Source organism: Coregonus lavaretus (assembly GCF_964263955.1).
Source record: "Coregonus lavaretus genome assembly, chromosome: 20".
Taxonomy (NCBI): Eukaryota; Metazoa; Chordata; class Actinopteri; order Salmoniformes; family Salmonidae; genus Coregonus; species Coregonus lavaretus.
The window spans coordinates 44,293,884-44,365,972 of record NC_140007.1 but is presented as its reverse complement, the minus strand read 5'-3'; the positions used below and the strand labels follow the sequence as shown (position 1 = coordinate 44,365,972).

General features: G+C 46.3%; 1 protein-coding gene across 1 annotated transcript; it reads right to left on the bottom strand.

The window, feature by feature from the left end:
- Positions 1-27,817: 27,817 nt before the first annotated feature.
- Positions 27,818-63,821, bottom strand: LOC311148185 (adenosine receptor A1-like; the record flags this gene model as incomplete). The annotated part of the gene is made up of 5 exons (XM_084185069.1): positions 27,818-28,336; positions 28,721-28,798; positions 28,981-29,083; positions 29,689-29,799; positions 63,481-63,821. 5 exons carry the CDS (start codon positions 63,819-63,821, stop codon positions 27,818-27,820), a joined length of 1,152 nt encoding a protein of 383 aa, XP_084041195.1.
- Positions 63,822-72,089: the final 8,268 nt, after the last annotated feature.

Genomic DNA, 72,089 nt, shown 5'->3' with positions numbered 1-72,089 from the left:
AATGGTTTTCTAATGCTCAATTTGCCTTTTAAAATGATAAACTTGGATTAGCAAACACAACGTGCCATTGGAACACAGGACTGATGGTTGCTGATAATGGGCCTCTGTACGCCTATGTAGATATTCCATTAAAAATCAGCCAGCAATGTCTACACTGTATTTCTGATCAATTTGATGTTATTTTAATGGAATTTTTTTTTTCCTTTTCTTTAGTAAACAAGGACATTTCTAAGTGACCCAAAACTTTTGAACGGTAGTGTACTTTGATTCAACATTCATTCACTTCCGCCTACAGTAGATGAATATCAGACCGTGAGACCGTTAGCTACTGCATGTCTAGTGTCTTGTGTTTTTAATATCAGACAGTGAGACAGTTAGCTAATGCATTTCTAGTGTCTTGTGTATTTCTGAATATCAGACTAGGCAGGCGTATTGACTGAAGGCCATGGTACAAGGGAGGGCAGAGGGCTGACTCTGTCTGTTGTCTACCCAGGCTCTGGCTCCCGATCCTGGGCAGGGCAGGGCAGGGTTTCAGGGTCCTGTGGTTCATTTATGGACAGCTATCTCTCACCACGGCAGTTAAAGCCTAATTACGTCCGGCTATAAAATTGTGACATTTATGGGTGTGTATTCCTCTGTCACCCAGCAGAGCCTCCACAGTGCCAGCCGCAGGGAGAGAGAGAAAAGGGGGAGTGAGAGAGAGCCCCAGGGAGAGAGAGAAGAGGGGGAGTGAGAGAGAGCCCCAGGGAGGGGGGAAGGGGGGGTGAGTTAAAGAGAGAGAGCATACAGTGCCATCGGAAAGTATTCAGACCCCTTTACTTTTTCCACATTTTGTAAGGTTACAGCTTTATTCTAAAATTGATTAAATTATTTTTTCAATCTACACACAATACCCCATAATGACAAAGCAACACTGAAGCATGCATGAGAGCACCAGCTGTTCAGGACGACTGTGTGATCACGCTCTCGGTAGCCGATGTGAGCAAGACCTTTAAACAGGTCAACATTCACAAAGCCGCGGGGCCAGATGGATTACCAGGACGTGTACTCAAAGCATTACTTGGACCAACTGGCAAGTGTCTTCACTGACATTTTAAACCTCTCCCTGACCAAGTACGTAATACCTACATGTTTTAGGCAGACCACCATAGTCCCTGTGCCCAAGGAAGCGAAGGTAACCTGTCTAAATGATTACTGTCCGTTACCCCTCATGTCGGTAGCCATGAAGTCCTTTGAAAGGCTGGTCATGGCTCACATCAACACCACCATCCCGGAAAACCTAGACCCACTCCAATTTGCATACTGCCCCAACAGATCCACAGATGATGCAATCTCAATCGCACTCCACACTGCCCTTTCCCACCTGGACAAAAGGAACACCTATGTGAGAATGCTGTTCATGGACTACAGCTCAGCGTTCAACACCATAGTGCCCACAAACTCATCACTAAGCTAAGGACCCTGGGACTAAACACCTCCCTCTGCAACTGGATCCTGGACTTCCTGACGGTCCTCACCAAGGTGGTAAGGGTAGGCAACAACACATCTGCCATGCTGATCCTCAACACTGGGGCCCGTCAGGGTGCTTAGTCCCCTCCTGTACTCTCTGTTCACCCACGACTGCGTGGCCAAACACCATCATTAAGTTTCCTGACGACACAACAGTGGTAGGCCTGAACATCGACAACGATGAGACAGCGTATAGGGAGGAGGTCAGAGACCTGGCAGTGTGGTGCCAGGACAACAACCTCTCCCTCAATGTGAGCAAGACAAAGGAGCTGATCGTGGATTACAGGAAAAAGGAGGCCCCCATTAACATTGACGGGGCTGTAATGGAGAGGGTCGAGAGTTTCAAGTTCCTTGGTGTCCACATCACCAACAAACTATCATGGTCCAAACACACCAAGACAGTCGTGAAGAGGGCATGACAACACCTTTTACCCCTCAGGAGACTGAAAAGATTTGGCATGGTTCCCCAGATCCTCAAAAAGTTATACAGCTGCACAATCAAGAGCATCACCGCTTGGTATGGCAACTGCTCGGCATCTGACCATAAGGCACTACAGAGGGTAGTGCGTACGGCCCAGTACATCACTGGGGCCAAGCTTCCTGCCATCCAGGACCTACAGTACCAGTCAAAAGTTTGGACACACCTACTCATTCAAGGGTTTTTCATTATTTTTACTATTTTCTACATTGTAGAATAATAGTGAGGACAACAAAACTATGAAATAACACATATGGAATCATTTAGTAACCACAAAAGTGTTATATATATATATTGTATATTTGAGATTCTTTATATAGCCACCCTTTGCCTTGATGACAGCTTTGCATTCTCTGAACCAGCTTCACCTGGAATGCTTTTCCAACAGTCTTGAAGGAGTTCCCACATATGCTTAGCACTTGTTGGCTGCTTTTCCTTCACTCTGCTGTCCGAGTCATCCCAAACCATCTCAATTGGTTGAGATCGGGGGATTGTGGAGGCCAGGTCATCTGATGCAGCACTCCATCACCCTCCTTCTTGGTAAAATAGCCTCACACAGCCTGGAGGTGTCATTGTCCTGTTGAAAAAAAAATGATAGTGTCTTCAGCAAAGCACCCCCACACCATAACACCTCCTCCATGCTTTACGGTGGGAACTACACATGCGGAGATCATCCGTTCACCCACACCACGTCTCACAAAGACATGGCGGTTTGAACCAAAAATCTCACATTTGGACTCAAGACCAAAGGACACATTTCCACTGGTCTAATGTCCATTGCTCGTGTTTCTTGGCCCAAACAGGTCTCTTCTTCTTATCGATGTCCTTTAGTAGTGGTTTCTTTGCAGCAATTCTACAGTGTCTGAATTTATGAAAGCCACAGTTTTAGAAGAATCTTCTACTGCTGAGAGTTCTGTCTCTGGAAGTGTATGATACACTATATATACAAAAGTATGTGGACACCCCTTCAAATTAGTGGATTCGGCTATTTTAGCCACACCCGTTGCTTACAGGTGTATAAAATCGAGCACACTGCTATGTCAATCTCCATAGACAAACATTGGCAGTAGAATGGTCTTACTGAAGAGCTCAGTGACTATCAACGTGGCACCGTCACAGGATGCCACCTTTCCAACAAGTCAGTTCGTCAAATTTCTGCCCTGCTAGAGCTGCCCCTGTCAACTGTAAGTGCTGTTATTGTTAAGTGGAAACATCTAGGAGCAACAACGGCTGAGCCGCTAACTGGTAGGCCACAGACGCTCACAGAACAGGACCGCCGAGTGCTGAAGGGCGTAACGAGTAAATATCATCTGTCCTCGGTTGCAACACTCACTACCGCGTTCCAAACTGCCTCTGGAAGCAACGTCAGCACAATAACTGTTTGTCGGGAGCTTCATGAAATGGGTTTCCATGGCCGAGCAGCCGCACACAACCCTAAGATCACCATGCGCAATGCCAAGCGTCAGCTGGAGTGTTTTAAAGCTCGCCGCCATTGGACTCTGGAGCAGTGGAAACACGTTTTCTAGAGTGATGAATCACGCTTCACCATCTGGCAGTCCGACGGACAAATTTGGGTTTGGCGGATGGCAGGAGAATGCTACCTGCCCCAATGCATAGTGCCAACTATAAGATTTGGTGGAGGAGGAATAATGGTCTGTGGCTGTTTTTCACGTTTCGGGCTAGGCCCCTTAGTCCCAGTGAAGGGAAATTTTAATGCTACAGCATACAATTACATTCTAGACAATTCTGTGCTTCCAACTTTGTGGCAACAGTTTGGGGAAGGCCCTTTCCTGTTTCATCATGACAATGCCCCCGTGCACAAAGCGAGGTCCATACAGAAATGGTTAGTCGAGATCGGTGTGGAAGAACTTGACTGGCCTGCACAGAGCCCTGACCTCAACCCCATCAAACACCTTTGGGATGAATTGGAACGCAGACTGCGAGCCAGGCCTAATCGCCCAACATCAGTGCCCGACCTCACTAATGCTCTTGTGGCTGAATGGAAGCAAGTCCCCACAGAAATGTTCCAACATCTAGTGGAGGCTGTTATAGCAGCAAAGGGGGGACCAACTCCATATTAATGCCCATGATTTTGGAATGAGATGTTCGAGGAACAGGTGTCCACATACTTTTGGTCATGTAGTGTATATCTGAAAACTTTAGAAAACCACTGTTTGGGAAAGGGGGGCAGCTGCTATCCGAAGGGAAGTGAGTCAGATGGTTCTACTGGCCCCGCCCTTCAGCTGTAAATATTGGTTCAGACTTGTTTGGGCAGGCAATTACTGTACCACCCCTCTGTATGTATGTGTTTGTTGGGACACAAGCCTGGCTGGTGGTGTTTTGACCTTCTCTGACCTCTTCTGACCTCTTCTGACCTCCTCTGACCTCCTCTCCCTCGACAGGACAAAGAAGGCATCAAGTCATCCAGGGCAACAGACAGACAGACAGAGAGACAGACAGACAGACAGAGAGACAGACAGACAGACAGACAGACAGACAGACAGACAGACAGACAGACAGACAGACAGACAGACAGACAGACAGACAGACAGACAGACAGACAGAGAGAGAGACAGAGAGACAGACAGACAGAGAGACAGACAGACAGACAGACAGACAGACAGACAGACAGACAGACAGACAGACAGACAGACAGAGAGACAGACAGAGAGACAGACAGAGAGATAGACAGACAGACAGACAGACAGACAGAGAGACAGAGAGACAGACAGAGAGACAGACAGACAGACAGACAGACAGACAGACAGACAGACAGACAGACAGACAGACAGACAGACAGACAGACAGACAGACAGACAGACAGACAGACAGACAGACAGACAGACAGACAGACAGACACACTTGAACATAATCACTCTGCTGGAATTCTGCTAATCAGCTCTCCAGTAATAAGGCATCAGGCTATGGTTGGATGGTTGGATGGTTGGATGGTTGGATGGTTCGTGGTGAAACTACTGCTGATGAACTATACTTGAAGAATTTAATTCCAAAATGCTATATATCCATATTCAGAAATGTTGTTAAATTCGCTATTTTGTTTTGTTTTAAGAACTTCTGAGAGAGATTGGTTTACATTTACATTTACGTCATTTAGCAGACGCTCTTATCCAGAGCGACTTACAGTTAGTGAGTACATACATAAAAGTTTATTTTTTAAATATATTTTTTTCATACTGGCCCCCCGTGGGAATCGAACCCACAACCCTGGCGTTGCAAACACCATGCTCTACCAACTGAGCTACATCCCTGCCGGCCATTCCCTCCTCTACCCTGGACGACGCTGGGCCAATTGTGCGCCGTCACATGTGTCTCCTGGTCGCGGCCGGCTATGACAGAGCCTGGATTCGAACCAGGATCTCTAGTGGCACAGCTAGCACTGCGATGCAGGGCCTTAGACCACTGCGCCACTCGGGTTTGAGATCGGTTTTTCAACACCTTAACACGGGGTTCAATGACAGACATGTACAGTGCCTTTGGAAAGTATTCAGACCCCTTGACTTTTTCCACCCTTTTGTTACGTTACAGCCTTATTCTAAAATGGATTGAAAAAATCTATACGCAATACCCCATAGTGATGAAGCAAAAACGTTTTTTTTGACATTTTTGCAAATGTATAATTAAAAACCCCCCCGGAAATATCACATTTACTTAAGTATTCAGACCCTTTACTCAGTACTTTGTTGAAGCACCTTTGGCAGCGATTACAGCATCGAGTCTTCTTGGGTATGACGCTACAAGCTTGGCACACATATAATTGGGGAGTTTCTCCCATTCTTCTCTGCAGATCCTCTCAAGCTCTGTCAGGTTGGGTGGGGAGAGTCCGCTGCACAGCTATTTTCATGTCTCTCCAGAGATGTTCAATCAGGTTCAAGTCCGGGCTCTGGTTGGGCCACTCAAGGACATTCAGAGACTTGTCCCGAAGCCACTTCTGCGTTATCTTGGCTGTGTGCTTAGGGTCATTGTCCTGTTGGAAGGTGAACCTTCGCCCCAGTCTGAGGTCCTGAGTGCTCTGGAGGCATTCAGGTCAAAGAGTTCAATCTTGGTTTCATCAGACCAGAGAATCTTATTTCTCATGTTCTGAGAGTCATTTAAGTGCCTTTTGGCTAACTCCAAGCGGGCTGTCATGTGCCTTTTATTAAGGAGTGGCTTCCGTCTGGCTACTCTACCATAAAGGCCTGATTGGTGGAGTGCTGCAGAGATCGTTGTCCTTCTGGAAGGTTCCCTCATCTCCACAGAGGAACTCTGGAGCTCTGTCAGAGTGACCATCGGGTTCTTGGTCACCTCCCTGACCACCAGCTCTAGGAAGAGTCTTGGTGGTTCCAAACGTCTTCCATTTAAGAATGATGGAGGCCACTGTGTTCTTGGGGACCTTCAATGCTGCAGAAATGTTTTGTTACCCTTCCCCAGATCTGTGCCTCGACACAATCCTGTCTCTGAGCTCCACGGACAATTCCTTTTGACCTCATGGCTTGGTTTTTGCTCTGACATGCAATGTCAACTGTGGGACCTTATATAGACAGGTGTGTGCCTTTCCAAATCATGTTCAATCAATTGACTTTACCACAGGTAGACTCCAATCAAGTTGTAGAAACATCTCAAGGATGATCAATGGAAGAAAGATGCACCTGAGCTCAATTTCGAGTCTTATAGCAAAGGGTCTGAATACTTATGTAAATAAGGTATTTTTTAAAATTATTATTATTTTTGTGCAAAAATGTCTAAAAACTTGTTTTCGCTTTTTTCATTATGGTGTATTATGTGTAGATTGATGAGGATTGTTATTTATTAATCCATTTTAGAATAAGGCTGTAACGTAACAACATGTGGAAGAAGGGAAGGGGTCTGAATACTTTTCGAATGCACTGTATTTGTTTGAAACCTATCACTAGATGGTTAGATGGTTTTATTTCAGAGAGACAAACAATCACATTTTGTTGCAAAATGAGATATATCCGCCTCACACTCAAATAGAAAAGTAGCACTGCAAGGTTTTACACAGTCAAATGTGTCAAATAAATGCTTTTCTAGTAAAATAAACCGTACAAACTATACATTTATGACATCAATATTAAGAAATATATATAAAATGTATCAATACAGTAATATGAGATCTGGGCTCTGGTCAAAAGTAGTGCACTATATAGGGAATAGGGTAACATTTGGAACAAGGCCTAAATCTAACCAAACAATATAGCATCAGTCTAGATTTATGATGTGTTGAATTTATATGTTAAAAATACAGGATAGGAACATTCCATTCAATCTAAACAATTGATATACAGAATAGGAACATTCCATTCCAGCTAACCAATGGACAATGGAGTTGGGTGACAGTATTGTCCTACAGGACAGGGAGTTGGGTAACAGTATTGTCCAACAGTACAGAGAGTTGGTTAACAGTATTGTCCAAAAGTAAAGGGAGTTGGGTAACAGTATTGTCCAAAAGTAAAGGGAGTTGGGTAACAGTATTGTCCAACAGGACAGGGAGTTGGGTAACAGTATTGTCCAACAGGACAGGGAGTTGGGTAACAGTATTGTCCAACAGGACAGGGAGTTGGGTAACAGTATTGTCCAACAGGACAGGGAGTTGGTTAACAGTATTGTCCAACAGGACAGGGAGTTGGGTAACAGTATTGTCCTACAGGACAGAGAGTTGGGTAACTGCAGACTAGTCTGTGCTGAGCAGGTATGTATGGTATTGTGTTAAATATAGTCTACCTAATTCCCCTGAACTAAGATGCCACTGCTCTCTAACCTTAGACATACAGTGAGGGAATCAAGTATTTGATCCCCTGCTGATTTTGTACGTTTGCCCACTGACAAAGAAATGATCAGTCTATAATTTTAATGGTAGGTTTATTTGAACAGTGAGAGATAGAATAACAACAACAAAAAAACAGAAAAACGCATGTCAAAAATGTTATAAATTGATTTGCATGTTAATGAGGGAAATAAGTATTTGACCCCCTCTCAATCAGAAAGATTTCTGGCTCCCAGGTGTCTTTTATACAGGTAACGAGCTGAGATTAGGAGCACACTCTTAATGGGAGTGCTCCTAATCTCAGCTTGTTTCCTGTATAAAAGACACCTGTCCACAGAAGCAATCAATCAATCAGATTCCAAACTCTCCACCATGGCCAAGACCAAAGAGCTCTCCAAGGATGTCAGGGACAAGATTGTAGACCTACACAAGGCTGGAATGGGCCACAAGACCATCGCCAAACAGTTGGTGCGATTATTCGCAAATGGAAGAAACACAAAATAACTGTCAATCTCCCTTGGCCTGGGGCTCCATGCAAGATCTCACCTCGTGGAGTTGCAATGATCATGAGAACGGTGAGGAATCAGCCCAGAACTACACCGGAGGATCTTGTCAATGATCTCAAGGCAGCTGGGACCATAGTCACCAAGAAAACAATTGGTAACACACTACGCCGTGAAGGACTGAAATCCTGCAGCGCCCGCAAGGTCCCCCTGCTCAAGAAAGCACATATACAGGCCTATCTGAGGTTTGCCAATGAACATCTGAATGATTCAGAGGAGAACTGGGTGAAAGTGTTGTGGTCAGATGAGACCAAAATCGAGCTCTTTGGCATCAACTCAACTCGCCGTGTTTGGAGGAGGAGGAATGCTGCCTATGACCCCAAGAACACCATCCCCACCGTCAAACATGGAGGTGGAAACATTATGCTTTGGGGGTGTTTTTCTGCTAAGGGGTCAGGACAACTTCACCGCATCAAAGGGACGATGGACGGGGCCATGTACCGTCAAATCTTGGGTGAGAACCTCCTTCCCTCAGCCAGGGCATTGAAAATGGGTCGTGGATGGGTATTCTAGCATGACAATGACCCAAAACACACGGCCAAGGCAACAAAGGAGTGGCTCAAGAAGAAGCACGTTAAGGTCCTGGAGTGGCCTAGCCAGTCTCCAGACCTTAATCCCATAGAAAATCTGTGGAGGGAGCTGAAGGTTCGAGTTGCCAAATGTCAGCCTCGAAACCTTAATGACTTGGAGAAGATCTGCAAAGAGTGGGACAAAATCCCTCCTGAGATGTGTGCAAACCTGGTGGCCAACTACAAGAAACGTCTAACCTCTGTGATTGCCAACAAGGGTTTTGCCACCAAGTACTAAGTCATGTTTTGCAGAGGGGTCAAATACTTATTTCCCTCATTTAAAATGCAAATCAATTTATAACATTTTTGACATGCGTCTTTCTGGATTTTTTCCGGTTATTCTGTCTCTCACTGTTCAAATAAACCTACCATTAAAATTATAGACTGATAATGTCTTTGTCAGTGGGCAAACGTACAAAATCAGCATGGGATCAAATACTTTTTTCCCTCACTGTAACAACCTTTCAACTTAAACTTGACTCGAGTTATTTGAATTAAACTTTTGGTAGGGAATAGCTCTGTACTGGGGGGTGATGAGGAAATTATAGTTGTTTTTGGAGGGAAACTATATTTTTGGAGGGAAACTATATTTTTGGAGGGAAACTATATTTTTGGAGCTATATTTATTCACCTTTTCTATATATGGTACTGGTGGTAGAAGGTTGATGACATAGAATCCTCCCCTCGTCCAGGAGGAGCCTATAAACTGAATTCATCCAGCTTCACGGATTTTACATTTCATAACGGCCACAATGTTGTTTTTGTATTGTGTCTATATTTTGGCTTTAGTATCCTAAATGAATTAATTGAGATAAAGGTTGTGGCTCATTTATAGAGCCAAGATGGCCTCTTAGTCGTTTCATCAGAGAGGAGGAACAGAGAAACTGCAGCCAGCCAGAGTAGAATCTGACCTGGGTTTAAATAATATTGAAATATTTCACGTGTTTTTCTTTAGCCTGCAAGATGCTTTTATTTGTACTTATTTAGCAGACACTCTTATCCGGAGCGACTTACATTAGTGCATACATTTTCATACATTTTTTTTCATACTGATCCCCCCATGGGAATCAAACCCACAACCCTGGCATTGCAAGCGCCATGCTCTACTAACTGAGCCACACGGAACCATGGGTAGAGTTTACACTTTTGGGACAATTCTATTGGTTCTATTTTGACATGAAAGCTCAATCTAACAATGCTAAAGTATTTGAAATTATTTCAAAATATTATTTGACCCAGATCTGGTTCTGGGCAGTAATAGGATCAGTGGGAGGGGCAGCTTCATTACATAGTGATGTCCTCTAGCTGACCAATGACTATCTGGGGTAGAATACTGTCCTCTCTATCGGGAGGAAGGATGGGACTCATTCACTGAAAGAGCCAACATCTCAGGGCTAGAATAGATCTCAGGGCTAGAATAGATCTCAGGGCTAGAATAGATCTCAGGGCTAGAATAGATCTCAGGGCTAGAATAGATCTCAGGGCTAGAATAGAGAAAGTGCTGCGGGGTCTGGGCGGTAGTAGGACCAGTGGGACTGGAAGAGCAGCTTCGTTAGAGAACACCAGCTGTAACTCTGGTGATGTCCTCTATCTGTGGGCTGATAACTCTACTGAGCCAAACCCAATCAAGTTGTGACCCTGATGCCCTCTATCTGTTGGCCAGCGGACAGACAGCTGAGCCTGGCTGCACATCCATTACTTATTCCCCTTGAACCCCTGATCCTTGGATGTTTGCAGATCTGTAATGTGGAAGCTATATGGAGGAAGATCCGCCTCATGGCCTATTAGACCATTCGGATCTGCACGTATCAGAGGGTTAAGGCCTAGTAACCTCGTCCCCAGAGAGCCGGCTGGTGGAAGACATTAGGTACTTAGTGAATTTGGTCTCCCGAGTGGCGCAGTGGTCTAAGGCACTGCATCGCAGTGCTAGCTGTGCCACTAGAGATCCTGGTTTGAATCCAGGCTCTGTCGTAGCCGGCGCGACCGGGAGACCCATGGGGCGGCGCGCAATTTGCCCAGCGTCGTCCAGGGTAGGGGAGGGAATGGCCGGCAGGGATGTAGCTCAGTTGATAGAGCATGGCGTTTGTAACGCCAGGGTTGTGGGTTCGATTCCCACAGGGGGTAGGAAAAACAAAAAATAATTTTTTTTAAATGTATGCATTCACTAACTGTAAGTCGCTCTGGATAAGAGCGTCTGCTAAATGACTAAAATGTAATTTGGGACCGGAATGACCTCTCTGCTTGTAGTACCTTTAACGCCCAGAAGAGGGCAGTCTGTCATTAGGGCCCACAGTAGGACTGGAAACACAAAGCAGTAACAGCAACCCATCTGAGCAGCACCTATGGAGGAAGGAGGAAGGTAGCCCACCTCCAAGAGGTGAAAAAACTAAGGTAGCATCTTTTGGTTCATAAGCCATCTATGTACAATACCCATCAGTGGGTATTGTACCTTACACAGAAAGCGGCACAGGCCCCAATCCAGGCACTTGTCATCTCCTGTCTGGATTACTGCAACTCGCTGTTGGCTGGGCTCCCTGCCTGTGCCATTAAACCCCTGCAACTTATCCAGAACGTTGCAGCCCGTCTGGTGTTCAACCTTCCCAAGTTCTCTCACGTCACCCCGCTCCTCCGCACACTCCACTGGCTTCCAGTTGAAGCTCGCATCTACTACAAAACCATGGTGCTTGCCTACGGAGCTGTGAGGGGAACGGCACCTCCTTACCTTCAGGCTCTGATCCTACACCCAAACGAGGGCACTACGTTCATCCACCTCTGGTCTGCTGGCCCCCCTACCTCTACGGAAGCACAGTTCCCGCTCAGCCCAGTCAAAGCTATTCGCTGCTCTGGCACCCCAATGGTGGAACAAGCTCCCCCACGACGCCAGGACATCGGAGTCACTGACCACCTTCCGGAGACACTTGAAACCCCACCTCTTTAAAGAATACCTGGAATAGTATAAAAGTAATCCTTCTACCCCTCCTTTACTACCACTGTCTTTAGTCTAAACTAACACCTGACTTATTTCACCTGCTAGCACTGACTTGTTTAAAGAAATGTACTTATTGTGATCGAGATGTAGTTGTCCCACTGGCTATCCTAAATTGAATGCACCAATTTGTAAGTCGCTCTGGATAAGAGCGTCTGCTAAATGACTTAAATGTAAATGTAAATGGAGGCTGGTGGGAGGAGCTATAGGAGGACGGGCTCATTGTAATGACTGGAATGGAATAAATGGAACGGTATCAAACATATGGAAACCACGTTTGACTCCGTTCCTTTTTATCCACTCCAGCCATTGCAATGAGCCCGTCCTCCTATAGCTCCTCCCACCAGCCTCCACTGATACCCATTGGGGGGCATTTTACCCTAAACAAGGGCATTATTAGGATAATACATGTTGCAAATAAAGTCGGACTAGGTATGAAGGGAAGCCCCTCACTTTGGACTAAAGGACTTTAAAGTTTACCTCAGAAACAATGTGAACAACAAACCATATAAAATAAGAGGTAGAATTCAAATCAAATCAAATCAAATCAAATTTTATTGGTCACATGCGCCGAATACAACAGGTGCAGACATTACAGTGAAATGCTTACTTACAGCCCTTAACCAACAGTGCATTTATTTTAAACAAAAAAGTAAGAATAAAACAACAACAAAAAAGTGTTGAGAAAAAAAGAGCAGAAGTAAAAATAAAGTGACAGTAGGGAGGCTATATATACAATAGAATAAAGTGACAGTAGGGAGGCTATATATACAGGGGGGTACCGTTGCATAGTCAATGTGCGGGGGCACCGGCTAGTTGAGGTAGTTGAGGTAATATGTACATGTGGGTAGAGTTAAAGTGACTATGCATAAATACTTAACAGAGTAGCAGAAGCGTAAAAAGTATGGGGTGGGGGGGCAGTGCAAATAGTCCGGGTAGCCATGATTAGCTGTTCAGGAGTCTTATGGCTTGGGGGTAGAAGCTGTTGAGAAGTCTTTTGGACCTAGACTTGGCACTCCGGTACCGCTTGCCGTGCGGTAGCAGAGAGAACAGTCTATGACTAGGGTGACTGGAGTCTTTGACAATTTTGAGGGCCTTCCTCTGACACCGCCTGGTATAGAGGTCCTGGATGGCAGGGAGCTTTGCCCCTGTGATGTACTGGGCCGTACGCACTACCCTCTGTAGTGCCTTGCGGTCAGAGGCCAAGCAGTTGCCATACCAGGCGGTGATGCAACCAGTCAGGATGCTCTCGATGGTGCAGCTGTAGAATTTTTTGAGGATCTGAGGACCCATGCCAAATCTTTTTAGTCTCCTGAGGGGGAATAGGCTTTGTCGTGCCCTCTTCACGACTGTCTTGGTGTGTTTGGACCATGATAGTTCGTTGGTGATGTGGACACCAAGGAACTTGAAGCTCTCAACCTGTTCCACTACAGCCCCGTCGATGAGAATGGGGGCGTGCTCAGTCCTCTTTTTTTTCCTGTAGTCCACAATCATCTCCTTTGTCTTGGTCACGTTGAGGGAGAGGTTGTTGTCCTGGCACCACACGGCCAGATCTCTGACCTCCTCCCTATAGGCTGTCTCATCGTTGTCGGTGATCAGGCCTACCACTGTTGTGTCGTCGGCAAACTTAATGATGGTGTTGGAGTCGTGCCTGGCCATGCAGTCATGGGTGAACAGAGAGTACAGGAGGGGACTGAGCACGCACCCCTGAGGGGCCCCCGTGTTGAGGATCAGTGTGGCAGATGTGTTGTTACCTACCCTTACCACCTGGGGGCGGCCCGTCAGGAAGTCCAGGATCCAGTTGCAGAGGGAGGTGTTTAGTCCCAGGATCCTTAGCTTAGTGATGAGCTTTGAGGGCACTATGGTGTTGAATGCTGAGCTGTAGTCAATGAATAGCATTCTCACGTAGGTGTTCCTCTTGTCCAGGTGGGAAAGGGCAGTGTGGAGTGCGATAGAGATTGCATCATCTGTGGATCTGTTGGGGCGGTATGCAAATTGGAGTGGGTCTAGGGTTTCTGGGATTATGCTGTTGATGTGAGCCATGACCAGTCTTTCAAAGCACTTCATGGCTACAGACGTCAGTGCCACGGGTCGGTAGTCATTTAGGCAGGTTATCTTAGAGTTCTTGGGCACGGGGACTATGGTGGTCTGCTTGAAACATGTTGGTATTACAGACTCAGTCAGGGACATGTTGAAAATGTCAGTGAAGACACTTGCCAGTTGGTCAGCACATGCTCGGAGTACACGTCCTGGTAATCCGTCTGGCCCTGCGGCCTTGTGAATGTTGACCTGCTTAAAAGTCTTACTCACATCGGCTACGGAGAGCGTGATCACATAGTCGTCCGGAACAGCTGGTGCTCTCATGCATGCTTCAGTGTTGCTTGCCTCGAAGCGAGCATAGAAGTGGTTTAGCTCGTCTGGTAGGCTTGTGTCACTGGGCAGCTCGCGGCTGTGCTTCCCTTTGTAGTCTGTAATAGTTTTCAAGCCCTGCCACATCCGACGAGCGTCAGAGCCAGTGTAGTATGATTCAATCTTAGACCTGTATTGACTCTTTGCCTGTTTGATGGTTCGTCGGAGGTCATAGCGGGATTTCTTATAAGCGTCCGGGTTAGAGTCCCGTTCCTTGAAAGCGGCAGCTCTACCCTTTAGCTCAGTGCGGATGTTTCCTGTAATCCATGGCTTCTGGTTGGGGTATGTACGTACGGTCACTGTGGGGGCGACATCATCGATGCACTTATTGATGAAGCCAGTGACTGATGTGGTGTACTCCTCAATGCTGTCTGAAGAATCCCGGAACATGTTCCAGTCTGTGCTAGCAAAACAGTCCTGTAGCTTAGCATCTGCGTCATCTGACCACTTTTTTATTAGCCGAATCACTGGTGCTTCCTGCTTCAGTTTTTGCTTATAAGCAGGAATCAGGAGGATAGAGTTATGGTCAGATTTGCCAAATGGAGGGCGAGGGAGAGCTTTGTATGCGTCTCTGTGTGTGGAGTAAAGGTGGTCTAGAGTTTTTTCCCCTCTGGTTGCACATTTAACATGCTGGTAGAAATTAGGTAGAACGGATTTAAGTTTCCCTGCATTAAAGTCCCCTGCTACTAGGAGCGCTGCATCTGGATGAGCGTTTTCCTGTTGATTAATGGCCTTGTACAACTCATTCAGTGCAATCTTAATGCCAGCATTGGTTTGTGGTGGTAAATAGACAGCTATGAAAAATATAGATGAAAACTCTCTTGGTAAATAGTGTGGTCTACAGCTTATCATAAGATACTCTACCTCAGGCGAGCAAAACCTTGAGACTTCCTTAGTATTTGATTTTGTGCACCAGCTGTTGTTTACAAATATACAGAGACCGCCACCCCTCGTCTTACCCGAGTCTGCCGTTCTGTCCTGCCGATGTAGCGTATAGCCTGCTAGCTGAATGTTATCATTGTCGTCGTTCAGCCACGACTCCGTGAAACATAAGATATTACAGTTTTTAATGTCCCGTTGGTAGGATAACCGTAATCTTAAATCGTCCATTTTATTCTCCAAAGCTTGAACGTTGGCTAATAGGATTGATGGGAGAGGCAGTTTACTCGTTCGCCGTCGGATCCTTACAAGGCACCCGGATCTGCGTCCACGATATCTCCGTCTCTTCCTCACGCGAATGACGGGGATCTGGGCCTTGTCGGGAGTCTGTAGAATATCCTTCGCGAACGCCTCGTTGAAGAAAAAGTGTTCGTCCAACGCGAGGTGAGTAATCGCTGTCCTGATATCCAGAAGCTCTCTTTGGTTATAAGAGACGATGGCAGAAACATTATGTACAAAATAAATTACAAATAACGCGGAAAAACACACATAATAGTACAATTGGTTAGAGGGCTGTAAAACGGCAGCCATCTTCTTCCGGCGCTGTTCTCCCTCCCTTCCCTCTCTCTCTCTCTATCCCTCTGTCTCCCTCTCTCTCCCTCTCTCTCCCTCTCTCTCCCTCTCTCTCCCTCTCCCTCTGTCTCCCTCTGTCTCCCTCTCTCTCCCTCTCTCTCCCTCTCTCTCCCTCTCTCTCCCTCTCTATCCCTCTCCCTCTGTCTCCCTCTCTCTCCCTCTCTCTCGCTCTCTCTCCCTCTCTCTCCCTCTCTATCCCTCTCTCTCCCTCTCTCTCCCTCTGTCTCCCTCTGTCCCCCTCTCTCTCCCTCTCTCTCCCTCTCTCTCCCTCTCTCTCTCTCTCTCTCTCTCTCTCTCTCTCTCTCTCTCTCTGTCTCTCTCTGTCTCTCTCCCTCTCTCTCCCTCTGTCTCCCTCTGTCTCCCTCTCTCTCCCTCTGGATGTGTGGTTTCTGGTCTACCCCCACATTACTGGAGCCTCAAGGACAATATGTCAGTTGAGAGAAAAGTCACCTTTCTTTTCCTGGCTGCTCAAATGATATGGGGTGTGTCCCAAATGGCACCCTATTCCAGTGGTTCCCAACCTTTTTTGGTTACTGTAGCACCAGCTGAATTTGGCTCTGCCCGGAGTACCCCTGAAGTACCCCCTCTTGTGCATTTTACCAGTGATCCTATGGACTCATGAGTCTTCTCAAGTACCCCCTGTGGATTTTTTTTATTTTTTATTTCACCTTTATTTAACCAGGTAAGCCAGTTGAGAACAGGTTCTCATTTACAACTGCGACCTGGCCAAGATAAAGCATAGTAGTGCAATAAAACAACAACACAGAGTTACATATGGGGTAAAAAACATAAAGTCAGAAATACAACAGAAAATATATATACAGTGTGTGCAAATGAAGCAAGTTATGGAGGTAAGGCAATAAATAGGCTATAGTGCAGAATAATTACAATAGTATTAACACTGGAATGCTAGATGTGCAAGAGATTATGTGCAAATAGAGATACTGGGGTGCAAATGAGCAAAATAAATAACAATATAGGGATGAGGTAGTTGGGTGGGCTAATTTCAGATGGGCTGTGTACAGGTGCAGTGATCGGTAAGGTGCTCTGACAACTGATGCTTAAAGTTATTGAGGGAGATAAGAGTCTCCAGCTTCAGAGATTTTTGCAATTCGTTCCAGTCATTGGCAGCAGAGAACTGGAAGGAATGGCGGCCAAAGGAGGTGTTGGCTTTGGGAATGACCAGTGAGATATACCTGCTGGAGCGCAGACTACGGGTGGGTGCTGCTATGGTGACCAATGAGCTAAGATAAGGCGGGGATTTGCCTAGCAGTGATTTATAGATGGCCTGGAGCCAGTGGGTTTGACGACAAACATGTAGTGAGGACCAGCCAACAAGAGCGTACAGGTCACAGTGGTGGGTAGTGTATGGGGCTTTGGAGACAAAACGGATGGCACTGTGATAGACTACATCCAATTTGGATAGGCCAAGTACCCCCTGTGGATAGGCCAAGTACCCCCTGTGGATAGGCCAAGTACCCCCTGTGGATAGGCCAAGTACCCCCTGTGGATAGGCCAAGTACCCTCAGGGGTCCTAGTATATAGTATTTTTTCACCAGAGCCCTATCGGAGCCCTATAAAAGAGTTATCACAGGAATCCCATGGTCTGGCTAGCCTGATCCCAGATCTGTTTGTGCTGTCTTGGCAACTGCTGCCATGGAGAAGGCAAGACAGCACAAACAGATCTGGGATCAGGCTAGGGGGAACGTCAAGCTGCCCCTCAAATACGCAGAGACTCTTTGCATTCAGTCATATACAAATACACACACGTGCACACACGCACGCCAGAATTGGACTGCTGAACCAAGCTGTTACTCTTATCTCAGAAACAACCAAGCATTATCCTGTTGTGGACGTGCTGATTGTGGTTCTGGTAATTATGAGTCAGGAAGTGGTGACTTATAATAAGATATGCCTACATGCACTATGCTCATTGTCAGTATCCTGTGAAGGATTTTGAATGCCATTGATAAGGAGGCTAGTGTTCCACAAAATATTCTAATCAGCTCTTTGGAAGTGTGACGTTAGTTAGGTAGATCCGCTTGCCGTAGCTGTTTAAAACATCCTGGATGCTTTGTGTTTTTGTCTACGTGTACATAACTAATGCATTTATGACATAACAATGTTCTCTCTCGATCTACATGCTGTAATGGTTCCAAAGTAATGCTTGCCCGCTTATGGCGGCACATTGATGGCAGCATGCTATGCAATAGCTCTCTGTTTGTCGTGAAAGCTCCAAGTAATGATCATCAGTGATCACCTAACAATATTATTTACCTGGATGTAGTCAATTCAGTGTAGCCTGGATCCAGATCTGTTTGAGTTGTATTTTACTGGGTGACTTTCACTTTTACTCAAGTATGAAAACTGGGGACTTTCCACCACTGTGTGCTCTTGCCAATGCCATTGCTGTCCTTGGGAAACCAAGCGTGGAGTTAGATAACTGTTTCACACGAGTGACAAGGAGTTGGGATGATAGCACGACCAGACTGGCACTATTCATGGCGCAACAGCATCTCAAAAACACCAGTAACATTACCTTTGAAGAACACGTCAATAACATCTTTATTCAGTCATTCTTTTTAACATCTTCTCCAAGTGTGATATTTTGTACAAATGGTATATATAAATACATATCTCATCATCACATCAATACAGGTCGTGGGTTAAAGTTAAAGATTTTCCCTTGACATGGTTAACACAACTGGGTCTGTGTTCGCAGTCTCAGTGTACTACAAGATTACATGAACAAGGAAGGACCTGATCTCAGATCAGCACTGTTTACTGGGTCTGTGTTCGCAGTCTCAGTGTACAAGTGCTACAAGATTACATGAACAAGGAAGGACCTGATCTCAGATCAGCACTGTTTACTCTGAGACGCTTTGGGAATCCGGATCCTGATTTCATTCATCCATCAAACTGGGATGCATCTTCCTGTGAATACCGGTGACATTATGGTTATGATAAGACTTCTGTGGAAATAATGTCTCAGTATTATATTATACACTGCTCAAAAAAATTAAAGGGAACACTAAAATAACACATCCTAGATTTGAATGAATGAAATAATCTTATTAAATACTTTTTTTCTTTACATAGTTGAATGTGCTGACAACAAAATCACACAAAAATTATCAATGGAAATCAAATGTATCAACCCATGGAGGTCTGGATTTGGAGTCACCCTCAAAATTAAAGTGGAAAACCACACTACAGGCTGATCCAACTTTGATGTAATGTCCTTAAAACAAGTCAAAATGAGGCTCAGTAGTGTGTGTGGCCTCCACGTGCCTGTATGACCTCCCTACAACGCCTGGGCATGCTCCTGATGAGGTGGCGGATGGTCTCCTGAGGGATCTCCTCCCAGACCTGGACTAAAGCATCCGCCAACTCCTGGACAGTCTGTGGTGCAATGTGGCGTTGGTGGATGGAGCGAGGCATGATGTCCCAGATGTGCTCAATTGGATTCAGGTCTGGGGAACGGGCGGGCCAGTCCATAGCATCAATGACTTCCACTTGCAGGAACTGACACACTCCAGCCACATGAGGTCTAGCATTGTCTTGCATTAGGAGGAACCCAGGGCCAACCGCACCAGCATATGGTCTCACAAGGGGTCTGAGGATCTCATCTCGGTACCTAATGGCAGTCAGGCTACCTCTGGCGAGCACATGGAGGGCTGTGCGGCCCCCCCAAAGAAATGCCACCCCACACCATGACTGACCCACCGCCAAACCGGTCATGCTGGAGGATGTTGCAGGCAGCAGAACGTTCTCCACGGCGTCTCCAGACTCTGTAACGTCTGTCACATGTGCTCAGTGTGAACCTGCTTTCATCTGTGAAGCGCACAGGGCGCCAGTGGCGAATTTGCCAATCTTGGTGTTCTCTGGCAAATGCCAAACGTCCTGCACGGTGTTGAGCTGTAAGCACAACCCCCACCTGTGGACGTCGGTCCCTCATACCACCCTCATGGAGTCTGTTTCTGACCGTTTGAGCAGACACATGCACATTTGTGGCCTGCTGGAGGTCATTTTGCAGGGCTCTGGCATTGCTCCTCCTGCTCCTCCTTGCACAAAGGCGGAGGTAGCAGTCCTGCTGCTGGGTTGTTGCCCTCCTACGGCCTCCTCCACGTCTCCTGATGTACTGGCCTGTCTCCTGGTAGCGCCTCCATGCTCTGGACACTACGCTGACAGACACAGCAAACCTTCTTGCCACAGCTCGCATTGATGTGCGTTCGTGGATGAGTTGCACTACCTGAGCCACTTGTGTGGGTTGTAGACTCTGTCTCATGCTACCACTAGAGTGAAAGCACCGCCAGCATTCAAAAGTGACCAAAACATCAGCCAGGAAGCATAGGAACTGAGAAGTGGTCTGTGGTCACCACCTGCAAAACCAGTCCCTTATTGGGGGGTGTCTTGCTAATTGCCTATAATTTCCACCTGTTGTCTATTCCATTTTGCACAACAGCATGTGAAATGTATTGTCAATCAGTGTTGCTTCCTAAGTGGACAGTTTGATTTCACAGAAGTGTGATTGACTTGGAGTTACATTGTGTTGTTTACGTGTTCCCTTTATTTTTTTTAGCAGTGTATAAACAGCCACTGCATATACCATCATTAGACCCAGTCTGCGCATGGCATCAGTTATATACAAGACTTTACATACTCTATAATATGTTACATTCTCCTACTCATACTGAACTAACAGCGAATGCGGTCAAACATGATATGTGTGTCTCAAATAGCACCCCATTTCATATGTAGTTCACTATATTTAACCAGAGCTCTATGCAAGGGCCCTGGTTGAAAGTGGGCACTACAGGAAATAGGATGCCATTTGAGACAAACACAATGTCAAAGATCCAAAGTAAGAAGGATGTGCCTTTCCAAGCTAGCCTGAACCCAGATCTGTGCTCTCGTCAACTCCAAAGCTGTCATTGTCAAGCCATGAAAATGTGTGACAAGGAGTTGACATGACAGACAGACAGACGGCCCGGGCACTCAGGCTACTTCCAAGCAGAGCATTACGCAAATGAAGCAAAACCAGTTGAGCTAGATACAGTAATACTGTAGTATAGATACAGCTATACTGTAGTATAGATACAGTAATACTGTAGTATAGATACAGTAATACTGTAGTATAGATACAGAAATACTGTAGTATAGATACAGAAATACTGTAGTATAGATACAGCTATACTGTAGTATAGATACAGTAATACTGTAGTATAGATACAGCTATACTGTAGTATAGATACAGTAATACTGTAGTATAGATACAGTAATACTGTAGTATAGATACAGAAATACTGTAGTATAGATACAGTAATACTGTAGTATAGATACAGCTATACTGTAGTATAGATACAGCTATACTGTAGTATAGATACAGTAATACTGTAGTATAGATACAGTAATACTGTAGTATAGATGCAGAAATACTGTAGTATAGATACAGTAATACTGTAGTATAGATACAGCTATACTGTAGTATAGATACAGCTATACTGTAGTATAGATACAGAAATACTGTAGTATAGATACAGTAATACTGTAGTATAGATACAGCTATACTGTAGTATAGATACAGCTATACTGTAGTATAGATACAGAAATACTGTAGTATAGATACAGCTATACTGTAGTATAGATACAGAAATACTGTAGTATAGATACAGTTATACTGTAGTATAGATACAGAAATACTGTAGTATAGATACAGCTATACTGTAGTATAGATACAGAAATACTGTAGTATAGATACAGTTATACTGTAGTATAGATACAGCTATACTGTAGTATAGATACAGAAATACTGTAGTATAGATACAGTTATACTGTAGTATAGATACAGCTATACTGTAGTATAGATACATAAATACTGTAGTATAGATACAGAAATACTGTAGTATAGATACAGAAATACTGTAGTATAGATACAGCTATACTGTAGTATAGATACAGAAATACTGTAGTATAATACAGCTATACTGTAGTATAGATACAGTCTGAATCTGCATCTCCATGTAGGTTTTCTGTTCTGGGCCTTTTGAATCCTCAGCCAGTCAGTCAGTTAGTCCAGACACATTAAAACACTGATTAAGGCTGTGGATGGAAAATTAATAGACTGATTAAGGCTGTGGATGGAAAATTAATAGACTGATTAAGGCTGTGGATGGAAAATTAATAGACTGATTAAGGCTGTGGATGGAAAATTAATAGACTGATTAAGGCTGTGGATGGAAAATTAATAGACTGATTAAGGCTGTGGATGGAAAATTAATAGACTGATTAAGGCTGTGGATGGAAAATTAATAGACTGATTAAGGCTGTGGATGGAAAATGTAAACTGATTAAGGCTGTGGATGGAAGAAGTGGCCCAGTTACGTGGCATGTAGTCTTTGATAAGATTACTGTATGGCTGAGTCACAGCCCCCAGCCACAGCCCCCAGCCACAGCCCCCAGCCACAGCCCCCAGCCACAGCCCCCAGCCACAGCCCCCAGCCACAGCCACAGCCCACAGCCACAGCCCCCAGCCACAGCCCCCAGCCACAGCCCACAGCCACAGCCCCCAGCCACAGCCCCCAGCCACAGCCCCCAGCCACTCACACACAGAGATACAGGCCCTAAAAGGAAGGGCTAGAGATAGAATCTTATTCAAAAGCTCCTTCAGTTGGAATGAAGGAATGAATCCCCCCAACCCAGTCCCTCCCAAATGTCTCTCTCTCTCTCTCTCTCTCTCTCTCTCTCTCTCTCTCTCTCTCTCTCTCTCTCTCTCTCTCTCTCTCTCTCTCTCTCTCTCTCTCTCTCTCTCTCTCTCTCTCTCTCTCTCTCTCTCTCTCTCTCTCTCTCTCTCTCTCTCTCTCTCTCCCCCTCACCCTCCCTCTCTCTATCTATATATATATACAGTGCCTTCGGAAAGTATTCAGACCCCTGACTTTCTCCACATTTTGTTACGTTACAGCCTTATTCTAAAATGGATAAAAAATATATATATTCTCAGTAATCTACACACAATCCCCCATAATGTCAAAGCGAAAACAGGTTTTTATATATTTTTGCAAATGTATTAAAAATAAAAAACAGAAATACCTTATTTACATTCGTATTCAGACCCTTTGCTATGAGACTCGAAATTGAGCTCAGGTGCATCCTGTTTCCATTGATCATCCTTGAGATGTTTCTACAACTTGATTGGAGTCCACGTGTGGTAAATTCAATTGATTGGACATGATTTGGAAAGGCACACACCTGCCTATATAAGGTCCCACAGTTGACAGTGCATGTCAGAGCAAAAACCAAGCCATGAGGTCAAAAGGAATTGTCCGTAGAGCTCAGAGACAGGATTGTGTCGAGGCACAGATCTGGGGAAGGGTAACAAAACATTTCTGCAGCATTGATGGTCCCCAAGAACACAGTGGCCTCCATCCTTCTTAAATGGAAGAAGTTTGGAACCACCAAGACTCTTCCTAGAGCTGGCCGCCCGGCCAAACTGAGCAATCATGGGAGAAGGGCCTTGGTTAGGGAGGTGACCAAGAACCCGATGGTCACTCTGACAGAGCTCTAGAGTTCCTCTGTGGAGATGGGAGAACCTTCCAGAAGGACAACCATCTCTGCAGCACTCCAACAATCAGGCCTTTATGGTAGAGTGGCCAGACGGAAGCCACTCCCCAGTAAAAGGCACATGACAGCCCACTTGGAGTTTGCCAAAAGGCACGTAAAGACTCACAGACCATAAGAAACAAGATTCTCTGGTCTGATGAAACCAAGATTGAACTCTTTGGCCTGAATGCCAAGCACCACGTCTGGAGGAAACCTGGCACCATCCCTACGGTGAAGAATGGTGGTGGCAGCGTCATGCTGTAGGGATGTTTTTCAGCAGCAGGGACTGGGAGACTAGTCAGGATCGAGGGAAAGATGAATGGAGCAAAGCACAGAGATATCCTTGATGAAAACCTGCTCCAGAGCGCTCAGGACCTCAGACTGGGGCGAAGGTTCACCCTCCAACAGGACAATGACCCTAAGCACACAGCCATGACAACGCAGGAGTGGCTTCGGGACAAGTCTCTGAATGTCCTTGAGTGGCCCAGCCAGAGCCCGGACTTGAACCCGATCTCTGGAGAGACCTGAAAATAGCTGTGCAGCAACGCTCCCCATTTAAACTGACAGAGCTGAAGAGAAGAATGGGAGAAACTCCCCAAATACAGGTGTGCCAAGCTTGTAGCGTCTTACCCAAGAAGACTTGAGGCTGTAATCGTTGACAAAAGTGCTTCAACAAAAAACTATTTCATCAATTTTAGAATAAGGCTGTAACGTAACGAAATGTGGAAAAAGTCAAGGGGTCTGAATACTTTCCGAAGGCACTGTATATATATTTATTTATCTCTCTCTCAATCCCAGCTGCCTGTTTCTTATCCTTGGCAGTATCTCCTCTTCTCTCTGTAGCGGATCAGCAATATTGAGCAGAGGGAAGGATGGAGTATTGGAGGGATGGAGGGAGGGATGGTGGAGTATTGGATGGAGTATTGGAGGGAGGGAGGGAGGGAGGGAGGGAGGGAGGGAGGTGAGGGAAGAATGCAATTAATGGATTACAAAACCATGGTGTCAGCACAGACACCTCTTTGTCCTTATCGTTTGTCCTCCCAGCGGCGTAGAGGAGAGAGGACAGGTGTAGAGGGGAGAGGAGAGGAGAGGAGAGGAGAGGAGAGGAGAGGAGAGGAGAGGAGAGGAGAGGAGAGGAGAGGAGAGGAGAGGAGAGGAGAGGAGAGGAGAGGAGAGGAGAGGAGAGGAGAGGAGAGGAGAGGAGAGGAGAGGAGAGGAGAGGAGTAGAGGGGAGAGGAGAGGAGAGGAGTAGAGGGGAGAGGAGAGGAGAGGAGTAGAGGGGAGAGGAGAGGTGTAGAGGGGAGAGGAGAGGTGTAGAGGGGAGAGGAGAGGAGAGGAGAGGAGAGGAGAGGAGAGGAGAGGAGAGGAGAGGAGAGGAGAGGAGAGGAGAGGAGAGGAGAGGAGAGGAGAGGTGTAGAGAGAGAGGTGTAGAGGGGAGAGGAGAAGTGTAGAGGGGAGAGGAGAGGAGAAGTGTAGAGGGGAGAGGAGAGGAGAAGTGTAGAGGGGAGAGGAGAGGAGAGGTGTAGGGGGGAGAGGAGAGGTGTAGAGGGGAGAGGAGAGGTGTAGGGGAGAGGAGAGGTGTAGAGGGGAGAGGAGAGGTGTAGAGGTGTAGAGGGGAGAGGAGAGGAGTGATGTAGAGGGGAGAGGAGAGTGTAGGGGGGAGAGGTGTAGAGGGGAGAGGAGAGGTGTAGGGGAGAGGTGTAGAGGTGTAGAGATGTAGAGGAGTAGAGGAGTAAAGGGGAGAGGAGAGGTGTAGGGGAGAGGAGAGGTGTAGGGGGGAGAGATGTAGAGGGGAGAGGAGAGGTGTAGAGGGGAGAGGAGAGGTGTAGAGGGGAGAGGAGAGGTGTAGAGGGGAGAGGTGTAGAGTGGAGAGGAGAGGTGTAGAGGAGAGCAGCGCTCCACTCGTTCCTCCACTGTGCTTCTTGTGCCTTAAGACCCTGAATCAAGAGGTGAGCGTTCATTCACAGCTGACGAGCTGCCACCTTAGCTACATTTAATTCAAATTTACATCACTACATTCATATAAAGCCTTTGTCAGCTCAAATCAATACAGTTTAATAAACCGCAGGAAGATGAACCTTATCGTTTGATAATTGGAACATCTGGAACCCTTTTAAGTCACATATTCATTTAGTTTTATAATGTTTGATAATCTGACATTGATTGACCTCACAGTCAGTGCTGGATTTTGCACATTTTGTCATGAGGATCCTACCAACTGTCAGTTCCTTTCTAATTTCGCAATGCTAAAAAGACCAACTGTCAGTGTTCTGTTAACTGTCAGTTAAAGCTTAGTTTCTTCAGTTCAGTTAGTTACTAAGATGTCTCATTATCAAAGAGACTTACATTATTGCAAGTTTTTGATTACACTTTTTTACCGTATAAACCCTAATAATAATTGTCAATGTTTTTACCGTATAAACCCTAATACTCATTTTCAATGTTTTTTTTCCTCCGCCTCAAACTCAAATACAGTGGGGAAAAAAGTATTTAGTCAGCCACCAATTGTGCAAGTTCTCCCACTTAAAAAGATGAGAGAGGCCTGTAATTTTCATCATAGGTACACGTCAACTATGACAGATAAAATGAGAAAAGAAAATCCAAAAAATCACATTGTAGGATTTTTTATGAATTTATTTGCAAATTATGGTGGAAAATAAGTATTTGGTCAATAACAAAAGTTTCTCAATACTTTGTTATATACCCTTTGTTGGCAATGACACAGGTCAAACGTTTTCTGTAAGTCTTCACAAGGTTTTCACACACTGTTGCTGGTATTTTGGCCCATTCCTCCATGCAGATCTCCTCTAGAGCAATGATGTTTTGGGGCTGTCGCTGGGCAACACGGACTTTCAACTCCCTCCAAAGATTTTCTATGGGGTTCAGATCTGGAGACTGGCAAGGCCACTCCAGGACCTTGAAATGCTTCTTACGAAGCCACTCCTTCGTTGCCCGGGCGGTGTGTTTGGGATCATTGTCATGCTGAAAGACCCAGCCACGTTTCATCTTCAATGCCCTTGCTGATGGAAGGAGGTTTTCACTCAAAATCTCACGATACATGGCCCCATTCATTCTTTCCTTTACACAGATCAGTCGTCCTGGTCCCTTTGCAGAAAAACAGCCCCAAAGCATGATATTTCCACCCCCATGTTTCACAGTAGGTATGGTGTTCTTTGGATGCAACTCAGCATTCTTTGTCCTCCAAACACGACGAGTTGAGTTTTTACCAAAAAGTTCTATTTTGGTTTCATCTGACCATATGACATTCTCCCAATCCTCTTCTGGATCATCCAAATGCACTCTAGCAAACTTCAGATGGGCCTGGTCATGTACTGGCTTAAGCAGGGGGACACGTCTGGCACTGCAGGATTTGAGTCCCTGGCGGCGTAGTGTGTTACTGATGGTAGGCTTTGTTACTTTGGTCCCAGCTCTCTGCAGGTCATTCACTAGGTCCCCCCGTGTGGTTCTGGGATTTTTGCTCACTGTTCTTGTGATCATTTTGACCCCACGGGGTGAGATCTTGCGTGGAGCCCCAGATCGAGGGAGATTATCAGTGGTCTTGTATGTCTTCCATTTCCTAATATTTGCTCCCACAGTTGATTTCTTCAAACCAAGCTGCTTACCTATTGCAGATTCAGTCTTCCCAGCCTGGTGCAGGTCTACAATGTTGTTTCTGGTGTCCTTTGACAGCTCTTTGGTCTTGGCCATAGTGGAGTTTGGAGTGTGACTGTTTGAAGTTGTGGACAGGTGTCTTTTATACTGATAACAAGTTCAAACAGGTGCCATTAATACAGGTAACGAGTGGAGGACAGAGGAGCCTCTTAAAGAAGAAGTTACAGGTCTGTGAGAGCCAGAAATCTTGCTTGTTTGTAGGTGACCAAATACTTATTTTCCACCATAATTTGCAAATAAATTCATAAAAAATCCTACAATGTGATTTTCTGGATTTTCTTTTCTCAATTTGTCTGTCATAGTTGACGTGTACCCATGATGAAAATTACAGGCCTCTCTCATCTTTTTAAGTGGGAGAACTTGCACAATTGGTGGCTGACTAAATACTTTTTTCCCCCACTGTACACCACCACATTAATGTTCAAATTTGATTTCACAGTCTGTAAAATGGATCCTTAAGCTGCAAGTGGCCAAACACTGCACCAGAATCCTTCCATTCAGTAGGTACCATGTCACACTCCTTTCAAAGTAGTGTACACAAACATCCAATCACATCCAGGTGCGAGGTACAAAAAGTAGACTGATTAAACGTTTCTTTCACCATGTCACACTCCTCCATTGGTTGCTATACATTCCGAACGAATACTATCAGGATGCCTCTGACTCCTGTCAAACAACCTCTATTCATCTCCCAAAACATAGGAACTGACAGGTTTCTGACACGTCAAAGTAGAGCAGTTAGATATTGTTGTGCTCCATGGGGGGTTTCTGCTGTGGTGTGGCATCGTTGTGAGACTGTGGCAGTTGGTGCTTGGCCCCCTGCTCTAGTGGAGGCTGCTGCCCTTCTTGTGGTGGCGACAGAGCTGGCTGTGAGTCCCCGTTCAGATTAGGATTCCCGTTCCCATTCTGGTTCCCCTTCTCATTCCCATCCTTCTCACTGGGCTGGTTCAAAATGGCGGGTACGTCCTTACAACAGAAGTACTGCTTCCAGATCTTCAGGAAAGCGTCGCGGAACTTCTTGATGCGGAAGGCGTAGACGATGGGGTTGACGGCTGAGTTGCCGTGCGTGAGCAATATAGCGATGTAGATCAGGAACAGGGGTTTGTCGCAGGTCGGACAGAACAGCGTGACGCAGTTGATGATGTGGAGGGGAAGCCAGCTGATGGCAAACAGGAAGAGAACGAGAGCCAATGACTTGGCCAGTTTGAGTTCCTTGTCATAGTACTTGTTGGGGTCGGTGTGGCTGACGGTGCAAGCCTGTAAGAGTAAATATTATCTTGATTTAGTATTCTTGTTATTATTAATGAATAATCATTACTATAGGTCTTATACTCAGATACTCAGGGAATCAATTCCCCCGGCTGTAGGTGGTAGTGTAGGAGCTAGTCTGTTCCCCCTGGCTGTAGATGGTAGTGTAGGAGCTAGTCTGTTCCCCCTGGCTGTAGGTGGTAGTGTAGGAGCTAGTCTGTTCCCCCTGGCTGTAGGTGGTAGTGTAGGAGCTAGTCTGTTCCCCCTGTTCCCCCTGGCTGTAGATGGTAGTGTAGGTGCTAGTCTGTTCCTGCTCTTGCCAACTCCTTATGGAATTGAAACAGAGGTGGGGCGAGGCTACATAGATGGGAGGAGGGGCGGTGGTCACCTCACCTTCTTGTTGAGCTGCTTGTGGATCATGTAGAAGATCTCTGTGTAGATGACCAGCATGAGGAGTAAAGGAGGCAGCACCTGTAGTGAAACACAGTCCAGTCCCGTGTTAGCTCCAGTACCATGTTTTACCCATGCACTAGTTGAGCTACAGAGCTACTTAACAACAACATATATGCTTTCTCTTAAGTTCAACAAAACAACATCAGACGCCTTGACCTCCACCCAGTTGATATACTACACAAAGAGAGATGTTATAATACCCAGCCGAAGAAGTTGAAGTAGACCATGTAGTCCATGCTGATTACGTTCTCAAACTGACAGGTGATGATGAGATCCTCGTTCAGGGAACCGTTCTGCTGCAGCCTTCAGGGATGGAGAAGGGGGGGAGAGAGAAAGAGAGGGGGGAGAGACAGAGAGACAGAGAGGGAGAGAGAGAGAGAAACAAGAGAAACAGAGAGAGAGAGAAAGAGAGGGGGTAGAGACAGAGAGACAGAGAGACAGAGAGACAGAGAGAGAGAGAGAGAGAGAGAGAGAGAGAGAGAGAGAGAGAGAGAGAGAGAGAGAGAGAGAGAGAGAGAGAGAGAGAGAGAGAGAGAGAGAGAGAGAGAGAGAGATGGAGGAGAGAGAGAGAGACAGAGAGAGAGAGAGAGAGAGAGAGAGAGAGAGAGAGAGAGAGAGAGAGAGACAGAGAGAGACAGGGGTGTTATTTACTTGTAATTGGGTATATTATGGATACATAGTATCAATAGCAGAATTAGAAGAGCTGAACTATTTGATCATTCTTATTACAAATACATAATTGAAAGGATAAATTGGGGAGCCTGAAATGGCACCCTATGGGCCCTGTTCAAAAGTAGTGCACTTCATAAGGAAACAGTAAGCTATTTCGTACACAGTCAATGTAGTCAATGTCACACTGTAATTAACAAACACAACACAAAACTAATTTAAAATACGTAGCCATCTACCTCCACAGGTTGTTCCAGCCCAGCATGGGGGTCAAGCCCACGACGAAGGCCACGGTCCAGCACACCACCACCGCCACGGCCGCTCGCTGCTTTGTCACCACACGCTTATAGCTGTAGAGATAAAGAGAAACCAGGCGGTTAGGGAGTTAGTCACCTATACCATAACACAAGGAGTTAGACACCTATACCATAACACAAGGAGTTAGACACCTATACCATAACACAAGGAGTTAGTCACCTATACCATAACACAAGGAGTTAGTCACATATACCATAACACAAGGAGTTAGTCACCTATACCATAACACAAGGAGTTAGTCACCTATACCATAACACAAGGAGTTAGTCACCTATACCATAACTCAAGGAGTTAGTCACCTATACCATAACACAGGGAGTTAGTCACCTATACCATAACTCAAGGAGTTAGTCACCTATACCATAACACAGGGAGTTAGTCACCTATACCATAACACAAGGAGGAGTTAGTCACCTATACCATAACACAAGGAGTTAGTCACCTATACCATAACACAAGGAGTTAGTCACCTATACCATAACACAAGGAGTTAGACACCTATACCATAACACAAGGAGTTAGACACCTATACCATAACACAAGGAGTTAGTCACCTATACCATAACACAAGGAGTTAGTCACCTATACCATAACACACGGAGTTAGTCACCTATACCATAACACAAGGAGTTAGACACCTATACCATAACACAAGGAGTTAGTCACCTATACCATAACACAAGGAGATAGTCACCTATACCATAACACAAGGAGTTAGACACCTATACCATAACACAAGGAGTTAGTCACCTATACCATAACACAATGAGTTAGTCACCTATACCATAACACAAGGAGTTAGTCACCTATACCATAACACAGGGAGTTAGTCACCTATACCATAACACAAGGAGTTAGTCACCTATACCATAACACAAGGAGTTAGACACCTATACCATAACACAAGGAGTTAGACACCTATACCATAACACAAGGAGTTAGTCACCTATACCATAACACAAGGAGTTAGTCACCTATACCATAACACAAGGAGTTAGACACCTATACCATAACACAAGGAGTTAGTCACCTATACCATAACACAATGAGTTAGTCACCTATACCATAACACAAGGAGTTAGTCACCTATACCATAACACAAGGAGTTAGTCACCTATACCATAACACAAGGAGTTAGACACCTATACCATAACACAAGGAGTTAGTCACCTATACCATAACACAAGGAGTTAGTCACCTATACCATAACACAAGGAGTTAGTCACCTATACCATAACACAAGGAGTTAGACACCTATACCATAACACAAGGAGTTAGACACCTATATCATAACACAAGGAGTTAGTCACCTATACCATAACACAAGGAGTTAGTCACCTATATCATAACACAATGAGTTAGTCACCTATACCATAACACAAGGAGTTAGACACCTATACCATAACACAAGGAGTTAGTCAGCTATACCATAACACAATGAGTTAGTCACCTATACCATAACACAAGGAGTTAGTCACCTATACCATAACACAAGGAGTTAGTCACCTATACCATAACACAAGGAGTTAGTCACCTATATCATAACACAATGAGCTAGTCACCTATACCATAACACAAGGAGTTAGTCACCTATACCATAACACAAGGAGTTAGTCACCTATATCATAACACAAGGAGTTAGTCACCTATACCATAACACAAGGAGTTAGTCACCTATACCATAACACAAGGAGTTAGTTCACCACAAACCTATAGCTGCAAGACAGTGAGTAGTGTGCATGCTAAACCTTTTTTTTAATACAGCTTTTCAACATAAAGAAAAGAAAAATCCTCATTCTATGCCTTCTCTTTCACCCCTCCCTCCCTCCCTCCCTCCCTCCCTCCCTCCCTCCCTCCAAGCACTGCGATCCATGCTTCTTTTTTTCTTTTCGCTAGAAGCGATGACGGTGATTCATGGTTTCTAAAAATGGACTACATCTCAATATCCACATACTGTACAGTACTAATGTATCCTCTATAATGTGCACGGAACAGAGAGAGACTGCAGTGATTCTTCTTGCAGCAGGCAGCACAATAGCTTAAGATTTTAGGATCCCTTTATTGGTCAATTGCACACACACACACACACACACACACACACACACACACACACACACACACAAGCATACACAAACATACACACATACATACTGTACATACATACCAGGGGTTGGAACCGGTTCAGGGAACAGAACAGAAAACCGGAAAATAACTAAAATGTTCAGGGAACAGAATCAGAACCGGGAAGGAAAGTGATCTATAACGTTCTGGAACATAGCCGTTATTTTACAAGCATGGGAACCGGTTAATAACTACAAAGCGCCTATGCAAAGCCCTCCCTCTGTCAATCAGAATCTTCTTCCAGTGTCTGCCTGCCAGCTGGACATCTTTACCAGTAGGTGGGCATGTAGGCTACCTGCCCATCCCCCTCCAAAGCATAGCTGTAGCCTACTGACATTACAAGCGTGTTTCAGAAGATAGGGAGAGATATTTTTTATTAGAGAATAATGGATTCGCTAATTCAATGCTAGTTAGGGATACTATAGTTATCACATTTCACATTGGATTTATTAACTACAAAAATGTAAGACGTGTTTTTAATTCTGGTACCGCTCTGCACACACAAGCTTGTTAGCTAGCTAGCCTCTCTGGTCCAACGTTAAGCCAACTCTGAAGTTTAAAGACATTCTAAGTTCCTCCATAGAAGTCGCTCCTCCGTAGGTATAATTCTGTGGCCCTAATTCAGATAATGCATGTCATAACAAGATGTCCAGAGCTTCAAGCCTCCTCCTCCACCCTCTCTCTCTCTCTCTCTCTCTCTCTCTCTCTCTCTCTCTCTCTGTCTCTCTCTCTGTCTCTCTCTCTCTCTCTCTCTGTCTCTCTCTCTCTCTCTCTCTCTCTCTCTCTCTCTCTCTCTCTCTCTCTCTCTCTCTCTCTCTCTCTCTCTCTCTCTCTGTCTCTCTCTCTCTCTGTCTCTCTCTGTCTCTCTCTCTCTCTCTGTCTCTCTCTCTCTCTCTCTCTCTCTCTCTCTCTCCCCACCAACAAAATGTCAGTTGCATCTCGTGCCCGACACTTGTCTTTCCATCACGCATGTAAACAACTCACTGAGCTATAGATTGCCCGCTCCATAGCAAGCTGCTCTATCCACACTGCATAATTGGTTAAGTAATTTAACGTTGAGCTAAATAAAAAAAGATGTACAATTTCATAGGTTTAAAAAGAAACAGAAAGGAAAGATATAAACCAGTACTTTTCTTTGTTTCGAACCGGTTGTAGCAGGTGATTTTGGACGGAGTCAGGCGCAGGAGGGTAAATCACAGAATAAAAGGTTTATTCGACAATACAGCGGTACGGAGAGGAGGCAGCTTCGGAGGAAGTCGTGACAGTACCCCCCCCCCCCCCCCCCCCTTGACGCGCAGCTCCAGCAGTACCCCGACACCAGCCTCGGGGACGGCCAGGAGGACGCAGAGCAGGGCGAGCCAGATGGCGACGGTGGAAATCCCGCAACAGGGAGGGATCGAGGACATCCCTCACCGGGACACAGCACCGCTCCTCCGGACTGTACCCCTCCCACTCCACGAGGTACTGAAGGCCCCCACCCGACGCCTCGAATCCAGGATGGAACGGACAGAGTACGCCGGGGCCCCCTCGATGTCCAGAGGGAGCAGAGGGACCTCCCGCACCTCAGACTCCTGGAGCGGACCAGCCACCACCGGCCTGAGGAGAGACACGTGAAACGAGGGGTTAATACGGTAATCAGGAGGGAGTAGTAACCTATACGTAACCTCGTTTATTCTCCTCAGGACTTTGAACAGCCCCACAAACCGCGGGCTCAGCTTCCGGCAGGGAAGGCGGAGGGGCAGATTCCGGGACGAGAGCCAGACCCGATCACCCGGTACAAAGACCGGGGCCTCACTACGGTGGCGGTCAGCGTTGGCTTTCTGGCGATGCACGTGGGCAGCGTTCCACGTCTCCTCCGCGTGCCGAAACCAGTCGTCCACAGCAGGAGCTTCGGTCTGGCTCTCATGCCATGGCTGATACCCTAAGACACATTTAAAGGGATTTAGGTTAGTGGAGGAGTGGCGGAGAGAGTTCTGGGCATATTCGGCCCATGGCAAGAACACCGGCCACTCCCCCGGCCGGTCCTGGCAGTAGGACCGCAGGAACCTACCCACATCCTGATTCACCCGTTCCACCTGCCCATTAGACTCGGGGTGAAACCCAGAGGTCAGGCTGACCGAGACCCCCAGACGTTCCATGAACGCCTTCCAGACCCTGAACGTAAACTGGGGACCCTGGTCAGAAACGATGTCCTCTGGTACCCCGTAGTGCTGGAAGACGTGAGTAAACAGAGCCTCCGCAGTTTTCAGGGCCGTGGGGAGACCGGTCAGAGGAAGGAGGCGGCAGGCTTTAGAAAAGCGGTCCACAACAACCAGGTTGGTGGTGTTACCCTGAGAGAGGGGAAGATCAGTTAGAAAGTCAATAGATAAGTGGTACCATGGCCGTTGTGGAACTGGTAAGGGGTTTAACTTACCCGCTGGAAGGTGCCTAGGTGCGTTACTCTGGGTGCACACCGAGCAGGAGGAGACATACACCCTCACGTCCTTAGCCAAGGTAGGCCACCAGTACTTCCCAGTCAGGCAGCACACTGTACGGCCGATGCCTGGGTGACCAGAGGATGGGGACGTGTGTGCCCAATAGATAAGACAATCACGGACAATAGACGGCACGTACCGCAGCCCAGCCGGGCACTGAGGTGGAGATGGCTCTGTGTGTAACACCCGCTCTATGTCCGCGTCCACAGTCCACACTACTGGCGCCACAATGCAGGAGGCCGGGAGTATGGAGGTGTTGTCTATGGGCCTCTCCTCTGTGCCGTGCAGCTGTGACAGTATGTCTGCCTTCACGTTCTTAGTGCTGGTATGTAGGAAAGCGTGAAATGAAACCTGGTGAAGAACAAGGCCCACCTGGCCTGATAAGGGTTCAGCCTCCTAGCTGCCCGGATAAAATGTAAATGTAAAATGTACTCCAGGTTACGGTGGTCAGTCCAGAAGAGGAAAGAGTTTTTCGCCCCCTCTAGCCAGTGCCTCCACGCGGTCAGGGCTCTGACAACAGTCAACAGCTCCCGATCACCAACGTCGTAGTTCTGCTCCGCCTTGCTGAGCTTCTTCGAGAAGAAGGCACAGGGGCGGAGCTTGGGTGGCGTACCCGAGCGTTGGGATAGGACAGTGCCTACCCCTACCTTGGACGCATCCACCTCCACTACAAACGGCAATGATGGATCGGGATGGGCCAGTACCGGGGCTGAGGTGAACAGAGCCCTCAGGTTACTGAAAGCCCTGTCATCCTCAGCAGACCAGCGGAGCCGGGACGGCCCACCCTTCAACAGAGAGGTGATGGGAACTGCGACCTTGCCAAAGCCCTGTCCTCCGATAGTAATTGGCAAAGCCAATGAAGCGCTGCACCTCCTTCACCGTGGTTGGAGTCGGCCAATTCCGCACGGCGGAAATGCGGTCTCCCTCCATCTTCACACCTGAGGTGGTGATGTGGTATCCGAGGAAGGAGACGGACTGTTGGAAGAACAGACACTTTTCTGCCTTGGCATATAGGTCATGCTCCAACAGTCGGCCCAGCACTCTGCGAACCAGGGACACAAGCTCAGCGCGCGTAGCGGAATGTACCAGAATGTAATCGATGTAGACCACCACACCGCGACCAAGCACGTCCCGAAACACCTCTTTCACAAAGGACTGGAAGACTGATGGAGCATTCGTCAACCCGTACGGCATCACCAGGTATTCATAATGCCCCATGGTTGTGCTAAATGCTGTCTTCCACTTGTCCCCTTCCCGGACACGCACCAGGTTGTACGCACTCCTGAGATCTAATTTCGTGAAGAAGCGCGCCCCATGCATTGATTCGATAACAGAGGAGATGATGGGTAGAGGGTAACTGTAGCAAATGGTAGTTTGATTAAGTGCCCGGTAATCAATGCAGACCTCCGTCTTTCTTCTTCACAAAAAATAAACTTGAGGAGGCGGGTGAAGTGGAGGGACATATGAACCCCTGGCGCAGGGACTCGGAGACATATGTCTCCATAGCCTCCGTTTCAGCCTGCGACAGGGGATATACATGACTCCTGGGAGGCACAGCGTCTACCCAGAGGTTTATCGCGCAATCCCCTGCCCGATGGGGTGGTAATTTGGTCACCTGCGTTTTAGAAAACACTTGCGCCAAATCGAGATATTCGGGGGGGAATGCGCACGGTGGAGGTAGTGTCTCGACTTTCCACCGTGGTTGCATCAACGGAAACAGCTAGACACCTACCCAGACACTCTCGCGACCACCCCATGAGAACCCTCTGTGGCCATGGAAAGGTGTGGTCATGTTGTGCTAGCCAGGGAAGGACCAACACAACAGGGAAATCAGGGGACTCAATAATAAAAAAGGTGATTTGCTCCCTATGGGTCTCCTGCATAATCATCGTGACTGGTGCTGTAACCTCCCTAACATAACCTGACCCTAATGGTCGACTGTCAAGTGCTTTGATGGGCAATGGAATGGGTAGGGGAACCAATGTGATACATAGACTATTAGCTAAGGACCTGTCCATGAAGTTCCCAGCTGCGCCTGAATCGACCAGTGCCTTACACTGGGGAACTAACATGTAATCAAGGAAGGTGACGTGTATGATGAAGTGCGCAGCAGAGGGCTCTGAACGAGTGTGGGTTTGCGCTACCTGAGATGACACGAGAGTGCCCTGCCTGCCGCCTCCAGACCCAGAAGAACTCTGACGACAGCGTGCTCCGTTCTCCCGGATCGCTGCGCCACCCAGCTCCATCGGAACGTAATCCGGGTTGAACGGGGGTGAAACGGGCAGGCCCCTTCCAGGACGTCCTCTTGAAGCCAGCAGGTTGTCCAACCGGATGGCCATGTCCACCAGCTGGTTGAAAGTCAACGTGGTATCCCGGCAGGCTAGCTCCCTTCGGACGTACTCTCGCAGGCTGCACCGGAAGCGATTGATGAGGGCCCACTCGTTCCACCCAGACCCAGCTGCTAGAGTTCTAAACTCCAGGGCAAAGTCCTGCGTGGTCCTCGTTCCCTGCCTCAGATGGACTAGCCGCATGCCCGCCTCTCTCCCTTCGGGAGGGTGATCGAAGATGGCCCGGAAGAGGCGAGCGAACTCCCCGTAGTTGTCCAACGCGTCTCCTCCTTCACTCCAGAACGCGTTGGCCCACTCCAGGGCTTTCCCACAGAGGCAGGAAACGAGGGCGGACACCTTCTCCCGCTCCGATAGAGCCGGGCTGATGATGGAAAAATAGAGGTCCAGCAGCAGGAGGAATCCCTGGCAGCGGGCCGCTGTGCCAATGTACTCCCTCGGTCGGGATAGGTGAATACCTCTGGGTGCTGGGGTGTGGGTGGCTGGATCCGGTCGCTCAGCTGGTCCCGAAGGGTCGTGTCCTCTCCTCTCCAGGTGTTGGACGACCTGGAGAACCCGATCCATCGCTTCGCCCAAACTGGCTAACATGTTGGAATGCTCCCGGACCCGCTCCACGACTCCAGGCATATTCCCCGCTCCAGCTGACTCCATGCTGTTTGGGTGTGTGATTCTGTAGCGTGTGGTTTAGGACGGAGTCAGGCGCAGGAGGGTAAATCACAGAATAAATGGTTTATTCGGCAATACAGCCGTACGCAGCAATGCGTAAAACACTCCAGTGCGGAAATACGGCGAACTGGAGAAAACAAGGCACACGGGTGAATATCCTGGAGATACAAAATACAATATAGCTCCACCGAGCTATAGTCACCTCCACAATAAACAATCACACACAAAGACATGGGGGGCAGAGGGAATACTGATACAGGTACTGATGAGGGGATATGAACCAGGTGTGTGTAATCAACAAGACAAAACAAAGGGAATGATGAGATGAGGGGCGGCAGTGGCTAGAAGGCTCACTTCCCGACAGATTTTACAGTTAGCTTTTTCCCGGTTGCTGGCTCGCATGTCTAACTGCAAAGAAAAAGTAGGCTCTTTGGTATCACATTGACTTCTGTCAGTCTCATTAAGACTGCAGAACTGGTAGTGTAGCTACACACACACACACGCACACACACACACACACACACACACACACACGGTGTGGACGCTGATCACCCCCCCTGTCAGCCACCCTGATAGCCCTCATGACGACTCCCCCACACCCACTGAGGACATACACAAGCCACAGATTGTACTCCTTATGGACTCAAATGGGAAATACATACAAGAAAATAAACTTTTCCCCAAACACACTGTGTCTAAACTCTGGTGTCCAAACACCTAGCATGCCCTAGACCTTCTGTCTAAGGACCAACTAGGATCACCCAGCCACATAATAATACACACAGGCACAAACGACATGAGAACACAGCAGGAAAGGCTGGCCACAGCACTCAAGGGAGTGATAGAAAAAGCGTCTTCTACTTTCCCGAACGCACAAGTGGTTATCTCAACCCTGCTACTATGAAAAGACTTCCACCCTGCTACCATACAGCAGGTAAACGCCAGTATTTCCTGTGACTGTTCATCAAAACCAAATGTCTACCTGGCCCACCACTCCACCCTGGACATGAACAGCCCTTACGACCAGGTCCACCTATACAATAATATGCCATTTAGCAGACGCTTTTATCCAAAGCGACTTACAGTCATGCGTGCATAATTTTTTTTTGTGTATGGGTGGTCCCGGGGATCGAACCCACTACCTTGGCGTTACAAGCGCCAAACTCTACCAGCTGAGCTACAGAGCACCACATACAAGGCAGCAGTGCCCACCTTCGCCCGGACCCTAAAGGATATCACCCTCAACCGCAGACCCAACACCTCACACAGGAGCAACAGATCAACAGACACCCCGCCCAGACCAGCGAGACACTCTACCAGACCTGCGGGACCCCCCCCGGACCTACACATAGAGGACCCCCGCCGAGAGGACCTACATCCAGACCACAGCACCATCAGCCACATCTACACCCCCACCCCCACCAATTAACACCCCCCCAAGTCAACCATGCCCACACCCCATTTAGGCCCCCTCAGATCAGACCTATGCCCCTCCTACCCACCCCATGCCCCCCACTCCCGCAAAGAGGGCCTCAACATGAAAGTCACACATACGCCCAGGCCGTGAGCAGGCAAACAGGCCCAAACCCCACTCTTACACTAGCCCAAGCCAATGGCATGTACCAGATGCTCAGCAGGCTCTGCTCACAATTACTGGCCTGAGGCCAAACCACACAACCAACAACATTAGACACTTTAGAGAACACAAAGCCTTCACTATTTCATCCTGGAATATCCAAGGCCTGAGGTCATCTGCCTTTGGCCTAAAGAGCAGGAACCTGGACTTCACCAAAGAAATCGGAAATACAGACATTGTCATCCTACAAGAAACATGGTATAGAGGAGACGGACCCACTGGTTGCCCTCTAGGTTACAGAGAGGTGGTAGTCCCATCCACCAAACTACCAGGTGTGAAACAGGGAAGGGACTCAGAGGGTATGCTAATTTGGTATAGAGCAGACCTAACTCACTCTATTAAATTAATCAAAACAGGAACATTTTACATTTGGCTAGAAATTCAAAAGGAAATTATCCCTACAGAGAAAAATGTCCTCCTGTGTGCTACCTACAGTTGAAGTCAGAAGTTTACATACACCTTAGCCAAATACATTTAAACTCAGTTTTTCACAATTCCTGACATTTAATTCCCTGTCTTAGGTCAGTTAGGATCACCACTTTATTTTAAGAATGTGAAATGTCAGAATAATAGTAGAGAGAATGATTTATTTCAGCTTTTATTTATTTAATCATACACTCAATTAGTATTTGGTAGCATTGCCTTTAAATTGTTTAACTTGGGCCAAACGTTTCGGGTAGTCTTCCACAAGCTTCCCACAATAAGTTGGGTGAATTTTGGTCCATTCCTCCTGACAGAGCTGGTGTAACTGAGTCAGGTTTGTAGGCCTCCTTGCTCGCACATGCTTTTCAGTTCTGCCCACAGATTTTCTATAGGTTGAGGTCAGGACTTTGTGATGGCCACTCCAATACCTTGACTTTGTTGTCCTTAAGCTATTTTGCCACAACTTTGGAAGTATGCTTGGGGTCATTGTCCATTTGGAAGACCCATTTGCAACCCAAGCTTTAACTTCCTGACTGATGTCTTGAGATGTTGCTTCAATATATCCACATAATTTTCCTTCCTCATGATGCCATCTATTTTGTGAAGTGCACCAGTCCCTCCTGCAGCAAAGCACCCCCACAACATGATTCTGCCACCCCCGTGCTTCACGGTTGGGATGGTGTTCTTCGGCTTGCAAGCCTTCCCCTTTTTCCTTCAAACATAACGATGGTTATTATGTCCAAACATTTCCATTTTTGTTTCATCAGACCAGAGGACATCTCTCCAAAAAGTACGATCTTTGTCCCCATGTGCAGTTGCAAACCATAGTCTGGCTTTTTTATGGCGGTTTTGGAGCAGTGGCTTCTTCCTTGCTGAGCGGCCTTTCAGGTTATGTCGATATAGGTCTCATTTTACTGTGGATATAGATACTTTCCTACAGCATCTTCACAAGGTCCTTTGCTGGTGTTCTGGGATTGATTTGCACTTTTCGCACCAAAGTACGTTAATCTCTAGGAGACAGAACGCGTCTCCTTCCTGAGCGGTATGACGTCTGCGTGGTTTATACTTGCGTACTATTGTTTGTACAGATGAATGTGGTACCTTCAGGTGTTTGAAAATTGCTCCCAAGGATGAACCAGACTTGTGGAGGTCTACAATTTTTCTTCTGAGGTCTTGGCTGATTTCTTTTGATTTTCCCATGATGTCAAGCAAAGAGGCACTGAGTTTGAAGGTAGGCCTTGAAATACATCCACAAATGATGTCAATTAGCCTATCAGAAGCTTCTAAAGCCATCACATCATTTTCTGGAATTTTCCAAGCTGTTTAAAGGCACAGTCAACTTAGTGTATGTAAACTTCTGAAATTGTGATACAGTGAATTATAAGTGAAATAATCTGTTTGTAAACAATTGTTGGAAAAATTACTTGTGTCATGCACAAAGTAGATGTCCTAACCGACTTGCCAAAACTATAGTTTGTTATCAAGAAATTTGTGGAGTGGTTGAAAAACAAGTTTTATTGACTCCAACCTAAGTGTATGTAAACTTCCGACTTCAACTGTATATGCCCCCACTAGAATCCCTATACTTTAATGAAGACAGCTTCTCCATCCCGGAGGGGGAAATCAATCATTTCCAGACCCAGGGACATGTACTAGTCTGTGGCGACCTAAATGCCAGAACTGGACAAGAACCTGACACCCTCAGCAGACAGGGGGACAAACACCTACCTGGAGGTGACAGCATTCCCTCCCCCATATGCCCCCCTAGGCACAACTACGACAACATAACCAACAAAAATGGGTCGCAACTCCTGCAGCTCTGTCGCACACTGGGTATGTACATAGTCAATGTTAGGCTTCGAGGGGACTCCTTTGGTAGGTACACCTATAACTCATCTCTTGGCAGTAGTACAATAGACTACTTTATCACTGACCTCAACCCAGAGTCTCTCAGAGCGTTCACAGTCAGCCCACTGACACCCCTATCAGACCACAGCAAAATCACAGTCTACTTGAACAGAGCAATACTCAATCATGAGGCATCAAAGCCAAGGGAACTGAATAATATTAAGAAATGCTATAGATGGAAGGAAAGTAGTGTTGAAACCTACCAAAAAACAATTAGGCAACAACAAATTCAATCCCTTTTAGAGAGCTTCCTGGACAAAATGTTCCACTGTAATAGTGAAGGTGTAAACTTGGCAGTAGAAAACCTAAACAGTATATTTGACCTCTCAGCTTCCCTATCAAATCTAAAAATCTCTAACAGAAAACTGAAGAAAAGTAACAACAGTGACAAATGGTTTGATGAAGAATGCAAAAACCTAAGAAAGAAATTGAGAAACCTATCCAACCAAAAACATAGAGACCCTGAAAACCTGAGCCTACGCCTTCACTATGGTGAATCACTAAAACAATACAGAAATACACTACGGAAAAAGAAGGAACAGCATGTCAGAAATCAGCTCAATGTAATTGAAGAATCCATAGACTCTAACCACTTCTGGGAAAATTGGAAAACACTCAACAAACAACAACATGATGAGCTATCTATCCAAAATGGAGATGTATGGGTAAACCACTTCTCCAATATTTTTGGCCCTATAACAAAGAACAAACAGCAAAAAAATATACATGATCAAATGCAAATCTTAGAATCAACTATTAAAGACTACCAGAACCCACTGGATTCTCCAATTACATTGAATGAACTACAGGACAAAATACAAACCCTCCAACCCAAAAAGGCCTGTGGTGTTGATGGTATCCTCAATGAAATTATAAAATATACAGACCACAAATTCCAATTGGCTATACTTAAACTCTTTAACATCATCCTTAGCTCTGGCATCTTCCCCAATATTTGGAACCAAGGACTTATCACCCCAATCCACAAAAGTGGAGCCAAATTTGACCCCAATAACTACCGTGGGATATGCGTCAACAGCAAACCTTGGGAAAATCCTCTGCATTATCATTAACAGCAGACTAGTTCATTTCCTCAGTGAAAACAATGTACTGAGCAAATGTCAAATTGGCTTTTTACAAAATTACCGTACGACAGACCACGTTTTCGCCGTGTACACCCTAATTGACAAACAAACAAAACAAAACAAAGGCAAAGTCTTCTCATGCTTTGTTGATTTCAAAAAAGCTTTTGACTCAATTTGGCATGAGGGTCTGCTATACAAATTGATGGAAGGTGTGGTTGGGGGAAAAACATACGAAGTTATAAAATCCATGTACACAAACAACAAGTGTGCGGTTAAAATTGGCAAAAAACACACACATTTCTTTCCACAGGGCCGTGGGGTGAGACAGGGATTCAGTTTAAGCCCCACCCTCTTCAACATATATATCAACGAATTGGCGAGGGCACTAGAACAGTCTGCAGCACCCGGCCTCACCCTACTAGAATCTGAAGTCAAATGTCTACTGTTTGCTGATGATCTGGTGCTTCTGTCACCATCCAAGGACGGCCTACAGCAGCACTTAAATCTTCTGCACAGATTCTGTCAGACCTGGGCCCTGACAGTAAATCTCAGTAAGACAAAAATAATGGTGTTCCAAAAAAGGTCCAGTTGCCAGGACCACAAATACAAATTCCATTAGACACAGTTGCCCTAGAGCACACAAAAAACTATACATACCTCGGCCTAAACATCAGCGCCACAGGTAACTTCCACAAATCTGTGAACGATCTGAGAGACAAGGCAAGAAGGGCCTTCTATGCCATCAAAAGGAACATACAATTTGACATACCAATTAGAATCTGGCTAAAAATACTTCAATCAGTTATAGAACCCATTGCCCTTTATGGTTGTGAGGTCTGGGGTCCGCTCACCAACCAATAATTCACAAAATGGGACAAACACCAAATTGAGACTCTGGATGCAGAATTCTGCAAAAATATCCTCTGTGTACAACGAAAAACACGAAATAATGCATGCAGAGCAGAATTAGGCCGATACCCGCTAATTATCCAAATCCAGAAAAGAGCCATTAAATTCTATAACCACTTAAAAGGAAGCGATTCCCAAACCTTCCATAACAAAGCCATCACCTACAGAGAGATGAACTTGGAGAAGAGTCCCCTAAGTAAGCTGGTCCTGGGGCTCTGTTCACAAACACAAACAGACCCCACAGAGCCCCGGGTGTCACGCCCTGGCCTATAGAACTCTAGCTAGTTTGGTCAGGGTGTGAATTTCTATGTTTGTATTTCTATGTTTGGCCGGGTGTGGTTCCCAATCAGAGGCAGCGGTCGCTCGTTGTCTCTGATTGGGGATCATACTTAGGCAGCCAGTTTTCCTGCCTGTGTTGTGTGTTTTTGTTGTGTTCCTGTGTTAGGCTTGTGTGTTAGCCTTTGGACCGTCACGGTTAAGTTTTGTTATTTTGGTTACTGTGTCGTGTGTTTATTCTTTAATAAACATGTACGCCTTTCACGCTGCACCTTGGTCCGTCCCGTTCCTTAACGTACGTGACACCAGGACAACAACAACAACACAATTACAGCCCCAGGACAACAACAACAACAACACAATTAGACCCAGCCAAATCATGAGAAAACAAAAAGAGAATTACTTGACACATTGGAAAGAATTAACAAGAAAACAGAGCAAACTAGAATGCTATTTGGCTATAAACAGAGAGTACACAGTGGCAGAATACCTGACCACTGTGACTGACCCAAACTTAAGGAAAGCTTTGACTATGTACAGACTCAGTGAGCATAGCCTTGCTATTGAGAAAGGACCGTAGGCAGACCTGGCTCTCAAGAGAAGACAGGCTATGTGCACACTGCCCACAAAATGAGGTGGAAACTGAGCTGCACTTCCTAACAAAGAATTAGAAAACAAACCCAATTTTGATAAACTCCCTTATCTACTGGGTGAAAAACCACAGTGTGCCATCACAGCAGCAAGATTTGGGACCTGTTGCCACAAGAAAAGGGCAACCAGTGAAGAACAAACACCATTGTAAATACAACCCATATTTATTTATTTTCCCATTTGTACTTTAACTATTTGCACATTGTTACAACACTGTATATAGACATAATATGACATTTGAAATGTCTTTATTCTTTTGGAACTTCTGAGTGTAATGTTTACTGTTAATATTTATTGTTTATTTCACTTTTGTTTACTATCTACTTCACTTGCTTTGGCAATATTAACATACGTTTCCCATGCCAATAAAGCCCTTAAATTGAAATTGAATTGAGAGAGAGAGAGAGAGAGATTGTGTGTGTGTGTCAGTGTATCGGGGTGAGCTGATGACCTGTGTGCTGATGATGACCTGTGTGATGATGACCTGTGTGATGATGACCTGTGTGATGATGATGGATGACCTGTGTGATGATGATGACCTGTGTGATGATGACCTGTGTGATGATGATGACCTGTGTGATGATGACCTGTGTGATGATGACCTGTGTGATGATGATGACCTGTGTGATGATGACCTGTGTGATGATGACCTGTGTGATGATGACCTGTGTGATGATGACCTGTGTGCTGATGACCTGTGTGATGATGATGACCTGTGTGATGATGACCTGTGTGCTGATGACCTGTGTGATGATGACCTGTGTGATGATTGACCTGTGTGCTGATACATTTACATTTACATTTACGTCATTTAGCAGACGCTCTTATCCAGTGCGACTTACAAATTGGTGCATTCACCTTATAGCCAGTGGGATAACCACTTTACAATGTTTTTTTTGTTAGTTTTTTTTTTGGGGGGGGGGGGGTAAGGGGGGGGTAGAAGGATTACTTTATCCTATCCCAGGTATTCCTTAAAGAGGTGGGGTTTCAAGTGTCTCCGGGAGGTGGTGAGTGACTCCGCTGTCCTGGCGTCGTGAGGGAGTTTGTTCCACCATTGGGGTGCCAGAGCAGCGAACAGTTTTGACTGGGCTGAGCGGGAACTGTGCTTCCGCAGAGGTAGGGGGGCCAGCAGGCCAGAGGTGGATGAACGCAATGCCCTCGCTTGAGTGTAGGGACTGATCAGAGCCTAAAGGTACGGAGGTTCCGTTCCCCTCACAGCTCCGTAGGCAAGCACCATGGTCTTGTAGCAGATGTGAGCTTCAACTGGAAGCCAGTGGAGTGTGCAGAGGAGCGGGGTGACGTGAGAGAACTTGGGAAGGTTGAACACCAGACGGGCTGCGGCATTCTGGATGAGTTGTAGGGGTTTAATGGCACAGGCAGGGAGCCCAGCCAACAACGAGTTGCAGTAATCCAGACGGGAGATGACAAGTGCCTGGATTAGGACCTGTGCCGCTTCCTGTGTAAGGCAGGTTCGTACTCTCCGAATGTTGTAGAGCATGAACCTACAGGATCGGGTCACCGCCTTGATGTTAGCGGAGAACGACAGGGTGTTGTCCAGGGTCACGCCAAGGCTCTTCGCACTCTGGGAGGAGGCCACAACGGAGTTGTCAACCGTGATGGCGAGATCATGGAACGGGCAGTCCTTCCCCGGGAGGAAGAGCAGCTCCGTCTTGCCGAGGTTCAGCTTGAGGTGGTGATCCGTCATCCACACTGATAAATCTGCCAGACATGGTTATCAGAAGGGGGAAAGGAGAAGATTAGTTGTGTGTCGTCTGCATAGCAATGATAGGAGAGGCCATGTGAGGATATGACAGAGCCAAGTGACTTGGTGTATAGCGAGAATAGGAGAGGGCCTAGAACTGAGCCCTGGGGGACACCAGTGGTGAGAGCACGTGGTGCGGAGACAGCTTCTCGCCACGCCACTTGGTAGGAGCGACCGGTCAGGTAGGACGCAATCCAAGAGTGAGCCGCGCCGGAGATGCCCAGCTCGGAGAGGGTGGAGAGGAGGATCTGATGGTTCACAGTATCAAAGGCAGCAGACAGGTCTAGAAGGACAAAGGCAGAGGAGAGAGAGTTAGCTTTAGCAGTGCGGAGAGCCTCCGTGACACAGAGAAGAGCAGTCTCAGTTGAATGACCAGTCTTGAAACCTGACTGGTTTGGATCAAGAAGGTCATTCTGAGAGAGATAGCAAGAGAGTTGGCTAAAGACGGCACGCTCAAGAGTTTTGGAGAGAAAAGAAAGAAGGGATACTGGTCTGTAGTTGTTGACATCAGAGGGATCGAGTGTTGGTTTTTTGAGAAGGGGTGCAACTCTCGCTCTCTTGAAGACGGAAGGGACATGGCCAGCGGTCAAGGATGAGTTGACGAGCGAGGTGAGGTAAGGGAGAAGGTCACCGGAGATGGTCTGGAGAAGAGAGGAGGGGATAGGGTCAAGCGGGCAGGTTGTTGGGCAGCCGGCCGTCACAAGTCGAAAGATTTTATCTGGAGAGAGAGGGGAGAAAGAAGTCAAAGCATAGGGTAGGGCAGCGTGAGCAGGACCAGCAGTGTCATTTGACTTAACAAACGAGGATCGGATGTCGTCAACCTTCTTTTCAAAATGGTTGACGAAGTCATCCACAGAGAGGGAGGTGGGGGGGAGGAGGATTCAGCAGGGAGGAGAAGGTGGCAGAGAGCTTCCTAGGGTTAGAGGCAGATGCTTGGAATTTAGAGTGGTAGAAAGTGGCTTTAGCAGCAGAAACAGATGAAGAAAATGTAGAGAGGAGGGAGTGAAAAAATGCCAGGTCCGCAGGGAGTCTAGTTTTCCTCCATTTCCGCTCGGCTGCCCGGAGCCCTGTTCTGTGAGCTCGCAATGAGTCATCAAGCCACGGAGCTGGAGGGGAGGACCGAGCCGGCCGGGAGGATAGGGGACATAGAGAGTCAAAGGATACAGAAAGGGAGGAGAGGAGGGTTGAGGAGGCATAATCAGGAGATTGGAGGGAGAAGGATTGAGCAGAGGGAAGAGATGATAGGATGGAAGAGGAGAGAGTAGCGGGAGAGAGAGAGCGAAGGTTGCGACGGCGCATTACCATCTGAGTAGGTGCAGAGTGAGTAGTGTTGGAGGAGAGCGAGAGAGAAAAGGATACAAAGTAGTGATCGGAGACATGGAGGGGAGTTGCAGTGAGATTAGTAGAAGAACAGCATCTAGTAAAGATGAGGTCAAGCGTATTGCCTGCCTTGTGAGTAGGGGGGGACGGTCAGAGGGTGAGGTCAAAAGAGGAGAGGAGTGGAAAGAAGGAGGCAGAGAGAAATGAGTCAAAGGTAGACGTAGGGAGGTTGAAGTCCCCCAGAACTGTGAGGGGTGAACCATCCTCAGGAAAGGAACTTATCAAGGCGTCAAGCTCATTGATGAACTCTCCAAGGGAACCTGGAGGGCGATAAATGACAAGGATGTTAAGCTTAAATGTGCTAGTGACTGTGACAGCATGGAATTCAAATGAGATAGACTGATGGGTCAGGGGAAAAATAGAGAATGTCCACTTGGGAGAGATGAGGATTCCTGTGCCACCACCCCGCTGACCAGATGCTCTTGGGGTATGCGAGAAAACATGGTCAGATGAGGAGAGAGCAGTAGCAGTAGCAGTGTTTTCAGTGGTAATCCATGTTTCCGTCAGCGCCAAGAAGTCGAGGGACTGGAGGGTAGCATAGGCTGAGATGAACTCTGCCTTGTTGGCAGCAGAACGGCAGTTCCAGAGGCTGCCTGAGACCTGGAACTCCACGTGGGTGGTGCGTGCTGGGACCACCAGGTTAGAGAGGCAGCAGCCACGCGGTGTGAGGCGTTTTGTATGGCCTGTGCGGAGAGGAGAGAACAGGGATAGACAGAGGCATAGTTGACAGGCTACAGAAAATGGCTACAATAATGCAAAGGAGATCGATGAAGACAGTCGGACAGGGACTCACATTACCAGTGTCCATGGCTGCAGGCTATGGTGACTGGCTGCGCTGTTGGCCTTGTGAGCCTAGTGTTGTACAGTAGAGCCTCTTCTACTGTTTCTTTGTAAAATACTAATGTGTAACATATATGTAATGTACAGATATGGTGAACAAATTAGTTTAGAAATAAATATCTGAAAAGAATGATATGCTGCTCTAGCTTTAAACAGAATGCAGATCTGCTGGGCTTTAGTTAGGCCAATTGATTTGATATGAAAGCGTAGTGATAAGTACTGAAACGAACACTAGTGAGTATTGTTCCTAAGAGAGCCTACTAATGGATATAGACTGATAACAGTTCAAACAGCAGCCAGGGAGTGTCTAGTGTGCGCTTAAGATACACACACACTCATGGTCTAGTGTAGATAACGCATATGGTTCCCATAACAACCTGATTGTTTTATAATACAGATTGTTTCTTGTCAAAATGATCCACACTGTGTATTTTTTCCCCCTTGCATAACTCTGTCCATGTGCATACAGTATAATGTAGATAGTGAGAGGTGGTGGGAGTGGCATTTCAACTACCCTCTCTTGAGCTCTATGGACCTGGGTATATTTTACAGGTCTGGTTTAGATTGATGCATTATTTAAGTGATAATGCCAGAGAAGCCGGTGTTTGGAGGATATAATGGCACGGGTGTTGTTAGGCCCGAGACCAAGTCAAACCGTGCCAATATAACGGCTTCGAGGGCGTTATCACTTTTATACAACGGGTTACCAACATATTCAAATAATGATTGACATATTTTCATTACACACGTTATATTGATGAATTTATTCATACTAATTCATCCTTCCACGAGATATAGTCCTGACACAAATCTAGGGTTGCTACGCAAGCCGGCTTGTCGTTCGTTCTACCGGTTCGCTTGCCAGAGACACGACCCAATCGTTGTCTTTTTCTTCTAAATCAATGGACGCGATCCAGTCGTTGGTTCTAAATGTTCCGTTGCCATTATGGCTGACAACGTTCTTTTCCCTTGCTCGCTAGCTAGCCAACTTCGGCTAACACAGTCGCGTCAAACAGTGCAGCCAGAATAACAGCAAAGTAGCCGCATTTGCATTTGTTTAAGCTGTTTTCTAGTGACATTTATTTGGATACATCCAAAACAATCTAATGAGGCGCGAATTTCTCCTGGCATAGAAAATGTGCTCACTCGTCAGGACACTGTTGTTCAGAGGAGCTAGCCATCAACACAGCTAACACAATCATTTCAAACTGAAGCTGGAATGACAGCAAACTGGCTGAGAAAAGCGGCCAAACTGCCTGTCTCGTTCAATACTGTCGGACAGCTGGAGATTGAATTTCAATATTGAAACAATGTTGCAAATGTCGGCAAGGTTTAATACAAATCTCCGTTGTTGAAAACCAAATGCTAGTCTGAAATACATGGGAGAAAATGTCCAGATGCTTTTTACAGTGGAGATCAAGTTGAGAAACTGTCTGGCTGGGCTGAGACAATGGAGATCAAGTTGAGAAACTGTCTGGCTGGGCTGAGACAATGGAGATCATGTTGAGAAACTGTCTGGCTGGGCTGAGACAGTGGAGATCAAGTTGAGAAACTGTCTGGCTGGGCTGAGACAATGGAGATCAAGTTGAGAAACTGTCTGGCTGGGCTGAGACAGTGGAGATCAAGTTGAGAAACTGTCTGGCTGGGCTGAGACAGTGGAGATCAAGTTGAGAAACTGTCTGGCTGGGCTGAGACAATGGAGATCAAGTTGAGAAACTGTCTGGCTGGGCTGAGACAGTGGAGATCAAGTTGAGAAACTGTCTGGCTGGGCTGAGACAGTGGAGATCAAGTTGAGAAACTGTCTGGCTGGGCTGAGACAATGGAGATCAAGTTGAGAAACTGTCTGGCTGGGCTGAGACAGTGGAGATCAAGTTGAGAAACTGTCTGGCTGGGCTGAGACAGTGGAGATCAAGTTGAGAAACTGTCTGGCTGGGCTGAGACAGTGGAGATCAAGTTGAGAAACTGTCTGGCTGGGCTGAGACAGTGGAGATCAAGTTGAGAAACTGTCTGGCTGAGCTGAGACAGTGGAGATCAAAGTTGAGAAACTGTCTGGCTGGGCTGAGACAGTGGAGATCAAAGTTGAGAAACTGTCTGGCTGGGCTGAGACAGTGGATTGCGCAGTCAGATGTAACATTGAATAAGCATTTCAATGTAATAGCCTCAGCCGGTGGTAACATGTGGAATAGACACCGGGTGGAACGTGGTTTTAAGCGATCAGCATCCAGGATTAGACCCACCAGGGTATATTACATGTCTGATGATGATGATGATGATGATGATGATGATTATATGATGTAATCCAGGGTTTTTTCTGGATCAAAAAGAGGTATAGTTGTGGCAATGGGCGCTACTGATTTTTAGAAAAGAAAATGATAACCCCATCTTGATAACCCATGTTTTGCCAATTTCCTGCAATTCTACAAATGTATCCATGGAGCTGAGAGAACGTTTTGCTGTTTAATTAAATCCTATTAGATGTTAAGTCCCCAATTTAGGGGACTTTGAGCGGTTCTGGACTGGTTCTGACTGACATTTTGGTGTACAAAGCGCTTTGTGAACATTGCAGGGTCCAGTGTCTCAGGGTAGCATAGGCTGAGATTAACTCTGCCTTGTTGGCCGCAGGACGGGGATGAGCCAGCATGCCGGGGATGAGTCAGCATGCCGGGATGAGTGGTAGTAGTGGTGTGCAGATGTGGGTGGGCATCTATTTTAATAATCCATTGAGGAGATACACCATCAAAAATAAATCCATTATTAATTAATTTAGACAGGTCCTAAGAAACATTATAAGACTAAAATGTATTTTCTAAATAATAGAATAGCATAATTTGAGTTGAATTAGGCCTATATGTTATGGGTCTGTGCAGCCTGGCTGCGCCATACAAATGAAAGCAATAGTTGGTTATTTTGTTCATTAACCTCTACGGGATCGGTGTCCCATATACGGGATGGTTGAGCTAACGTGCGCTAATGTGATTAGCAGGACTGTTGTAAGTAACAGCAAACTTTCCAGGACATAGACATGTCTTATATGGGCAGAAAGCTTAAATTCTTGTTAATCTAACTGCACTGTCCAATTTACAGTAGCTATTACAGTGAAAAAATACCATGCTATTGTTTGAGGAGAGTGCACAACAACAAAACAATTATCACGGCAATTGGTTTGATACATTCACCTCTGAAGGTAAATAATGTACTTACATTCAGTAATCTTGCTCTGATTTGTCATCCTGAGGGTCCCAATGATCCATTCCTGGGAGTGTGTAAACTTACATTTTGTATTACCATATCATTTGTGTATGTTCTCTATAGTTATGTACTACTCAATTGACCAATTCGGCACATTTGGGCAGACTTGATACAAAATAGTTCAGTATTGCAATGCTTCGCTGGATCAATCTGAGACTTTGCACACACACTGCTTCCATCTAGTGGCCAGAATCTAGATTGCGCCTAAACTGCAATATTATATTGTAGCCTTTCTCTTGCATTTGAAAGATGATGGAAGAAAACAAAAAATAGAAAACACATGTTTTTTTGTTTGTATTATCTATTACCAGATCGAATGTGTTATATTCTCCTACATTAATTTCACATTTCCACAAACCTCAAAATGTTTCCTTTCAAATGGTATCAAGAATATGCATATCCTTGCTTCAGGTCCTGAGCTACAGGCAGTTAGATTTGGTTATGTCATTTTAGGCGGACATTTAAAAAAAAGGGTCCGATCCTTGAGGTTAAACAGACAAGACACACTTACCCGATCACAGTCAACACACATAAATAGTAAGAATATAATGGAAAAATACAGAATAAAATACAACAAATATTTTTCCCACAAAACTTGTCACAGTGTCCCATGCTTTTTTGAGCCACGTTTAATCTCTTTCCTACCCTCACTCCACTTTGTTAGGGAGCAGGCATAGGGTCTGATCTTCATCATGATACCGATAGAAAATAATAGCAATCTTTATTTTCAAAAGCATGTGAGTCTCATGTTCATATCTCACAACCTACGGGGGCTTTTGGAGTTGCCCATTTGCGATTTAGCAAAATAATAGGCCTACTCTTGATTTAGGCTACCTTATTGCATGCTAAATGTTTCTGATCAGTGATAGATGAGCAAACGAATAGATGAGCTCTACTGCCTCCACGTATTTGCCCAGCCAGAAACAGAATGGCCTCTACAGACAGAGATTCAGTGAAACAAAATCACATTGATTTATTAACAGTCAGTGAAGTCACAGGCTTTTGGTCGGGAGTAGGCCTGGGCTACTGTCACCATCGTTTATAGACGGGACGGACCAAGGCGCAGCGTGATAAGCATACATGTTTATTTAAACGAATAAACAAAACAAACAAAAACAACAAACGAAACGTGAAGTCCAAGGTAGCATACAAACAACATACCTTACACGGAACAAGATCCCACAACCCACTAGTGCCAATAGGCTGCCTAAGTATGGTCCCCAATCAGAGACAACGAGCTACAGCTGCCTCTGATTGGGAACCACACCGGCCAACATAGATCTACACATACTAGATCTAAACATAGAAAATCAACATAGCAAAACACAACACAGAAAATATACACCCTGACTCAACAAATACGAGTCCCTTGAGTCAGGGCGTGACAGTACCTCCCCCCAAAGGTGCGGACTCCGACCGCGCCACATAAACATTACAGGGTAGGGGCCGGGTGGGCATTCCGCCTCGGAGGCGGATCCGGCTCCGGGCTTGACCACCACTTACTCTCCACCTCCCTGTTGCGCCCCTGGTCTGGTCTGGACCTCGGCGCGCTGCTTCCCCTCTCCTTCCTCCCACGACGTACCAAGGCCTGTCTGGACCCTGGTGTGGGAGACCCCGAACCTGTAGAGGGGCTGACATCTGGGTCTGGACTGGAACCGCTGACTGAAGCTGGACCCGACAATGGTGGATCGAACTGCTCTGGCTCCGGAGTGGAGCCGCTGACCGGAGCTGGATCAGGCACCGGTGGAGCGGACTGCTCTGGCTCCGGAGTGGAGCGGCTGACCGGTGCCGGACCAGGCACCGGTGGAACAGGCACGGGCCGAGCCGGACTGGACACACGAACCACTGGCTTGGTGCGGGGAGCAGGAACGGACCGGACCGGGCTGATGACGTGCAACACTGGCCTGGTGCGGGGAGCAGGAACAGGCCGGGCCAAGCTGGCGACGCGCACCACTGGCTTGGTGCGAGGGGCAGGAACAGGCCGGGCCGGGATGGCGACGCGCACCACTGGCTTGGTGCGAGGGACAGGAACAGGCCGGACCGGGCTGGCGACGCGCACCACTGGCTTGGTGCAAGGGGCAGAAACAGGCCGGGCCGGGCTGGCGACGCGCACCACTGGCTTGGTGCGAGGGACAGGAACAGGCCGGACCGGGCTGGCGACGCGCACCACTGGTTTGGTGCGAGGGGCAGGAACGGGCCGGGCCGGGCTGGCGACGCGCACCACTGGCTTGATGCGATGAGCAGGAATGGGCCGGACCGTACTGGGAACACACACCACTGGCTTAGTGCAGGGAGCAAGAACGGGTCGGGCCGTACTGGGAACATGCACCATTGGCTTGGTGCGGGGAGCAGGAACAGGCCGGACCGGGCTGGCGACGCGCACCACTGGCTTGGTGCGAGGGGCAGGAACAGGCCGGGCCGGGATGGCGACGCGCACCACTGGCTTGGTGCGAGGGACAGGAACAGGCCGGACCGGGCTGGCGACGCGCACCACTGGCTTGGTGCAAGGGGCAGAAACAGGCCGGGCCGGGCTGGCGACGCGCACCACTGGCTTGGTGCGAGGGACAGGAACAGGCCGGACCGGGCTGGCGACGCGCACCACTGGTTTGCGCGAGGGGCAGGAACGGGCCGGGCCGGGCTGGTGACGCGCACCACTGGCTTGATGCGATGAGCAGGAACAGGCCGGACCGTACTGGGAACACACACCACTGGCTTAGTGCAGGGAGCAAGAACGGGTCGGGCCGTACTGGGAACATGCACCATTGGCTTGGTGCGGGGAGCAGGAACAGGCCGGACCGGGCTGGCGACGCGCACCACTGGCTTGGTGCGAGGGGCAGGAACAGGCCGGACCGGGCTGGCGACGCGCACCACTGGCTTGATGCCAGGAGCAGGAATGGGTCGGGCCGTACTGGGAACACACGCACCACTGGCTTGGTGCGGGGAGCAGGAACAGGCCGGACCGAGCTGGCGACGCGCACCACTGGCTTGGTGCGAGGGACAGGAACAGGCCGGACCGGGCTGGCGACGCGCACCACTGGCTTGATGCCAGGAGCAGGAATGGGTCGGGCCGTACTGGGAACACGCACAACTGGCTTGGTGCGGGGAGCAGGAACAGGCCAGACCGGGCTGGCGACGCGCACCACTGGCTTGGTGCGAGAGCCAGGAACAGGCCGGACCGGGCTGGCGACGCGCACCACTGGCTTGGTGCAAGGGACAGGAACAGGCCGGACCGGGCTGGCGACGCGCACCACTGGCTTGGTGCGAGGGACAGGAACAGGCCGGACCGGGCTGGCGACGCGCACCACTGGCTTGGTGCGAGGGACAGGAACAGGCCGGACCGGGCTGGCGACGCGCACCACTGGCTTGGTGCGAGGGACAGGAACAGGCCGGACCGGGCTGGCGACGCGCACCACTGGCTTAATGCCAGGAGCAGGAATGGGTCGGGCCGTACTGGGAACACGCACAACTGGCTTGGTGCGGGGAGCAGGAACAGGCCAGACCGGGCTGGCGACGCGCACCACTGGCTTGGTGCGAGAGCCAGGAACAGGCCGGACCGGGCTGGCGACGCGCACCACTGGCTTGGTGCAAGGGACAGGAACAGGCCGGACCGGGCTGGCGACGCGCACCCCTGGCTTGGTGCGAGGGACAGGAACAGGCCGGACCGGGCTGGCGACGCGCACCACTGGCTTGGTGCGAGGGACAGGAACAGGCCGGACCGGGCTGGCGACGCGCACCACTGGCTTGGTGCTAGAGCCAGGAACAGGCCGGACCGGGCTGGCGACGCGCACCACTGGCTTGGTGCAAGGGACAGGAACAGGCCGGACCGGGCTGGCGACGCGCACCACTGGCTTGGTGCGAGGGACAGGAACAGGCCGGACCGGGCTGGCGACGCGCACCACTGGCTTGGTGCGAGGGACAGGAACAGGCCGGACCGGGCTGGCGACGCACACCACTGGCTTGGTGCGAGGGGCAGGAACAGACCGGGCCGGGCTGGCGACGCGCACCACTGGCTTGGTGCGAGGGACAGGAACAGGCCGGACCGGGCTGGCGATGCGCACCACTGGTTTGGTGCGAGGAGCGGGACTGGGTTCCTTTATTAACCCCCGCTCCTTCTGCTGCCTAACCAGCTCCTCTCGCCGTGCCTCTACTCTTTCCTTCTCCCTTTTAGCCTCCAGTAGCGCCTCCCTCTGACCTAATAACTCCTGCTCTCTCTGAACCACTAGCCCCGTAACCTGGTGGCCTCCTCTCCTAACCTGCAGATCCGCCCTGTCGCTGCCTCCTGCTGCCTCGTCGTCCACACCGTGTGCCCCCCCCCCAAACATTTTCTTGGGGTTGCCTCTCGTGTCTCCGTCGTCGGCACGGTTGGCGCCGTTTCTCCTCTCCTGCCTGGGCATTTACCTTCGCCCATGGCCCTTTCCCCGCGAATATCTCCTCCCATGACCACCATTTGCCCACCTGTGACATCGCTATACGCTCTTCCTGGGCATGCTGCTTGGTCCTCGTTTGGTGGGATCTTCTGCCATGATCGTTTATAGACGGGACGGACCAAGGCGCAGCGTGATAAGCATACATGTTTATTTAAACGAATAAACACACGACAAAACAACAAACGAAACGTGAAGTCCTAGGTAGCATACAAACAACATACCTTACACGGAACAAGATCCCACAACCCACTAGTGCCAATAGGCTGCCTAAGTATGGTCCCCAATCAGAGACAACGAGCTACAGCTGCCTCTGATTGGGAACCACACAGGCCAACATAGATCTACACATACTAGATCTAAACATAGAACATTGACATAGCAAAACACAACACAGAAAATACACACCCTGACTCAACAAATACGAGTCCCTTGAGTCAGGGCGTGACAGCTACTAAACGACCGCGAGTATAGAGCCAAATAATTAACTTGTTAAACTACATAACATGGCAAAATTGTTCTACTAACTGAGCCGACTCAACAAGATGACCATGAGCAGTACTCACCTGAACTTAGCTAACATTTCCACAGCCTAATTGTAGACTAACCAATATACAAACGAAGATTCAGTGAAAACAAAAATCCGACATTGATTGATTTATCAAGACGAGTCCCCACGCTTGTCTCAAAGCAGCGCGATGGCGCTGTCCCAATCAAAACGGTGCTGAAATGATCAATTAGTTGACCACAAGCGGGTAGGCTATTGCTTCACATTTTTTTTACAAGAATTGGATGACTTGGTAGTTTCAGTAAGTAACAATTTGATACATGCCTTCAATTGCATTAGCCTTCTTTATTCTAGTCATTCAGTGATATTTATTCCCACAGTAATTCTTTATAACCATCCAGTTATGGTATGGTTAAGAAAACAGTGCATGCTTAGTTGTGGGCTATGCGAAGAGATGGGGCGAAGTGAAATGCCTTGCAAAGTTTACAACTGCCAGGAGGATGGTAACAGGGCTCTGCCTAGCAACCATCAAGAGTTTAAGAGCGCAGTGCTTGCCAAAGCTGCCTCAGCATTGCGGCTGTGTTTCATGCTAAAAGGAGCTTCATGGTCAATCCGACGTCTGCGTTGGCAGTGCAGTATTTATGGTGATACGGTCTGCAGAAGTCAGGGAATTCATACTTCTTGCTCTTTGCTGAGCAGAGTCGAGTGGTTGTGAAGAAAGTTGTCAAGGAAGTGAGCTTGTGTTTATACAGGACCTCCCGCCCTCACCTACCATCAACCAATCATGTCAATGGGGAGCTATACAGAGCTATAAGGAGCCCTCCACATTGTTACAAAATTTGGGCGGTGCACGGTGATGCGGTAAGGAGCTCAATCTGGCCTCTGCGGTGCCTCCGGAGGATCCGCAAATTAGTCACACCATCCATATGATGCCTCCGCCCACATTTTTCGGATCAAGCATAAATTGGCTTTAAGCCTAATGCTGCGTTTAGATGTTTAGATGGCACAAGGTTAACGGTAGACAGCAAACCGGATGTCATTGTTTTCAATGAGAGAACGAGTAAATGCTGTTGAGGCTGGCGGTGAATGCCTTCAGCCGCCACAGTAGACGGGGCTTGCCGCCAAACTTCAAATATTTAAACTTTTGGTCAGCATTGTTTTCTACCAGATGTTGATTTGCACTGTTTGTTTACTAAAATCAGCATAGCAACGCATAGCATCCCGCTGGCTTGCTTTTGCCTTCACCATCTTTCTTGTTTTCTTGTCCCGCTATGCCAACTGGTATGACGGTTTTTGCGTCCCTCGTCTAAATGCAGCATTAGGCAGAACTTTACCTAAATGATTACTTGGTCGTTTGGCAGAAATACAAGTTTCGGCTTTGATACCGGCAATAACTTTCAGATACACTATATATAGAAAAGTATGTGGACACCCCTTGAAATTAGTGGATTCGGCTAATTCAGCCACACTCGTTGCTGACAGGTGTATAAAATCTAGCACACAGCCACCCATGCAATCTCCATAGACAAACATTGGGAGTAGAATGGCCTTACTGAATAGCTCAGTGACTTTCAATGTGGCACCTTCATAGGATGCCACCTTTTCAACAAGTAAATTCGTAAATTTCTGCCCTGCTAGAGCTGCCCCGGTCAACTGTAAGTGTTGTTATTGTGAAGTGAAAACGTCTAGGAGCAAAATGTCGCAGCCGCGAAGTTGTAGGCCACACAAGCTCACAGAATGGGACCACCGAGTGCTGAAGCGCGTAGCGCATAAAAGTCGTCTGTCCTCGGTTGAAACATTCCAAACTGCCTCTGGAAGCAACGTCAGCACAAGAACTGTTCATCGGGAGCTTCATGAAATAGGTTTCCATGGCCGAGCAGCCACCACAAGCCTAAGATCACCATATGCAATGCCAAGCATCGGCTAGAGTGGTGTAAAGCTCGCCGCCATTGGAATCTGGAGCAGTGGAAATGCGTTCCCTGGAGTGATGAATCACGCTTCACCATCTGGCACTGACGGACTAATCTGGGTTTGGCAGATGCCAGGAGAACGCTACCTGCCCCAATGCATAGTGCCAACTGTAAAGTTTGGTGGAGGAGGAATAATGGTCTGGGGCTGTTTTTCATGGTTCGGGCTAGGCCCCTTAGTTCCAGTGAAGGGAAATCTTAAAGCTACAGCATACAATGACATTCTAGACGATTCTGTGCTTCCAACTTTATGGCAACAGTTTGGGGAAGGAACCTTTCCTATTTCAGCATGACAATGCCCCCGTGCACAAAGCGATGTCCATACAGAAATGGTTTGTTGAGATCGGTGTGGAAGAACTTGCACAGAGCACTGACCTCAACCACATCGAACACCTTTGGGATAAATTGGAACGCCGACTGCGAGCCAGGCCTAATCGCCCAACATCAGTGCCCGACCTCACCAATGCTCTTGTGGCTGAATAGAAGCAAGTCCCCGCAGCAATGTTCCAACATCTAGTGGAAAGCCTTCCCAGAAGGGTGGAGGCTGTTATAGCAGCAAAGGGGGGACCAACTCCATATTAATGGGCATGATTTTGGGATGAGATATTGGAGGAGCACGTGTCCACATACTTTTGGCCATGTAGTGTAGGTGACCAGTTGATCTCCCGTTAGCCTCAGCTTTTGGTCATGTAGTGAAAAGGAGGAAATAAAGTTGGCGGGAAAAACGTCTTAGTATGAAAGGGATATTATAGTGCCAGAAAGCCCCATCTGTCTACTTACCCCTACCAGTCTGTCAGCTGACTCGAAGTGTCAGGTTTCACAACAACATTTGCATAGGGAGTGGCATGTAACATTTTCTGGCCAATCCAGACGAAGAATCGATTTGTGAGAGGCGGAGCCCATTCTGGGAGATGGCATATTAAAGGTGACAGGCTAGCGAATCCAGCAAACTTGGTTTCATCTCGCTGTGATATTCTCAGCCGGATTTTGACCTCACGACATGAGAAAAATACTGAGTAATTTTGTAGAACGACCACTTTCTCTTGGTGTCTGTGCATTGGTAGAAAATATGAAATGGGGCCAAATTTGTACTCTCACTAAATATGATCATATTTATTTTACAGTTATAAGAAATGTGAAATCTTTATAGCAAGTCATTTATAATTTGATTGTTTTTTAGACAGCCTTTCAGTCATTTCAGTCCCTATTCCCCCATTTTTGTTGAACAGGAAAACAAATCATATATGATTGTTTATATTTTCATAATATTTGTACTATGTACTTGAGCTTGAGTCCTCAAAAGTGAGTATTTTCACCTGAAAGGTGGGTTCCAGACCTTTCTAGAACTATGCAGCATTACTAGTTATTGTTTATGGGCAGCTCATGAAAAATAATTACTTTTGGGTATGTCTTTTAGGCGGAAATATTCATTTTTCCATAACATTGAAAAAGCAAATTTCCTGCAATTCTACACATTTTGCCATGGAGCTGAGAGAAAAGGTTTCTGCTTCAAAGCTTATTTCCTGCGATTCTATGTATTTTGTCATGGCCAATGCAGTGTTCTTTTGTTCAAACATAATAACAAAAGCCATACTGCTAAATTCATTGTTTTTAGAATTTTCTATTTATTTTGGTGATTGTTAGTTCTCAAAGTTTATATTATGTAAAATATATAGGCCCATTATCTTTTCCACATACTTTATATCTGGTTTTACTCAAGTTTACACTGAAAGTGTTTTTCCATTCTGAAAATATTTTTTTATTTTTTTTTATTACACTGTTTGGACTACGGTGTCCCCAAAAAGGCTGCCCGTCCAAGGATTACAATGGCAGAAAAATCGCTGTAAAATCCAGAATTCAATTGTAATCCAATATTGGTGTCCATTCTTCATACAGAACAACTACTGTACAATCAAGGAATCATTGATTGATTTATAATTGTAAATAGTTGAATTATAGCTGATAGTACACTGCTAGCTACTACATTTGAAGTGTTATTTTCTGTAGAAGTGTTAAAGGTGTTGTGAAAGAGGCGATGACAGGTGTGAGTGTGAGCTCACTGAGAACTTGAGAAGGTTTAATAATAGACAAAGGAATCAAAGAGTCAATAATGAGATTCAGCTATACCACTGCCAGGAAAAGACAAGTGCATGACAAATTCTCAATCTCTCCTTCTCTCTCTCATGACAAATTCCCAACCTCTCTATCTCTCTCTCTCATGACAAATGAACCATTCACAATCTCTCTCCCAAGTCAAAGTGACTTCGTTAAAAAAGGATTAAAAGCAAGTCGATCAAACGGAGAATGGAAAAACACCCTTCTGCTACTTGGCTTCTCTTCTCCCACATTCTCTCCACCTCAGTCTCCTTCTGCTTCTCCTCAGCAGCAGAGCCCCAAGCCTTTTGTTTCACCCTGAACATGGCAGCACTAGTTTGGCAGCACTAGTACATGCAGCACTAGTACATGCAACACTAGTACATGCAACACTAGTACATGCAGCACTAGTACATGCAGCACTAGTACATGCAGCACTAGTACATGCAGCACTAGTACATGCAGCACTAGTACATGCAGCACTAGTACATGCAGCACTAGTACATGCAACACTAGTACATGCAACACTAGTACATGCAGCACTAGTACATGCAGCACTAGTACATGCAGCACTAGTACATGCAACACTAGTACATGCAACACTAGTACATGCAGCACTAGTACATGCAGCACTAGTACATGCAACACTAGTACATGCAACACTAGTACATGCAACACTAGTACATGCAACACTAGTACATGCAACACTAGTACATGCAACACTAGTACATGCAGCAATAGTACATGCAACACTAGTACATGCAGCACTAGTACATGCAACACTAGTACATGCAACACTAGTACATGCAGCACTAGTACATGCAGCACTAGTACATGCAACACTAGTACATGCAGCACTAGTACATGCAACACTAGTACATGCAACACTAGTACATGCAGCACTAGTACATGCAGCACTAGTACATGCAACACTAGTACATGCAACACTAGTACATGCAACACTAGTACATGCAGCACTAGTACATGCAGCACTAGTACATGCAACACTAGTACATGCAGCAATAGTACATGCAACACTAGTACATGCAGCACTAGTACATGCAACACTAGTACATGCAACACTAGTACATGCAGCACTAGTACATGCAGCACTAGTACATGCAACACTAGTACATGCAACACTAGTACATGCAACACTAGTACATGCAGCACTAGTACATGCAGCACTAGTACATGCAACACTAGTACATGCAACACTAGTACATGCAGCACTAGTTATGCAGCACTAGTACATGCAACACTAGTACATGCAACACTAGTACATGCAACACTAGTACATGCAACACTAGCACATGCAACACTAGTACATGCAACACTAGGACATGCAACACTAGTACATGCAACATTAGTACATGCAACACCAGAGGCTGATACATTCAATATGCATTACTAAAACTGTCATTTCTGTCACTGTCACAGAATCACTCAATTCCACTGAAACATAAACCAATATCCTAATCTTTCAAAAAAGAAAGGGTGATGGCATCTCCCAAAAAGACTGAAATAATAAAATAATTGTTGAATGCATAGGTGCTCTTTGACTAATTAAATAGGCTGACGTGTTTTGACCTCAACAGTATCCTCTGCTGTATTCTCCTCTAATTCTCCTTTGAATAAGTTCCCTAGAAAATGGTCAAGTACTGTAGGTTGAACAGCAAAAAGCAGCACATTGGCAGCAGAGAAGGAGTAAAACAGACAGAGATGTGATTTTCTCCACTCTTTCACACAGTGATGACTTGTTAGTCTCTCATCCTTCCTTCACTGCATTCCTGAGGACATAACAGCTAATTAGAGCTGCTTGTATCAGCTCTGCTATGGTAAGCTGTCAGTGTGTGTGTGTCTTCATTTGTGTACATGTCTTTCTGTGTGTTTGTGTTAAGCTGTCATGTTAATACCAGCATGTCCGACCCCCTCCCGTCGCCATGCCTACAGGGGTCTGGCAGTGAGGATGTAGGCATCCTAATGAAATGAACCGAAAGGTGTTATGATGACCACAATGACATCACCTCGTAATCAGATCTTCCTCCTCCGCCTCTTCATCATCATCATCATCATTACACCCTCTTCATCACCTCATCCTCCACACCACCTTCTCCTCCTCACCATCATCATTACATCCTCTTCATCACCTCCTCCTCATCACCTCCTTCTCCTCCTGATCATCATTACACCCTCTTCATCACCTCATCCTCCACACCACCTTCTCCTCCTCACAATCATCATTACACCCTCTTCATCACCTCCTCCTCATCACCTCCTTCTCCTCCTGATCATCATTACACCCTCTTCATCACCTCCTCCTCATCACCTCCTTCTCCTCCTGATCATCATTACACCCTCTTCATCACCTCATCCTCCACACCACCTTCTCCTCCTCACCATCATCATTACACCCTCTTCATCACCTCCTCCTCATCACCTCCTTCTCCTCCTGATCATCATTGCACCCTCTTCATCACCTCATCCTCCACACCACCTTCTCCTCCTCACCATCATCATTACACCCTCTTCATCACCTCCTCCTCATCACCTCCTTCTCCTCCTGATCATCATTACACCCTCTTCATCACCTCCTCCTCATCACCTCCTTCTCCTCCTGATCATCATTACACCCTCTTCATCACCTCATCCTCCACACCACCTTCTCCTCCTCACCATCATCATTACACCATCTTCATCACCTCCTCCTCATCACCTCCTTCTCCTCCTGATCATCATTACACCCTCTTCATCACCTCCTCCTCATCACCTCCTTCTCCTCCTGATCATCATTACACCCTCTTCATCACCTCCTCCTCATCACCCCCTTCTTCCCCTCACCCTCATCCTCCTCCTCATCATCACCTTCTCCTTTTATCATCATCATCACCCTCATCATCATCCTCCTCAGTAGTGCATTTTATCCACCTGCATAGTCAGAATATAACTGGATGGTCAGTGTACGTATAAGACATGATGAGCTGGTTTTGTTTACCTGGTTGGAATCTTGACCCTGAGATAGCGGTCAATCGCAATGGCCAGGAGGGCTAGGATGGAACTTTGCGTCAGCACCAGCACCGTGCACGCGACCATCAGGCAGCTGTAGAAGTGAGTTTGGAGTCCGATGCTGATAGTTATCGCCAAGGGGATGACCATGGCTCCCACTGCGATATCCGCCAGTGCCAGAGAAACGATGAAACAGAATGTTGTGTCTCTCAACGACTTGTTAATTTTCACTGCCCAGACCACCATCACATTACCCAGGACAGAGAAGACGGCAATCACCACCTCCATGCCGATGTAGAGCGCCTGGGCTGGGGCGAGTGCTTCAGGCATCCTTACAGACTATTATAGGTCCACATGAGAGAGAACTAGGTATTATTCCAACAAAAGCAGGCTTGGAAAGCCTACAAAACAATAATTTAATTAGGGTTACACTCCTATTAGTCCAAGTGCGTTATGCGTTATACAGTGGCAACATCACTTGGATTATTCTATTTCCACCATACTGAAGTTCTGATACACATCCAGTTTGTGAAACGATTTAGCATCATATGGACCTCAAAAAGCAAAAATAGGAATGAATAGTTAGACCTATTCTTTGAAGACCTAGTAGACTAGTAGTCCCGAGGTTATTGTCACGCGCTGCTGATCCTGTCCTCGTTCAACACCCTGTTCCACCACTTCGCTGGATCCACCTGCGCTCGGGGAAGGGACCTTGCTTGCCCGGTATTGTTGTATTGTTTATTATTTACCCCCTATAATCACTTCAACATCTTATCTTATTTTATCCACGGTTTCTCGGTTACCAGTTGAAAAGCAGGTCGTATAAAAAAATCAGCCATGGATAGTAATTTAGTGGACGAAACAGGACGGTCTCCCTGCTGTGGTAGGCGGCGGCTTAAATCGTACGCAACCGGGGCGCCCGTGCTCGTGCGCCGTGCTCTTTCCCGTTCCCGTTGCTTTGAGAGTCAAAGCAATGCGGTGACTTAATATAGCTCACAGCGCTTTGCTCTCGCTCTGATTTGTTTTGTTCTCACACGCTCAGATTTTCCCTGTCCGTTTTATTTATCACATTCCAAAGTGTTTTATTTTGAAGCCCATTTCGCCATAATTCCAACTCAGTGAATTGCCATTGCAGGTGCCTTGTTTCTTCCAATGGAGAGAGGAAATCGGGAGATAATGGTTGTTGTGCTGCCAGGACCGTCCCAGAGACTTCTCTCTCTCTTTGTGCCTGAGGGCGAATGGTGGTTGAAGTCTCTCTTTGATTTATCTAGTAGGTTTATTCCCAGGATATCCTAGACTATTTATTCGGAATTCATTTATTCTCCCTTCTACGCCCTTCTACGCCCTAGCTGCCCCGATGTTAATTCGATTGTGTAAAACGTTTCTCAACAATCAACGGGGTGTCTCACAGCCACAGCTCATTGGTGACGGGATGATAGGGGGTGAGTGGGTCGAATCACGTCACTCTGATGGGAGAGGTCGGTAGGAAACAATAAATAAAAGACAAGGAAAATGGAAGAGGATTTTCTGTAGTATCCTAGACTACTGCAATACATGTATTACACTGTTACAAGTCTGTAAAACAGTGTTACGACTAGCAGTAGGCCTACTATATATATATATATATATTTTTTTTTTTAATGAATACGGCATCCAATAAACCAATCATAATGTAATTTCCAGAACAGTCTACATAACTATTAGCGCAATGAAATTGATTTCATGGTCATAAATTATATTTAAAAATGAAGTTAAATAAATTGTGTCCATCCTAGCACTTTCGAAACAATCATTTATTTTGAATAATTGATCAATTATGATCAATATTTTTATGAAGTTCCATCCGCCCATTATTATTCTTACTTGTTTAAGCAAGATAATCATAAATCAATACTGATTGAAAAACTGGTTGTTAACATTATAGACAAAATAAGAGTTTCCAGTCCCAGCGTAGGATAATCGAGGCATTTTTAAACTGTTTGCATGGGGATGCATCCCAAATGGCATCATATTCCCTTGATAGTGCACTGCTTTTGACAACGGCCAATAAATCAAATCAATTCAAATCAAATCAAATCAAATTGTATTTGCCACGTGCTGCCGAATACAACAGGTGTAGACATTACAGTGAAATGCTTACTTACAAGCCCTTAACCAACAATGCAGTTTCTTAAAAGAAAAAAAGTAAAAGAAAAAAGAAAAGAAAATAATTAAAGAGCATCAGTAAAATAAAATAACAGTAGGGAGGCTATATACAGGGGGTACCGGTACAGAGTCAATGTGAAATAACAGTAGGGAGGCTATATACAGGGGGTACCGGTACAGAGTCAATGTGAAATAACAGTAGGGAGGCTATATACAGGGGGTACCGGTACAGAGTCAATGTGAAATAACAGTAGGGAGGCTATATACAGGGGGTACCGGTACAGAGTCAATGTGAAATAACAGTAGGGAGGCTATATACAGGGGGTACCGGTACAGAGTCAATATGAAATAACAGTAGGGAGGCTATATACAGGGGGTACCGGTACAGAGTCAATGTTCGGGGGCACCGGCTAGTCGAGGTAATTGAGGTAAAATGTACATGTGGGTAGAGTTAAAATGACTATGCATAAATCATTAACAGAGTAGCAGCAGCGTAAAAGAGGGGGATGGGGTGGGGTGGGGGGTGGGGTGGGGTGGGAGGGCAGTGCAAATAGTCTGGGTAGCCATGATTAGCTGTTTAGGAGTCTTATGGCTTCGGGGTAGAAGCTGTTGAGAAGCCTTTTTAACCTAGACTTGGCGTTCCGGTACCGCTTGCTGTGCGGTAGCAGAGAGAACAGTCTATGACTAGGGTGGCTGGAGTCTTTGACAATTTTTAGGGCCTTCCTCTGACACCGCCTGGTATAGAGGTCCTGGATTAACCCAATAGGGTTCCAGGGCCAGCACACTGGATAGAGAATAGGGTTCTGTTTAGGATTCTGTCAAGATCTTATCTCGTCCAGTTTGACTGTTTCAGAGCAGCCTCTGTGGAACACTCAGCAATGTGAGGGCTGAGATCACCATACAGTGACTAACTGAGCTACAGCGCCTTCAGAAAGCATTCACACCCCTTGACTTTTTCCACGTTTTGTTGTGTTACAAAGTGGGATTAAAATGGATTTAATTGTCATTTTTTGTAAACGATCTACACAAAATACTCCGTAATGTCAAAGTGGAAGAAAAATTCAAACAGTTGTAAAACATTAATATATCTTGATTAGATAAGTATTCAACCCCCTGAGTCAATACATGTTAGAATCACCTTTGGCAGCGATTACAGCGGTGAGTCTTTCTGGGTAAGTCTCTAAGAGCTTAGTTGTTGATCATTGCTAGACAGCCATTTTCAAGTCTTTCCATAGATTTTCAAGCCGATTTAAGTCAAAACTGTACCTAGGCCACTCAAGAACATTCAACGTCGTCTTGGTAAGCAACTCCCAACTCCAGTGTAATTGGCCTTGTGTTTTAGGTTATTGTCCTTCTGAAAGGTGAATTTGTCTACCAGTGTCTGTAGGAAAACAGACTGAACCAGGTTTTCCTCTAGGATTTTGCCCGTGCTTAGCTCTATTCTGTTTCTTTTATCCTAAAAAACGACCTAGTCTTTGCCAATTACAAAAATACCCATAACATGATGCAGCCACCACCATGCTTGAAAATATGAAGAGTGGTACTCAGTAATGTCCTATGTTGGATTTGCCCCAAACATAACGCTTTGTATTCAGGACATAAAGTTAATTTATTTGCAACATTTTTTGCCGTTTTACTTTTGCAAACAGGATGCATGTTTTGGAATATTTGTATTATGTACAGGCTTCCTTCTTTTTACTCTGTCAATTAGGTTAGTATTGTAGAGTAACTACAATGTTGTTGATCCATCCTCAGTTTACTCCTATCACAGCCATTCAACTGTTTTAAAGTCAGCATTGGCGGTTTCCTTCCTCTCTGGCAACTGAGTTAGGATGGACGCCTATATCTTTGTAAGGACGCCTGTATCTTTGTAGTGACTGGGTGTATTGATACACCATCCAAAGTGTATTTAATAACTTTACCATGCTCAAAGGGATATTCAATGTCTGCTTTAAAAAAAAAAATGTTTTAACCTATCTACCAATAGTTGCCCTTCTTTACGAGGCATTGGAAAACCTCCCTGATCTTCCTGGATGAATCTTTGTTTGAAACTCACTGCTTGACTGAGGGGCCTTACAGATAGTTAATTGTATGTGTGGGGTACAGAGATGAGGCAGTCATTAAAAAATCATGTTAACCACTATGATTGCACAGAGAGTGAGTCCATGAAACTTATTATGTGACTTGTTAAGCAAACATTTACTCCTGCACTTATTTAGGCTTGCCATAACAAAGGGGTTGAATACTTATTGACTCAAGACATTTCAGCTTTTAATTTTTAATTAATTTGTAAAAATGTCTCAAAACATAATTCCAATTTGACATTATGGGGTATTGTGTGTAAAATCTGGCGTATTTACACAAAATCTCAATTTAATCCATTTAAAATTCAGGCTGTAACAAAACAAAATGTGGAAAAGGTCAAGTGGTGTGAATACTTGAAGGCACTTTAACTTAGCTGAGAAGTGTCCTCTGTAGCTCAGTTGGTAGAGCACGGCGCTTGTAACGCCAGAGTAGTGGGTTCGATCCCCGGGACCACCCATACAAAAATGTATGCACACATGACCGTAAGTCGTTTTGGATAAAAGCGTCTGCTAAATGGCATATTAAATATTAAAATTAAAGTGTGTTGAGTTCCATCCACTTCAGAACTTGTGTTCTCTGGCAATCCTGGCAGGCAGGGCTGAAGACCAGGGTTCAAATAGATTTGTTATCTTTCAAATACTTTAGCTGGGCTTGATTGAGCTTGCCTAGCCAAAGGAATAGTGCAAACCCTGTCCAACAAGCACTCCTGACAGGCTCAGTCAAACGATCAAGGTATTTGAAAAATGTCAAATACTATTTGTACCCAGGTGTCATGGGCTATGCTGTGTGGGTTGGGTAAACTGTACAGAGAGAGAGAGAAAGAGAGGACTCTGAAGCTCTGAGAAAGTCAGGGAAAGATGTTGCTCGAAAGGAGCTGGAGAGACAAGCATGAACAGCGCATATCAAAACACACCTATGCTTTCACACACACAAAACACACAGATGCATCTGCCATACCCACGCACCTACACAGACACACACATGCAGACAAGCACGCACGCACACACACACAATATAACACTACACAGAAGAACAGCTGCCTAGCTCTGTTGATGGTCGCGAACAGAGATATGTGTTCAACAACAGTTCAACATTCACCTTCTGCTACTATTTCTGTCACGTCTACACAAACAATTTGCTGCATGCGTTGGATAAATCCAACGTGTGCACCACGCAGAACACAGAACGCACTGCAACTACCTCTGCAACGCAATGCTGCAAGGCAAACGAAGCTTTCCGTTGGAAATGAATGTACTTCTGGTGTACCAAAACCAAAATGAGACAATATAATTTAACTCCTTGTGTCATCCACAAATGGATGAGTAGATATTTTTATGTCCAGGGCTCCAAGGCGTGATGTGTTATATGCTGGGTTAAGAATCCCATTTGATTTCCCCCTCATCTGATGTGATTAACTCAGTTCATTAGACTTGGGAAAGAAGAAATAGTGGGCCAATCACAGCAGCACAAGGCAGCAGGCAGGAGAGGAGAGGGGGAGATAGGCAGGAGAGGAGAGGAGAGGGGGAGGGAGGCAGGAGAGGAGAGGGGGAGGCAGGAGAGGGGGTGACAGGAAAGGAGAGGGGCAGGTGTCATGGGTTGGGTATACTGTGTGGGTTGGGTATACTGTACAGAGATAGAGAGAGAGAGAGAGAGAGAGAGAGAGAGAGAGAGAGAGTGGGAGAGAGAGAGAGTTGGAGAGAGAGAGAGTGATAGAGAGAGAGACAGAGAGAGAGAGAGACAGAGAGAGACAGAGAGAGAGAGAGAGAGAGAGAGAGAGAGAGAGAGAGAGAGAGAGAGAGAGAGTGGGAGAGAGAGAGAGTTGGAGAGAGAGAGAGTGATAGAGAGAGAGACAGAGAGAGAGAGAGACAGAGAGAGACAGAGAGAGAGAGAGAGAGAGAGAGAGAGAGAGAGAGAGAGAGAGAGAGAGAGAGAGAGAGGGGGGGGGGGGGGGTTCAAGATGATACATTGCACTGCGTTCTGACACTAACTAACATAACATGGAGTAGCCAGGCGGCCGGCAGGGAGAAAGGTGCTTTTGCACTGTCTCCAGCGGATGAAATGTGATACAGACAGATACAAAAACAAAACCTGGCAATATAACATAAAAGTGGTCAGGGTCAGGGTGTGTGTGTCATGGTCTGGTCAGGGCCAGGAGGAGGAAGGAATGGTGGACGTGCTTTAGCAATGTAAAATAAAAATCAAATCAGATAATTTGTCAGGTTCGTAAACAACAGGTGTAGACTAACCGTAAAATGTTTACTTACGGACCCTTCCCAACAACGCAGAAAAAAAGATAAAGAGTAAAATAGAAATAGTGAAACAAGGAATAAATACACTGTGAACAAAGAATAACAATCACAAGTAAAAATAACAACATGGCTACAGGAAGTACCAGGTAATAACATGGCTATATACAGGAAGTACCAGGTAATAACATGGTTATATACAGGAAGTACCAGGTAATAACATGGTTATATACAGGGAGTACCAGGTAATAACATGGCTATATACAGGAAGTACCAGGTAATAACATGGCTATATACAGGAAGTACCAGGTAATAACATGGTTATATACAGGGAGTACCAGGTAATAACATGGTTATATACAGGGAGTACCAGGTAATAACATCGTTATATACAGGATGTACCAGGTAATAACATGGCTATATACAGGGAGTAACAGGTAATAAAATGGTTATATACAGGGAGTACCAGGTAATAACATGGCTATATACAGAGAGTACCAGGTAATAACATGGTTATATACAGGAAGTCCCAGGTAATAACATGGTTATATACAGGGAGTACCAGGTAATAACATGGCTATATACAGGGAGAACCAGGTAATAACATGGCTATATACAGGGAGTACCAGGTAATAACATGGCTATATACAGGGAGTACCAGGTAATAACATGGTTATATACAGGAAGTACCAGGTAATAACATGGCTATATACAAGGAGTACCAGGTAATAACATGGCTATATACAGGGAGTACTAGGTAATAACATGGTTATATACAGGGAGTACCAGGTAATAACATGGTTATATACAGGGAGTACCAGGTAATAACATGGATATATACAGGGAGTACTAGGTAATAACATGGTTATATACAGGGAGTACCAGGTAATAACATGGTTATATACAGGGAGTACCAGGTAATAACATGGCTATATACAGGGAGTACCAGGTAATAACATGGTTATGTACAGGAAGTACCAGGTAATAACATGGCTATATGCAGGGAGTACCAGGTAATAACATGATTATATACAGGGAGTACCAGGTAATAACATGGCTATATACAGGGAGTACCAGGTAATAACATGGCTATATACAGGGAGTACCAGGTAATAACATGGCTATATACAGGGAGTACCAGGTAATAACATGGCTATATACAGGGAGTACCAGGTAATAACATGGCTATATACGGGGAGTACCAGGTAATAACATGGCTATATACAGGGAGTACCAGGTAATAACATGGCTATATACAGGGAGTACCAGGTAATAACATGGCTACAGGGAGTACTAGGTAATAACATGGCTATATACAGGAAGTACCAGGTAATAACATGGCTATATACAGGGAGTACCAGGTAATAACATGGCTATATACAGGGAGTGCCAGGTAATAGCATGGCTATATACAGGAAGTACCAGGTAATAACATGGTTATATACAGGGAGTACCAGGTAATAACATGGCTATATACAGGAAGTACCAGGTAATAACATGTCTATATACAGGGAGTACCAGGTAATAACATGGCTATATACAGGGAGTACCAGGTAATAACATGGCTATATACAGGGAGTGCCAGGTAATAGCATGGCTATATACAGGAAGTACCAGGTAATAACATGGTTATATACAGGGAGTACCAGGTAATAACATGGCTATATACAGGGAGTGCCAGGTAATAGCATGGCTATATACAGGAAGTACCAGGTAATAACATGGCTATATACAGGGAGTACCAGGTAATAACATGGCTATATACAGGGAGTGCCAGGTAATAGCATGGCTATATACAGGAAGTACCAGGTAATAACATGGTTATATACAGGGAGTACCAGTACCGAGTCCATGTGCAGGAGTACGAGGTAACTGAGGTAGCTATGTACACATTGGTAGGGGTAAACTGACTAGGCAACAGGATAGATAATAGATGGTAGCGGCAGCGGGTAGCCATTTGATTAGCTATTTAGCAGTCTTGTTTAGCAGTCTAATGGCTTGAGGGTAGAAGTTGTTCAGGGTCCTGTTGGTTCCTGACTTGGTGCACTGGTACCGCTTTCCGTGCGGTAGCAGAAAGAACAGTCTAAGGCTTGGGTGGCTGGAGTCTTTGACAATTTTTTGG